Source organism: Pyrus communis, chromosome 5 (genome assembly GCF_963583255.1).
Source record: "Pyrus communis chromosome 5, drPyrComm1.1, whole genome shotgun sequence".
NCBI lineage: Eukaryota > Viridiplantae > Streptophyta > Magnoliopsida > Rosales > Rosaceae > Pyrus > Pyrus communis.
The window spans coordinates 21,636,507-21,707,248 of NC_084807.1; the positions used below are offsets into that span (position 1 = coordinate 21,636,507).

Consider the following 70,742-nt stretch of genomic DNA (forward strand, 5'->3'; position numbering starts at 1 on the left):
TGGGGAGTGGTGGAAATAGAAGGATGGTGTTTGGATTGTAAGGGAGAGCACGGCACAAGGGAGTTTTATGGTCTACATTTCTGCAATGGATGAGTGTTTATGAATGGAATGGATGGACTTGTGAAGGGCACGGCCCCAAGGGACCAATTTCTGTTGTGAAATGAATTGTGTATGTATGAGTGTGAATGAATGAGTATTTATAGGTGAAATGGGGGGAACATGACAGCTAGGTTGCATGTGCACATGTTGGTTGAATGATTATGAGTGCATGTGGCTGAAATAGCATGTGGAATGGCTGGAAATGCAAGGAGAAGGCATGTGCACGGTTTTGGGAGAGAATGAGAGTGCAAGTGGCTGAAATGTTAGAGGAACAAGTGCATGTGGCTGCATTGTGGTGCAATGATGGAGGAACAATCTGAAAATGCAAGGTATGGCTGGAATGATTGTGTTTGTTTGAATGTGCATGTGATTAAATTAAAGGATGCAAAGTAAATAAATAATGAATGCATGTGTTGAATTATGAAGATGCATGTGCAATGAAGTGGAATGACAATCTGAAATGGGATAGGTACCCACGGCAATGATGATTTCTGGTGGTGTTTTGGGTGCATGTGGAATGAATGATTTCTTGGTGAGTGGATGCATGTGTTGATTAAAGGGGGAATGCAAAGGAAAAGCTAGAAATGCATGTGGAGTGGCTGCAAGGTGAATGAATAATGAAATGGGAAAGCATGTGCAAGGTTTTGGTGTGAATGATTGAATGTGCATGTGGCTGCAATGGAGGAGGAATCCTTCAATTTCGTCCATCCTCTTGGCTCCAAGCATATGATATCCATTCCAATCTCTAATTTGCTCCAAAAGGCTCCAAAAGGCATCATTTTGCATACTTTGCCCTTAGAACCTGAAAACACACAAAAGAAGCATAAAGGACTAAAATAACTAAAGAAACATAACGTAAATGCACGAGAACAAGCCATTTAAGTCGCATGAATATGCTCCTATCAAATACCCCCACACTTATCTTTTGCTAGTCCTCGAGCAAAACAAAACAACAAAAGAACACGAAACTAGACAAAACAAACAAAACACAACCTACACCTTCCAACAATCGTCTCACGGATTTCCAATGCACATGATAAGTTAAAAATCATTAGTCCCATAGATTTTTGTCATCTTCACACTTAAGTACATTCTTACTCATAGTCACCACATATTATTTCACAATTAAGCATTTAAAACTATGTTTTGAATGTAGTAACATGCCTTAGAGAATTTGCTCAAATCCTTACAAGATATGCACTCGTTTTTCACACAGATTTTCTGACTACACACCCTACACTAGGTATATGTGAGAAGATTGATGTAAACATGTAGACGAACACTCACATATGTTATAACAAGGAAAGCATTTTCTGGAATTATTAACATGTATATATATGATCTCATGAATGGAATGCTACTACTTAGAACGAGAACCAGTGATTCCATAAGCTCATATCAATTCCAAACTCCACATTATTGAACACATAACGATCAAGATAGAAGCATAAGGGTTGAAACGGGGCTAAAGGTGTTTGGCTAACAAAGAAAGGATAGGGAAAACAAATGTTCTTTAAGCAATAGTGAGCAAAGTATTGAATTAGGCACTTAGAATTCCCTTTAGAACGCAGAAGTCAACTTTGAACACCCAAGGGGAAGTCACACAAAACTTAGGGCCATATTCAAACTTTTTGTCCCCTTTCTTCAACAATCACACTTGTGAGTCCATTCTCACTTATTTTCACTCTTTTTCTTTCTTTTCTTCTTCTTTTTCTCACATTTTTTGTTTCTTTTTCCCGTGCCTCCTTTAAGACTTAGGCACATACATACACACAAAAATCCCTTCCCCCACACTTATTTTCTGCAACATATTAATCAAAAGGAATTCATTTAAGTCATGCTCACTATACTTCAAGAACAAGGGTATAGGAAAGTCCTACTCTAGGCTAGGTAAGGGGTGATGTGGTTAGCAAAGAAAATAGGCTAAACGATGCTCAACGAGGTTAAAACTAATATATACGAAATATGGAAAGTAAGGCTATTTGGCTATGGTGGCAACTACACAACTTCATCTTGATATATGTTATGCAACTCAATGTCATGCTTTGAATGAAACGGATATAAGTTCTAGCATTTAATTCTATCATGATACAATTGCATTCTAAGTAGCAACCAAGCAAGAAATAATGAGATCATGCAACAACTTTAGAAAACAAAGAATCACAGAAAATAACTCTCCAAAGAAAGTAATGGCTCGAGTCTCACAGGGATGTAGCGTTTGTTTGAGTTCCTTCCTTCAAGCATGTTACAAAAACGAATTTTTCTTTTATGATTGCATGTGAAGTCATACATTATAACCATATCCAAGCATATACCAAGAGTAAATCAAACTTTTCTCTATGTTTATAACTCTTTTTAACCGTCATGCAATTACAAACCAAATCCTTATCATTGTGTTGGAAGGTACCCTAAGACACAAACACACAAAAACGACTCAAAACACTCTTTTTAGGCTTTTTAAAACATGTTTTTCAAATTTTTATGTGATTTTCGGAGTTATAAAAACAAAACATACTAAAACACTCTAAAACAACTTAAAAACACCTTAAAACAGCAAGGAACAACATTTGAAGTTATGGGTGATAAAATCCCACGAATTTGCATTAAATATACTTAGTTACCCCCCCACACTTAAATCAAACATTGTCCTCAATGTTTTAAGCATAAGTAAACCCACAAAAAGCAATTTAAACATACTAAACATGGCAGAATGTAATTAACAAAGAGAAGAGTTTAGGGACGCAAATCTGGTTATGGAGTGTAAATTCCCTCTTCTCCTTGGTAATTGCATTGAGGCTTTGATCATAGTGACTCCACAGGCTTACTCTTGAACTGGTTTCCGCCCATTATTGATTTTCCTTTGTGCTACTGTTGAACTGGGCAGCATGATTCTTTTGGTCTTCCCCGAAGGTCTGAGCTTACCCCTTTGGTCTGTTTCTTTGTTCAATCTTTCCAATTCGTATTGAAAAGGGTTGGAGGATAACTCAGCCTATGTTTGTCTCCACATGCTTCAATGTATCATTTTCACTTGCCTTACTCGCTCCCCTTTGCAGAAGTGGTCCCTTCTCCGGAAGTGTATCAACCGTTGAAGATGACTACTCGAGAGCAACGCTAGGTAAGCAATCAGGAATAGATTCCAGGCAGTTGGCTCCAGATCGGAAGATTGACTCCAAGTGCCGGCTGATTGCTTCTTTTACTTTGCCATGCGAGTAAGAACAAGGACAAAGAAAAAGACAGGGAAAGAGCATGATATGAGATACTTTTGCTTTTGACCTTTATGATATGAGATACCTTTGCTTTTGAAGAAGCGGTGAATGAATCAGCACGTGTATTTGTTGTGCTGTTTCCTCCTGGGTCATATGTACTCCAGGCATCTGGTATCATCTTTGGGGAAGAAGAAAGAATTGAGTCTTTCGAAAGGCTTTGCTGGGAGTGCGCCCTCAGAGGTGAGGGAGAGTTGGGCATTTTTCTTCAGGTTTGCCTTGCCATAAAAGACGAAGGTCGACATATATAGAGATAATATCAAGTGGTGGTATTGTTCTTTTACCCTTGTCGACAAACGTTTTGATCCCGCAAATCCGGCTTTTTGAAATAGTGGCGCCTCTTCGATTTCTGAATGACGCCTCTTCGATTTCTGAGCAGGCGCCCCTTTGCTTTCTGAACGACACGTAGTAGTGCGGATGCGGCTCCTTTTGACAAAGCTGCACGCGTTTTCTGAAAAGCAGCGAAAGTGTCGCCGAACTTTGCGCTTGTCGGCTAAAGATGTGTAGTTGCGGTGATGGCCTCCACGTGTTGTCTGAAAAGAAGAAATCTTTTGACAAAGTTGAACGCGTCTTCTGAAAAGCCGAGAAAGCGTTGCCTAAATTACGCCGGAAATTCCGGCTTTTTGAATCGGTGGACGCGTCGCTTTGGCTTTTTTATTGAGCTATCGATCACCACAACAAACACACTCTGAAGATTTCCCATTCTTGAAAATCGACTCCGGCCCTTTGAAATTTAACTCCATCCCTTCTCTTTGAACACTTTTGAAAAATGGCAAACTCATCGAACCTTAGCTTGGAATTGAGCCTTAGCAGTGATACGGGCGCGCCGCGTCAAGGTAACGTATGGCGCCCTTCTTTTTTATCTTCTAACGGTCTTCTTACAGGTGAAGACTCCGTGATGCAGGACGCCACAACAGCTACAATAGTAGCTAAGAACCTCCTCACTCCAAAAGATAGTAGGCTGCTGTCAGGACGGTCCGATGAGTTGGCCGTTCAAGAGTCCCTCGCACTTAGTGTTCAGTGTGCGAGTTCTGTGTCCAACATGGGCCAACGCCTGCTTGCTCGGTCCCGTCAGGTGGAATCATTGATGGCAGAGGTGGAAAGACTTAAGCAAGAGATCCAGCAGCTTAAGTACGAGAATAGAAGTTTGCATGTGCTTGCAAATAACTATTCGTCGGGGATGAAGAGGAAGCTTGATGAGCTGCACGAATCTGAGGGTCGAATCCAAAGTGACCGTCAAAGGCTTGCGGCTTATCTCCAGAGGTACCTTTTTCCTGGGTCATCCAGCGCTTGGCCAAGTATTGAGGCCTGGAATGCTCTAGCTCCGATGCCTCCCGCTCCGATGGCTTCCGCTCCGATGCCTCCCGCTTCTATGCCTTCTGCTTCTATGCCTTCCGCTTCTGCGCCTCGTAATGGGGCTTCACGTAAACAACCTTTGTGAAGCTCCACCTTTCTCCATGTTTAGTATCTTTTTTTTTTTTTTTTTTTATGAACATGCTTTGTTTTATTCAGTGCATTGGGTTGCCTCCCAAGTAGCGCTTTCTTTTACGTCTTGCAGCCAGACGAAGAACCCAATCACTCCAGGATATGTTCACGAATCGGATGAGAACTCCGAGTCATGAACTAGTACCTAAAACAAGAAACAAAACAAGATTAAGAATCTGGAATAAAAACAAACAAAAATAAAACAATCCAAGGGATTAGCAAATTTTCTAATCCCCGGCAACGGCGCCAAAATTTGATGCGAGAATTATACGCACACAAATTAAACCCTCTTTTCGTCAAATTGTAGTATATGTATAAGTAGGGATCGTTCTGGACCGGGGATTATGAGGGATTGTTAACCACTTGGATTTGACTCAAAAACGTAAAATAACAATATGAAACACTATACTAGACTCAAAGAATTCAAAACTAAACTTTAAAACACTAAGACAAACCAAAAGACTCAAAACAACACAAACACACTCAAATCTGCCTAAAAACCACTTTCTGGGCAGATTTGAGCACAAACACAAATTTGGACGAAATTAAGTAATAACTTGACTCAAGAACGTAAAAACACAATATAAAACACTAAACTAACTCAAAGAATGTAAAACTAATCACTTAAAACATTAAAACAAACCAAAAGACTCAAACATCACCCAAAACACTCAAAACTGCCTTAAAATCACTTTCTGGGCAGTTTTGAGCACTTTGGTGAATTTGGACGAAATTGGGAAATAAAATGAATCAAAACACTCATAAACACAAACTAAAACACTTTCTAACTAAATTGGACATTAAAGTAAAGGGGGATTTAGATTTATACGAAAATTAACTAAAATGCACAGATTCAAATTAAAGCAAAATGTAAATGTGAATGTGTGATAGAATTTGAATGGAATGAAGGCTAGCTAAGGGGTTCATCTCCATACATGTTATACTTGCATAATAAAATGATTTCCAATTGCATTTCAATAAACCATGAAACTCAACACCCCGGGTTAACCGTGATGCACTAATTAACCTTCAAATATTCCTAACGTTATTGAATTGGATGGGTTAGCGCATACAACAATTCAAAACATTCCCCACAAGTCCCCTACATGATTGCATAATAGAGATACAAGCAAGAATCATTACGCTCTATGAAAATTATAAGTGTTGACGAGGCATTCGTTACTATGGATTGCATGAAACTTATGCCAAGAATTCATTTAACGCGATTGTTTATAAGCAACCTCCACTACTTGTGAATATAAGTTCATCACTATTAGGTGAAACTCACTTATATTCTAGCGTCATATTCATGCATGAAAATTAAGCGTGCACTCTCAATAAACATACATAAATAAGTTATCAATCAAACGGTTAAACAAATTGAATCCACAACTTATAAAACGCAATTAGAAGTATTCAAATCAAAATGCAAGCATAAACATATATTCGAATCACCCCCTAACCAAGGGGGGTTTAGTTCCTCATGGTACAAAACAAAGAAAATCAAAGAAACACCTAAACATTCCAACAACTCAAACTTGAATTGTATGAACGTTTAGGCACTCTTCTCTTCCATTCCTCATTCGTACAAAACAAAGAGTATTGAATTTAAACATTGAAATCAAAGAAACACCTAAACATTCCAACAACTCAAACTTGAATTGTATGAACGTTTAGGCACTCTTCTCTTCCTCTTCGTTGTAGCACAAGGTCTAGGGATAGTTTGATGGTGTGAATGGTTTGGGGAGTGGTGGAAATAGAAGGATGGTGTTTGGATTGTAAGGGAGAGCACGGCACAAGGGAGTTTTATGGTCTACATTTCTGCAATGGATGAGTGTTTATGAATGGAATGGATGGACTTGTGAAGGGCACGGCCCCAAGGGACCAATTTCTGTTGTGAAATGAATTGTGTATGTATGAGTGTGAATGAATGAGTATTTATAGGTGAAATGGGGGGAACATGACAGCTAGGTTGCATGTGCACATGTTGGTTGAATGATTATGAGTGCATGTGGCTGAAATAGCATGTGGAATGGCTGGAAATGCAAGGAGAAGGCATGTGCACGGTTTTGGGAGAGAATGGGAGTGCAAGTGGCTGAAATGTTAGAGGAACAAGTGCATGTGGCTGCATTGTGGTGCAATGATGGAGGAACAATCTGAAAATGCAAGGTATGGCTGGAATGATTGTGTTTGTTTGAATGTGCATGTGATTAAATTAAAGGATGCAAAGTAAATAAATAATGAATGCATGTGTTGAATTATGAAGATGCATGTGCAATGAAGTGGAATGACAATCTGAAATGGGATAGGTACCCACGGCAATGATGATTTCTGGTGGTGTTTTGGGTGCATGTGGAATGAATGATTTCTTGGTGAGTGGATGCATGTGTTGATTAAAGGGGGAATGCAAAGGAAAAGCTAGAAATGCATGTGGAGTGGCTGCAAGGTGAATGAATAATGAAATGGGAAAGCATGTGCAAGGTTTTGGTGTGAATGATTGAATGTGCATGTGGCTGCAATGGAGGAGGAATCCTTCAATTTCGTCCATCCTCTTGGCTCCAAGCATATGATATCCATTCCAATCTCTAATTTGCTCCAAAAGGCTCCAAAAGGCATCCTTTTGCATACTTTGCCCTTAAAACCTGAAAACACACAAAAGAAGCATAAAGGACTAAAATAACTAAAGAAACATAACGTAAATGCACGAGAACAAGCCATTTAAGTCGCATGAATATGCTCCTATCAAATACCCCCACACTTATCTTTTGCTAGTCCTCGAGCAAAACAAAACAACAAAAGAACACGAAACTAGACAAAACAAACAAAACACAACCTACACCTTCCAACAATCGTCTCACGGATTTCCAATGCACATGATAAGTTAAAAATCATTAGTCCCATAGATTTTTGTCATCTTCACACTTAAGTACATTCTTACTCATAGTCACCACATATTATTTCACAATTAAGCATTTAAAACTATGTTTTGAATGTAGTAACATGCCTTAGAGAATTTGCTCAAATCCTTACAAGATATGCACTCGTTTTTCACACAGATTTTCTGACTACACACCCTACACTAGGTATATGTGAGAAGATTGATGTAAACATGTAGACGAACACTCACATATGTTATAACAAGGAAAGCATTTTCTGGAATTATTAACATGTATATATATGATCTCATGAATGGAATGCTACTACTTAGAACGAGAACCAGTGATTCCATAACCTCATATCAATTCCAAACTCCACATTATTGAACACATAACGATCAAGATAGAAGCATAAGGGTTGAAACGGGGCTAAAGGTGTTTGGCTAACAAAGAAAGGATAGGGAAAACAAATGTTCTTTAAGCAATAGTGAGCAAAGTATTGAATTAGGCACTTAGAATTCCCTTTAGAACGCAGAAGTCAACTTTGAACACCCAAGGGGAAGTCACACAAAACTTAGGGCCATATTCAAACTTTTTGTCCCCTTTCTTCAACAATCACACTTGTGAGTCCATTCTCACTTATTTTCACTCTTTTTCTTTCTTTTCTTCTTCTTTTTCTCACATTTTTTGTTTCTTTTTCCCGTGCCTCCTTTAAGACTTAGGCACATACATACACACAAAAATCCCTTCCCCACACTTATTTTCTGCAACATATTAATCAAAAGGAATTCATTTAAGTCATGCTCACTATACTTCAAGAACAAGGGTATAGGAAAGTCCTACTCTAGGCTAGGTAAGGGGTGATGTGGTTAGCAAAGAAAATAGGCTAAACGATGCTCAACGAGGTTAAAACTAATATATACGAAATATGGAAAGTAAGGCTATTTGGCTATGGTGGCAACTACACAACTTCATCTTGATATATGTTATGCAACTCAATGTCATGCTTTGAATGAAACGGATATAAGTTCTAGCATTTAATTCTATCATGATACAATTGCATTCTAAGTAGCAACCAAGCAAGAAATAATGAGATCATGCAACAACTTTAGAAAACAAAGAATCACAGAAAATAACTCTCCAAAGAAAGTAATGGCTCGAGTCTCACAGGGATGTAGCGTTTGTTTGAGTTCCTTCCTTCAAGCATGTTACAAAAACGAATTTTTCTTTTATGATTGCATGTGAAGTCATACATTATAACCATATCCAAGCATATACCAAGAGTAAATCAAACTTTTCTCTATGTTTATAACTCTTTTTAACCGTCATGCAATTACAAACCAAATCCTTATCATTGTGTTGGAAGGTACCCTAAGACACAAACACACAAAAACGACTCAAAACACTCTTTTTAGGCTTTTTAAAACATGTTTTTCAAATTTTTATGTGATTTTCGGAGTTATAAAAACAAAACATACTAAAACACTCTAAAACAACTTAAAAACACCTTAAAACAGCAAGGAACAACATTTGAAGTTATGGGTGATAAAATCCCACGAATTTGCATTAAATATACTTAGTTACCCCCCCACACTTAAATCAAACATTGTCCTCAATGTTTTAAGCATAAGTAAACCCACAAAAAGCAATTTAAACATACTAAACATGGCAGAATGTAATTAACAAAGAGAAGAGTTTAGGGACGCAAATCTGGTTATGGAGTGTAAATTCCCTCTTCTCCTTGGTAATTGCATTGAGGCTTTGATCATAGTGACTCCACAGGCTTACTCTTGAACTGGTTTCCGCCCATCATTGATTTTCCTTTGTGCTACTGTTGAACTGGGCAGCATGATTCTTTTGGTCTTCCCCGAAGGTCTGAGCTTACCCCTTTGGTCTGTTTCTTTGTTCAATCTTTCCAATTCGTATTGAAAAGGGTTGGAGGATAACTCAGCCTATGTTTGTCTCCACATGCTTCAATGTATCATTTTCACTTGCCTTACTCGCTCCCCTTTGCAGAAGTGGTCCCTTCTCCGGAAGTGTATCAACCGTTGAAGATGACTACTCGAGAGCAACGCTAGGTAAGCAATCAGGAATAGATTCCAGGCAGTTGGCTCCAGATCGGAAGATTGACTCCAAGTGCCGGCTGATTGCTTCTTTTACTTTGCCATGCGAGTAAGAACAAGGACAAAGAAAAAGACAGGGAAAGAGCATGATATGAGATACTTTTGCTTTTGACCTTTATGATATGAGATACCTTTGCTTTTGAAGAAGCGGTGAATGAATCAGCACGTGTATTTGTTGTGCTGTTTCCTCCTGGGTCATATGTACTCCAGGCATCTGGTATCATCTTTGGGGAAGAAGAAAGAATTGAGTCTTTCGAAAGGCTTTGCTGGGAGTGCGCCCTCAGAGGTGAGGGAGAGTTGGGCATTTTTCTTCAGGTTTGCCTTGCCATAAAAGACGAAGGTCGACATATATAGAGATAATATCAAGTGGTGGTATTGTTCTTTTACCCTTGTCGACAAACGTTTTGATCCCGCAAATCCGGCTTTTTGAAATAGTGGCGCCTCTTCGATTTCTGAATGACGCCTCTTCGATTTCTGAGCAGGCGCCCCTTTGCTTTCTGAACGACACGTAGTAGTGCGGATGCGGCTCCTTTTGACAAAGCTGCACGCGTTTTCTGAAAAGCAGCGAAAGTGTCGCCGAACTTTGCGCTTGTCGGCTAAAGATGTGTAGTTGCGGTGATGGCCTCCACGTGTTGTCTGAAAAGAAGAAATCTTTTGACAAAGTTGAATGCGTCTTCTGAAAAGCCGAGAAAGCGTTGCCTAAATTACGCCGGAAATTCCGGCTTTTTGAATCGGTGGACGCGTCGCTTTGGCTTTTTTATTGAGCTATCGATCACCACAACAAACACACTCTGAAGATTTCCCATTCTTGAAAATCGACTCCGGCCCTTTGAAATTTAACTCCATCCCTTCTCTTTGAACACTTTTGAAAAATGGCAAACTCATCGAACCTTAGCTTGGAATTGAGCCTTAGCAGTGATACGGGCGCGCCGCGTCAAGGTAACGTATGGCGCCCTTCTTTTTTATCTTCTAACGGTCTTCTTACAGGTGAAGACTCCGTGATGCAGGACGCCACAACAGCTACAATAGTAGCTAAGAACCTCCTCACTCCAAAAGATAGTAGGCTGCTGTCAGGACGGTCCGATGAGTTGGCCGTTCAAGAGTCCCTCGCACTTAGTGTTCAGTGTGCGAGTTCTGTGTCCAACATGGGCCAACGCCTGCTTGCTCGGTCCCGTCAGGTGGAATCATTGATGGCAGAGGTGGAAAGACTTAAGCAAGAGATCCAGCAGCTTAAGTACGAGAATAGAAGTTTGCATGTGCTTGCAAATAACTATTCGTCGGGGATGAAGAGGAAGCTTGATGAGCTGCACGAATCTGAGGGTCGAATCCAAAGTGACCGTCAAAGGCTTGCGGCTTATCTCCAGAGGTACCTTTTTCCTGGGTCATCCAGCGCTTGGCCAAGTATTGAGGCCTGGAATGCTCTAGCTCCGATGCCTCCCGCTCCGATGGCTTCCGCTCCGATGCCTCCCGCTTCTATGCCTTCTGCTTCTATGCCTTCCGCTTCTGCGCCTCGTAATGGGGCTTCACGTAAACAACCTTTGTGAAGCTCCACCTTTCTCCATGTTTAGTATCTTTTTTTTTTTTTTTTTTTATGAACATGCTTTGTTTTATTCAGTGCATTGGGTTGCCTCCCAAGTAGCGCTTTCTTTTACGTCTTGCAGCCAGACGAAGAACCCAATCACTCCAGGATATGTTCACGAATCGGATGAGAACTCCGAGTCATGAACTAGTACCTAAAACAAGAAACAAAACAAGATTAAGAATCTGGAATAAAAACAAACAAAAATAAAACAATCCAAGGGATTAGCAAATTTTCTAATCCCCGGCAACGGCGCCAAAATTTGATGCGAGAATTATACGCACACAAATTAAACCCTCTTTTCGTCAAATTGTAGTATATGTATAAGTAGGGATCGTTCTGGACCGGGGATTAGGAGGGATTGTTAACCACTTGGATTTGACTCAAAAACGTAAAATAACAATATGAAACACTATACTAGACTCAAAGAATTCAAAACTAAACTTTAAAACACTAAGACAAACCAAAAGACTCAAAACAACACAAACACACTCAAATCTGCCTAAAAACCACTTTCTGGGCAGATTTGAGCACAAACACAAATTTGGACGAAATTAAGTAATAACTTGACTCAAGAACGTAAAAACACAATATAAAACACTAAACTAACTCAAAGAATGTAAAACTAATCACTTAAAACATTAAAACAAACCAAAAGACTCAAACATCACCCAAAACACTCAAAACTGCCTTAAAATCACTTTCTGGGCAGTTTTGAGCACTTTGGTGAATTTGGACGAAATTGGGAAATAAAATGAATCAAAACACTCATAAACACAAACTAAAACACTTTCTAACTAAATTGGACATTAAAGTAAAGGGGGATTTAGATTTATACGAAAATTAACTAAAATGCACAGATTCAAATTAAAGCAAAATGTAAATGTGAATGTGTGATAGAATTTGAATGGAATGAAGGCTAGCTAAGGGGTTCATCTCCATACATGTTATACTTGCATAATAAAATGATTTCCAATTGCATTTCAATAAACCATGAAACTCAACACCCCGGGTTAACCGTGATGCACTAATTAACCTTCAAATATTCCTAACGTTATTGAATTGGATGGGTTAGCGCATACAACAATTCAAAACATTCCCCACAAGTCCCCTACATGATTGCATAATAGAGATACAAGCAAGAATCATTACGCTCTATGAAAATTATAAGTGTTGACGAGGCATTCGTTACTATGGATTGCATGAAACTTATGCCAAGAATTCATTTAACGCGATTGTTTATAAGCAACCTCCACTACTTGTGAATATAAGTTCATAACTATTAGGTGAAACTCACTTATATTCTAGCGTCATATTCATGCATGAAAATTAAGCGTGCACTCTCAATAAACATACATAAATAAGTTATCAATCAAACGGTTAAACAAATTGAATCCACAACTTATAAAACGCAATTAGAAGTATTCAAATCAAAATGCAAGCATAAACATATATTCGAATCACCCCCTAACCAAGGGGGGTTTAGTTCCTCATGGTACAAAACAAAGAAAATCAAAGAAACACCTAAACATTCCAACAACTCAAACTTGAATTGTATGAACGTTTAGGCACTCTTCTCTTCCATTCCTCATTCGTACAAAACAAAGAGTATTGAATTTAAACATTGAAATCAAAGAAACACCTAAACATTCCAACAACTCAAACTTGAATTGTATGAACGTTTAGGCACTCTTCTCTTCCTCTTCGTTGTAGCACAAGGTCTAGGGATAGTTTGATGGTGTGAATGGTTTGGGGAGTGGTGGAAATAGAAGGATGGTGTTTGGATTGTAAGGGAGAGCACGGCACAAGGGAGTTTTATGGTCTACATTTCTGCAATGGATGAGTGTTTATGAATGGAATGGATGGACTTGTGAAGGGCACGGCCCCAAGGGACCAATTTCTGTTGTGAAATGAATTGTGTATGTATGAGTGTGAATGAATGAGTATTTATAGGTGAAATGGGGGGAACATGACAGCTAGGTTGCATGTGCACATGTTGGTTGAATGATTATGAGTGCATGTGGCTGAAATAGCATGTGGAATGGCTGGAAATGCAAGGAGAAGGCATGTGCACGGTTTTGGGAGAGAATGGGAGTGCAAGTGGCTGAAATGTTAGAGGAACAAGTGCATGTGGCTGCATTGTGGTGCAATGATGGAGGAACAATCTGAAAATGCAAGGTATGGCTGGAATGATTGTGTTTGTTTGAATGTGCATGTGATTAAATTAAAGGATGCAAAGTAAATAAATAATGAATGCATGTGTTGAATTATGAAGATGCATGTGCAATGAAGTGGAATGACAATCTGAAATGGGATAGGTACCCACGGCAATGATGATTTCTGGTGGTGTTTTGGGTGCATGTGGAATGAATGATTTCTTGGTGAGTGGATGCATGTGTTGATTAAAGGGGGAATGCAAAGGAAAAGCTAGAAATGCATGTGGAGTGGCTGCAAGGTGAATGAATAATGAAATGGGAAAGCATGTGCAAGGTTTTGGTGTGAATGATTGAATGTGCATGTGGCTGCAATGGAGGAGGAATCCTTCAATTTCGTCCATCCTCTTGGCTCCAAGCATATGATATCCATTCCAATCTCTAATTTGCTCCAAAAGGCTCCAAAAGGCATCCTTTTGCATACTTTGCCCTTAGAACCTGAAAACACACAAAAGAAGCATAAAGGACTAAAATAACTAAAGAAACATAACGTAAATGCACGAGAACAAGCCATTTAAGTCGCATGAATATGCTCCTATCAAATACCCCCACACTTATCTTTTGCTAGTCCTCGAGCAAAACAAAACAACAAAAGAACACGAAACTAGACAAAACAAACAAAACACAACCTACACCTTCCAACAATCGTCTCACGGATTTCCAATGCACATGATAAGTTAAAAATCATTAGTCCCATAGATTTTTGTCATCTTCACACTTAAGTACATTCTTACTCATAGTCACCACATATTATTTCACAATTAAGCATTTAAAACTATGTTTTGAATGTAGTAACATGCCTTAGAGAATTTGCTCAAATCCTTACAAGATATGCACTCGTTTTTCACACAGATTTTCTGACTACACACCCTACACTAGGTATATGTGAGAAGATTGATGTAAACATGTAGACGAACACTCACATATGTTATAACAAGGAAAGCATTTTCTGGAATTATTAACATGTATATATATGATCTCATGAATGGAATGCTACTACTTAGAACGAGAACCAGTGATTCCATAAACTCATATCAATTCCAAACTCCACATTATTGAACACATAACGATCAAGATAGAAGCATAAGGGTTGAAACGGGGCTAAAGGTGTTTGGCTAACAAAGAAAGGATAGGGAAAACAAATGTTCTTTAAGCAATAGTGAGCAAAGGATAGGGAAAACAAATGGGGCTAAAGGTGTTTGGCCCATGTTGGACACAGAACTCGCACACTGAACACTAAGTGCGAGGGACTCTTGAACGGCCAACTCATCGGACCGTCCTGACAGCAGCCTACTATCTTTTGGAGTGAGGAGGTTCCTAGCTACTATTGTAGCTGTTGTGGCGTCCTGCATCACGGAGTCTTCACCTGTGAGAGGACCGTTAGAAGAAAAGAAAGAAGGGCGCCATACGTTACCTTGACGCGGCGCGCCCGTATCACTGCTAAGGCTCAATTCCAAGCTAAGGTTCGATGAGTTTGCCATTTTTCAAAAGTGTTCAAAGAGAAGGGATGGAGTTAAATTTCAAAGGGCCGGAGTCGATTTTCAAGAATGGGAAATCTTCAGAGTGTGTTTGTTGTGGTGATCGATAGCTCAATAAAAAAGCCAAGGCGACGCGTCCACCAATTCAAAAAGCCGGAATTTCCGGCGTAATTTAGGCGACGCTTTCTCGGCTTTTCAGAAGGCGCGTTCAACTTTGTCAAAAGATTTCTTCTTTTCAGACAACACGTGGAGGCCATCATCACAACTACACATCTTTAGCCGACAAGCGCAAAGTTCGGCGACGCTTTCTCTGCTTTTCTGAAGACGCGTGCAGCTTTGTCAAAAGGAGCCGCATCTGCACTACCACGTGTCGCTCAGAAATCGAAGGGGCACCTGCTCAGAAATCGAAGAGGCGTATTGAAAAATCGAAGAGGCGCCACTATTTCAAAAAAGCCGGAGTTGCGGGATCAAAACGTTTGTCGACAAAGGTAAAAAGTACCACCACTTGCTATTATCTCTATATATGTCGACCTTCGTCTTTTATGGCAGGGCAAACCTGAAGAAAACGCCCAACTCTCCCTCACCTCTGAGGGTGCACTCCCAGCAAAGCCTTTCGAAATACTAAATTCTTTCTTCTTCCCCAAAGATGATACCAGATGTCTGGAGTACAGATGACCCAGGAGGAAACAGCACAACAAATACATGTGCTGATTCATTCACCGCTTCTTCAAAAGCAAAGGTATCTCATATCATCAAGGTCAAAAGCAAAAGTATCTCATATCATGCTCTTTCCCTGTCTTTTTCTTTGTCCTTGTTCTTACTCGCATGGCAAAGTAAAAGAAGCAATCAGCCGGCACTTGGAGTCAGTCTTCCGTTCTGGAGCCAACTGCCTGGAATCTATTCCTGATTGCTTACCTAGCGTTGCTCTCGAGTAGTCATCTTCAACGGTTGATACACTTCCGGAGAATGGACCACTTCTGCAAAGGGGAGCGAATAAGGCAAGTGAAAATGATACATTGAAGCATGTGGAGACAAACATAGGCTGAGTTATCCTCCAACCCTTTTCATTACGAATTGGAAAGATTGAACAAAGAAACAGACCAAAGGGGTAAGCTCAGACCTTCGGGGAAGACCAAAAGAATCATCCAGCCCAGTAGCACAAAGGAAAATCAATGATGGGCGGAAACCAGTTCGAGAGTAAGCCTGTGGAATCATCAAGATCAAGCCTCAATGCAATCAACAAAGAGAAGAGGGAATTTACACTCCATAACCAGATTTGCGTCCCTAAACTCTTCTCTTTGTTAATTACATTCTGCCATGTTTAGTATGTTTAGTTGTTGTTTGTGTGTTTACTTATGTTTTGTGTGAATCTATGCTTAAAACATTGAGGACAATGTTTGATTTAAGTGTGGGGGGGTAACTAAGTATATTTAATGCAAATTCGTGGGATTTTATCACCCACATAACTTCAAATGTTGTTCCTTGCTATTTTAAGGTGTTTTTAAATTGTTTTAGAGTGTTTTAGAGTGTTTTGTTTTATAACTCCGAAAATCACATAAAAATTTGAAAAAAAAAAAAAAAAAAAGTTATAACTTAGGGTACCTTCCAACACAATGATAAGGATTTGGTTTGTAATTGCATGACGGTTAAAAAGAGTTATAAACATAGAAAAAAGTTTGATTTACTCTTGGTATATGCTTGGTTATGGTTATAATGTATGACTTCACATGCAATCATAAAAGAAAAATTCGTTTTTGTAACATGCTTGAAGGAAAGAATCAAACAAACGCTACATCCCTGTGAGATTCGAGCCATTACTTTCTTTGGAGAGTTATTTTCTGTGATTCTTTGTTTTCTAAAGTTGTTGCATGATCTCATTATTCCTTGCTTGGTTACTACTTAGAATGCAATTGTATCATGATAGAACTAAATGCTAGAACTTATATCCGTTTCATTCAAAGCATGACATTGAATTGCATAACATATATCAAGATGAAGTTGTGTAGTTGCCACCATAGCCAAATAGCCTTACTTCTCATATTTCGTATATATTAGTTTTAACCCCGTTGAGCCTCGTTTATCCTATTTTCTTTGCTAACCACATCAACCCTTACCTAGCCTAGAGTAGGACTTTCCTATACCCTTGTTCTTAAAGTATAGTAAGCATGACTTAAATGAATTCCTTTTGAGTTACATTATGCAAGAAAATGAGTGTGGGGGAGTAAAAGTTTGTTCTTACGTTTATATGTATGTTCCGAGATTGAAAAAAAAAAAAAAAAAAAAAAAGAGTGAAAATAAGTAAGAATGAACTCACGAGCGTTGATGGTTGAAGAAAGGGTCCAAAAAGTTGAATATGGCCCTAAGTTTTGTGTGACTTTCCCTTGGGTGTTCAAAGTTGATTTTTGCGTTCTAAAGGGAATTCTAAGTGCCTAATTCAAATACTTTGCTCACTATTGCTTTAAGAATGTTTGTTTATCCTTCACCTTTCATTGTTAGCCAATACCCTAGCCCCGTTACACCCCTTTGACTTCTATCTTGATCGTTATGTGTTCAATAATGTGGAGTTTGGAATTGATATGAGCATATGGTGTCACTGGTTCTTGCATCTAAGTAGTAGCATTCCATTCATGAGATCATACCTAAACATGCTTATTAACTCCAGAAATTGCTTCCTTTGAAATACATATATGTGAGTGTTCATTTTTATGTTTACATCAATCTTCTCACATATACCTAGTGTAGGGTGTGTAGTCAGAAAATCTGTGTGAAAAACGAGAGTATATCTTGTAAGAATTTGAGCAAATTCTCTAAGGCATGTTACTACATTCGAAATGTGTTTTAAATGCTTAATTGTGAACTAGTATGTGGTGACTATGATTAAAAATGTACTTAAGTGTAGAGATGGCTAAAATCTGTGGGAATAATGATTTTTAACTTGTTATGTGCATTGGAAATCTGTGAGACGATTGTTGGAAGGTGTAGGTGGTGTTTTGTTCGTTTTGTCTAGTTTCGTGTTCTTTTGTTGTTTTGTTTTGCTCGAGGACTAGCAAAAGATAAGTGTGGGGGTATTTGATAGGAGCATATTTAGGCGACTTACTTTGCTTGTTCTCGTGCATTTACGTTGTGTTTCTTTAGTTATTTTAGTCCTTTATGCGTCTTTTGTGTGTTTTCAGGATAATAAGACGTGTTTGACGAAAGGATGCATTGTGGAGCGTTTTGGAGCACTATTGGGCTAAGGATGGATAGCTTATACTTGGAGCCCAAGTGTTGGATGAAATTGAAGGCCTTGTATGCACTTGAAGACACAAAACAATGGCCCTAACCCAATCACATAACACCTTGCCATGGGCTTAACACAAACACCATTCCTTGCCATGCAAGGAGGAGCAATTTGGGTCCATTTCATGTACTTAAACTCTAGCCCAATCCACAATCACTTCAAAGCCATGCAAAACCTTTCAACACCCTTTAATCATCCCCCTTTAAGTTATGATTTTATTTCCTAACCCTACATGCATTATTTATTAGCATCTTCACATGCATTCACACACACTTTACACATTCAAACACTAGCCAAAACCGTGAGCTCCCATTCCCTTATGCCATTTTCAGATTTCCACCCACTAACCTAGTCATCTTCACATGCATTCACTTCATCATTACACCACCACTCATTCTTTAATCCACATGCACATTCAATCATTCACTCAAGCACCCTTGTGCCATGTTTCCCCCTTTGTTCCCACCCATCACATGCATCATCATCAAACAAACAAGTCTATGCCGTGACCTTCCTAGCCATTTCCAGCTTTTCCCTTTACATTTCACATGCATTCCATACTTCTCCTAGCTGTTTTCCATCATTATTTCAGCCACCATTCACTCTTAATCCACATGCATTCACACACACTTCACACAAACAACATTCACATGCAAACACAAGTTTTAACCAACAAACAAAACAGCAAACACATGCACCAAAACACTTTGCCGTGGGCACCATTCCACATTCCAGTTTTCCCTTTCATTTCCAGCTCTAACTCTTCATCATTGCAGCCACAAACACCTTAAACAAACAGCCATATACATCTCCACTCCTCCTATAAATACCCTTGCATTCCCATCACCTAGGGACATCTCATCTCATTCACAACACAACACACCACACAAATACACATCCATTGCCGTGCATATCCTTCCAATCTGTGCAGTTTTTATCCTCCATTTCAGCCACTATCCAACCACTTCCCATCCCTCCAAAACACTTCACATAATCCCCAAAGCTCACCTTAGACCTTGTGCCACAACAACGAGGAAGAGAAGAGTGCCTAAACGTTCATACAATTCAAGTTTGAGTTGTTGGAATGTTTAGGTGTTTCTTTAATTTCAATGTTTGAATTCAATTTTCTTTGTTTTGTAATGGAAGAGAAGAGTGCCTAAACGTTCATACAATTCAAGTTTGAGTTGTTGGAATGTTTAGTTGTTTCTTTGATTTCAAGGTTATGAGGAACTAAACCCCCTTTAGCTAGGGGGTGATTCGAAACTATGTTTATATTTGCAATATGAATTGATTACTTTTGGTTGGAATTTCATAAGTTGTGGATTCAATTCGTTTAACTGTTTGATTGATAACTTATTTATGTATGTTCATTGAGATTGCAAGCTTAATTTTCATGCATGAATATGACGCTAGAATATAAGTGAGTTTCACCTAATCGTTATGAACTTATATTCACAAGTAGTGGAGGTTGCTTATAAACAATCGCGTTAAACGAATTCTTGGCATAAGTTTCATGCGTATTCCATAGTAACGAATGCCTCGTCAACACTTATAATTTTCATTGAACTTAATGATCTTTGTTGAATGTCTCTATCATGCGTATTCCATAGTTAGGGACTTTGATTAAGAATAATTTGGTTGTAATGCGTATTCCATTCAATCCAATGAATTTAGGGAAATCTGAAAGTTAATTTAAGCGGACCTAATTAACTTGGAGCATTGAGTTTCACAACTTATCGAAAGACCAACTGAGAATCAATATTGTATGCAAGTGTAACATGTGTGGAGAAGAACCCCTTGGCTATTCCATCATCCATATTTTCATCACATTCATATTTACATTTTGCCTTTAATTATATTCTGTCCATTTAATTTAATATCGTCCAAACACATTTCCCCCATATTTCGTTGAGTCTTAATCATTCGTATTTGTTTTATTTTTGTATCTTTAAGCTTTTGGAGTCATAAACAGTTTCAAATTCGTCTAAATCAAGTTCTAGTTTCTATTTGAGTCAGTTTGATTGTTTTAGGCAGTTTGAGTTTTTCAAAGCCATTCTGAGTCATAGTAGTCTTGTTAAGAGTATTTACATTTAGTTTTTGTGTTTTAAAGTCAATTCAAATTAGATTAGCACCCCTAGTTAATCCCCGGTTAGAACGATCCCTACTTACATTATTACTACAATTGTCACAAATAGGGTTTAATTTGTGTGCGTATAAATTTACGTATCACTTCCAGCAGACCACCCGCTGTTCGGAGAATTGATCATGAAAGAAGATCTAACTCTAGTAGACTCTTTCTCTCTAGCAGAGAAGCATGCACTTTGGGAAGAGATTCACCGATGCACATTCAAGGCAAATATAAGCGATCTTAAATATGAAGTCCCCTACTACCGAGCCTTCACGCCTAGCCTAGGCAACGTAACAGAGCGACACCTACTTCGTCTAATGAAGACTTCTGGCATTTGCATGTTGACGAATCATCCAACTACAAAGGTTCAGGAGCATACATGGTCTTTGTCACCCTAAATGGTTCAATGCCCGAGCAGGCGATCACTCTAAGTTTCAAAACATCCAACAACGAAGCATAATACGAGGCCTTACTAGCAGGCCTTCGAATGGCAAAAGACTTGGCAGTGAAAAATCTCACAATTCATTCTGATTCCCAGCTAATCACTAGCTAGACTACTTAAGGTGTTTCAAACTTACACCCTCACTCAAGTTCTGCAGGTAGACAACATTCATGCGAACGTACTAGCCAGCCTAGGTTCCACCCTCAACCACCAACTCAAACGTTCTATTCTAATGGAGTATCTAGACAAGCTAAGCATAGAGACGGAGCCAATAACCGAGGTGTCACAGGTTAGTGCAACTCCAAACTGTCAAGATTCCATTATAAACTACATGGTCAATGGCACACTCCCTATGGAAAGATTGGAGTCTAGAAAGCTCCAAATACAGGCAGCACGCTACTACATGTGGAACAACATTCTCGTTCAAAAATCCTACGTTGGACCACATCTTCGCTACCTAGCGTCTCCCGACGACCTAAAGGTTCCAAGCTTAATCCACGAAGACATTAGTGGAAATTACTCCGGAGGCCGATCCTTAACACATAAGGCTCTAAACGCAGGCTGCTACTGGCCTACCATGCACCAAGACGCTAAGGAGTTACTACAAAAATGTGACCACTACCAACATTACAAGCCGATACCAACACTACTTGCCTGCGAACTATACCCACAGACGAGTCCTTGGCCGCTCATGCAGTAGGCAATCGACTTGAGCCAATATCGCCTGCTACTAGGGGTAGAGGCATGATGATCGTGGCAACTGATTACTTCACCAAATGTGTAGAAGCAAAGCCCATGACAACCATGACTTAGACGGACATAAAGCACTTCATATGGAGGAACATAATTTGCTGATTTAGCATCCTTCAATCCATCGTCACCGACAATAGCTCACAGTTCTTGGGCAAAAATCTGGCGAAATTCTTCCAAAAGTATGGCATCAAGCAACACATGTCCACGTCGAGATATCCTCAAGGCAATAGGCAAGCCAAAACATCTAACAAGACGATTCTCGATTTCTTTAAGAAATCCCTATCCAACAAGGAAGGAAAGTGGCCAGATGAACTCCCCGAATGTCTATGGGTATATCGCATGACCAAATGATGAGCCACCGGTGAGACTCATTTCTCTTTGGCATTTAATTCAAAGGCAATCATTCATCCTGATATCATCATGCCAAGTATTAGCACTTTACTGCTAAGCATTCAGCAGAACAGTAAGGAGATGGCCACAAGTATAGATCTGGTAGAGGAAACGCGTGAGCATACCATCACCCGCATCGTAACTTACCAGCAGCAGCTTCTTTCCAAATACAATAAAAAGGGCAAGATTCGGTAGTTCCAACCCAGATATCTAGTCCTAAGAAAAGCCTTCATCACTGCATGCAAAGAAGGCTCTAAAAACAAGCCGATGACTATCCAGTTGTTATGCAGTTCCTACCTTACAGCTAAGTTCTTATTCGTTTCACTCGTTTTGCAATGAGGAATTCAGAAGTAATCTATAACTTGGCTCGGCTGCATGCTTACAACAATTGATCTTTCCTGCATTTCAAAAGAAGACCGCGCCCTTCTTAGAGACTCATCGTAGGAATTGCGCCCCCCGATAGACTAACCATGCTCTTCAGTGCTAAAAGGTAAACCAATTCCCCGACACCCATTTGGGTTTGCTCTCCAATGCGAGAGGATAAACTAATTATTCTCCAGTGCGAGAGGGTTAACCAATTCCCCGACATCCACATGGGTCTGTTCTCTAAGGTGGAAGGATAAACTTACACTCCGAATATCCAGATGTGGATGAGTCGGGCTACCCTGGTATAACTAGGTGCACGATGGCTTGCGCCGGGATACCTAGAAGTAGCCACAATGGTATTTTTCAAGGCTTGGCTAACTGAATGATTTTGAGCCTCTTAGCCTAATCCACGAGGAATCGGCCTCAAAGATGTAAAAGGCACATTATGCAGTACGCCCCATGGACGGCTGCCCTAAAACCCTAAAATTGCTATTGAGTGCACTAAGGTAACATACGATTTCCAGAAGACTGCTTATGGCTTGCCCTTCGAGCAGTAAGTCGCATTAAACTTATACAATTACACGTTTCTGTGAAAAGTTAAACAAGTTGGCGCGCATATATGAAACTTCGTCCACTGTCGACATGCCACCCAGTCGATGGGCTTCATTTCTGCCAAAGCGTGGAACGACCTGCACCAAGTCCTAAAGTGTTGTATACTTGCTATATAACCTACGAAGTTGGAGAAAGCCAAAGTTAATAACCTAGTGGTTATGCGGATTTGTCTGCTTCTGTAAGTAAGGCGTCTGGTTGCCAACCCTATGACTAACAACTTTGCAAAGTTCTACACCAATAGCTACGACTGCATAGGCTACACAGGCCTGTCTGCTTATAGAAAAGAAGCACGCCTGCCACTGGTCTACAAAGTCTAAGGTTAAAGCATGAACTAAAGAAGCGAAGATGGAGAAATCGAATGAAACAAGTTTATTAAATTTTCTAGCAAAATTGATAAACGATTAGCACATGCCAAATGAGTTTAAGCAAAACAAAAGCAACAAGGAAAACAAAGAAAATCCTGAAGGCTACTTAGAAGACTATCGTTCAGCAGCTTGGACATCCCACGACTACTCAGCCACCACACTTTCAGCAGCCACAACACTTCCAGCAACAACATCATCCGGCGCTTTACCCCCAGCTGCTTTAGCTTAGGCATCAACCTCTCCAGCTACTTCACCATTGGAGGCCTCAAAAGTAAAGGCAAGCAACCATTCTGGAGAAATTGAGAAGGTTTCAAAGACTTCCCAGCAAACTTGAAGTCAGACGGCCTACCAAATAGATGATCTACATAATTCATCTTGTAGAAATCGGCCTAACTCTGAACAAGCGAAGCCTCGAGTCCAACATTTTCACATTTCAATTGCTCGTTTTCCTCGAGCAGACCAACACGGACGCACTACAGCTCATCCATTTATTTCTTCAAACTTTCGTTGACATTCAGCGTACCTTGGAGTTCCAACACTTGAGGTTCAAGCCTATCAACGACCTTCTTAAAGTGGATTACTTGGTTATAAGCAGCAATTAACTCTTCATCATTTGCATAAGCAGCGAAACGAAGGTCAGAAACGGCACGTTCTAGATCTTGAATCTGAGGTATGTAACATCCGATCTCATTCTCTACACTTTCATACTTAACTTGGATTGCGTCAAGCCTAGTCTTCAAGTCAACGATCTCTTGGCGAGCGGTCTCAAGCTGCAGAGAAATGGGGGCAAAGATATTAGACCCTTTCAAAGCGACGAGCTCAGATTCCAACCTCTTGATATTCTTAGCAGAAGAATAAGCTTCGACAGCCATAACATTTGCCACCTTATTGGCAACTTTGGTATCATTTTGGTCAAGGAGCATAGACTCGGCTGCCAGAATAGCCGTCTTCTGCATCATGGCAAGTAGGGCAGTCTTCCTATACTCGGTCGTATGCTTTGTAAAAGAACTTGGGCAAACAACACCTCTAACGCCATCGGCAAACTTGGCACAAACGTCCATGTCTTCAAGTAGATTTGGTTTCAAAAGTGCACAGATCTTAGCAGCCTCCCCAGAAGCAGGCTTAATGGATTTCTCACAGCTGCCCACACAAGCAATCTCCTCTTTCCCAGCAGGCGAATCAGTCTCAGCAGCAGGGGGAATAGGCATTGGCGCCACTTTAGCAGTAAAGTCCACCTTATTACTCTTCATAATAGCAAGTCTCTCCAAAAGTGAACCAGACTTAGCTCCCAACGGACGTCTTGGTACAGACTTTGGCACTAGGGACATGACTGGACTTCTACGCTGAGCAATCCTATCAGCAATCATACTAGCCATTCTTGACATAACAAGTGCCACAAGCTCAGATCTAGCAGCCTCATTTTTCTTCCCATTGGAAGAAGTCATGTCAATCACAGGCCCTTCGACAGCAGGCGAACCCTCACAAGCAGCAGAGGAAGTCTTCAGTTTTTTCTCAACCAACATTTCTTGAGCGGGTGAGGAAGATTTATTCTTTCCACCTTCATTCATAATAGGTTCCACAACAGTGATCAGATAAGCCAATGCATTCGCCTTGATCATTTTTACCTTATTTCTGGGGAGCAGCCCATATTTTTCCCGGCGAAGAGGACTAATTAGCCAACGCCATTCACGGTACTTAGCAGGGGAGCTCAACCCATACTGGTTTTTCCCTAATTTTTTTTTTCTCTCGGACCAGCAGGCAGAAAGCTTGCATGCCTAGCATTCCAACAGCCCATGAAGCCCACGACATCTTCATTTCTCTTAATCGCCAACCTGGCCCGCGTCAGGTCCAAGAGCCCAAAGGATATGAGCCATGCGACTCGCTTATCACTGCGCCCCAGCGCCTCAATCCGTAGCCCCAACTACACAAGCCGAGCAGCCCAAGCAGTGGTCCCTGCCATAATACCTCATCAGCCCATACCAAGCCGACTCCTGGCCCTTGCTAGCCGATGTGCCGCACCACCCTGACAGCTGCCCCGTGACAGCATTATCCAAGCAAAAGACAAGGATAATTAAATTTTTCTTACCTCGGTGCGGCGCAAAGAAGACGAAGAAAGCAACGAATGACGGTCCTTTGCACGAGCAATTGTAGAAGATTGCTAGGGGAGGGGTAACAAATATCCTCTAGATTTCTCTCTCTTGTAGGGTAGAATAAATTGCTCTCTAAAGTTGATTTAATCATCTACTTAAGGTAGACTTAAATAGACTTTAGAAGTGATTTATTTCCCTTTCCTAGAAGGATCGAATTTCCAATTAAAAAGGGAATCTACATCAAAATAGGAAACAAACCTATGTTTCCCAAAGTAAGAAGATCTCTATATCTGCTGCCCTTTCCTGCCAGCAGCCCAACAGGTGTGGGGGTATTTGTGGAGCCAAAAATAATCAAGAAAAATATGGAGGCAACATGTGGATTTTTGGGATAAAAAGATAAGATTACCCTCAAGACACACTAGGATTCCTACGCAATCAAGTCAAAAGTACCCAAAATAGGTATTTATTCAAAACATATTTCATTCATCCTCATCAAATCTTCTTCACAAGGTAGCCCCTAAATCATTCATTTCTAATTATATAATTAGCTAATTAATTAATTTATTACTCTATTAATTTATTAATTAGCTAACAAATCATGAATCTCACCCAAAAAACCATCCAAGTGGCCGGTCCCCATCCTCCCAAAGGGGCTGGTCGCATCCCTATAAATACCATCTCATTTTCTCCAAAACTCAATTCCAACTCTCTTGCAAAATTCTCTAAATTCTCCAAACATTTTTCCCTCAAAATTCTAACTTTGGCATCAGAGGTTCTTCGGCCAAACCCTCCCATTCATCATGGGTATGTGAGGTTCTTGGCCTTGACCTAAAGTGTTATTTGTTTTGTATGTGCAATTTTGTCCAAGAAGAAGAAGACGGAAATTTGCATCCACACCACCTATTAAACAAGTGGTCAGATTTTTACTTAAAAGTCAAATTTTCAAGTTTACAACCAACTCAACTCAATAATTTTCGGTTGCGTTAATCGGTAAACACACTAAAGTGCCCACCCCTAATTTTTGGGGAGGGAGGGTCGGAGAGAGAGAAAAGGGTTGGATAGAGAAAAAGGGACCAAGGTGCCTATGTTTTGAAAACATCAAAACCTTCACCACATGGAAGAAAAGAAAAAGAAGTAAAACTTATATCATTATGTGATACAACACGAATGAATTACAAGGAGTGTGACTCGGACTTGAGTGCATGAGACATGAACAAATTCACCCTATTCTTTGACGTGTGATTCAGATTTGAGTGCCTGGAACACGAACAAATTCACTTTGTTCTCTGATGAACGTGACCACACTCACGCTTACAACTTGTTTTTGAGCTCCAGTTCCGAATTCTTTTTCCCGGTAGAAATCCACTCTTACCAAATTAACCGATGAGAAGTGTATGTCAGTCAAACATCATGGGTTTGGTCATATGCTCCAACGAGCATTTGCCAAACACGATATTTATATTGTGGGTTCGCATTGCACGTCCTGCTTGACGTCTGCATTCCGTAGTTTACTGCTTTGACTCTGTATCCACTCTCCGTGCAAACAGCTTGAACTCAACTCAGAAATTGCTTTGCTAGGAGACAGAGCTGGGGTTTTCATTTTATATTTATATACGTCCTCGTAGTTATATGTATTTACGTCGAGGTCCTTAACAAGTTAATTTCATTACAATTTGATCTGCATCTTAATTGCTTTAAACGGCCTTGATTCCTTCAAGAAATCAAACAAAAATAGCCATCATTATGACAACTTTAGTGTTGGGGATTAATTTGTTCGGCCACCAAATTAACATAATCATATGCAATGAGATAATTTGTTTGTTTAATTCTGAATAAGCTGAGATTATGCATTTTTTATGTGGGATTATTTTAGATCATTTAAAATGAGGGCCTAAATCCAACCCAAGCAAAACTAATCTAAGTCGAATCAATCTTATGAGTGTGCCTTTATAGTATGATATATAGTAAGGTCACATTGGGAATGTATAATATCGGTTATATCCAGTTGTTAACTAATCTCATGTTTGGTCTAATCTGGGAGCATGATTCATAGTGAGATTTCAATTCTTCGATGTCAAAGTCGACGCACGATTTTGCTTTTTATGTTATGTCTAAATATATAACATTTAAGTAAAACTAGTTAATAATTTTTCGACGTGAGAATTATAAAATTTTAATTAATATGAATTCTAGATGTTAGTGCCAAATTGATTGTTTGGGAAATTGAAAATATGGACCCAATGCATTAAGATCAAGTGGAATTTCAGGTCAATTTATGAACAATGAAAGTTGGTGAGCTAACTAGCCTAACTTGCGGACTTTTTTATATTACAGAACAATGTAGTAGACAAGTACCCTATATAAACTATATACATATTCTATATTGTTATTTTCTTGCTATATGTTTTCATTACTTTGCCAAGAATGTTGCTATATATTACGATGCCATTAGCATAAATTTTTTTTTTTTTTGATAAAATTAGCATAAATTATGATGTTTCTAACTTGAGAAACGTTAATGAGACTCTTTTAAAGTGAAACTCTCTATGAACTTTCTACCACTCATAGTTTAACGTTATTTCTTATGTTAATATTATAAAATATTATGCTAAAAATATTAAGCATCAGAAAGTCCATGGAAAAACTTAAATTTTCAAAAAGTCTAATTTCTCTTCTAACTTTAGTTTTCAACAATAAAAGTTTATAATTATTTTTCTTAAAGATGTGACAGATATATATATAGGAAATTTTCATTGTGAGGTGCATGATTTTGGACATGTCGAGAAGGGGAAATGGCTTTAGTGACAAATGTGTACAGATACAAATTAATGCAAAATTCTTTTTTTTTTTTTCTTTTGAGAATTTGAAAAAGATATATTTTTGAGGTGTTAGATAATTATTTTGTTTTTAGTTTTTACTGAAAGTTGAACGGCTCCGATCATAAAATTTTATTTCATGAAGATATGTTATTCACAAAGGGATGAAATCTGTGCATTTCCATCGAAAAATGCAAATATTATCATTTTCTTTACCCTAAGGACGTATAGTCAAAATAGAATTTAGAAGAATTTTAAAAGAATAAAATCCTACTGTTGTCGATTAGAATTTTATAAGACATTTTAAGAGCCCAAATCCACATGTAGTCAATATGATTTTAATGGACATTAAACAAGTGCATACATATCTAGGTGTATTAAAAATGTTGTGTAGATTTTGTGGAATTTCATTAAGTTGTGGATTCTATCTTTAATTTCTAGTCAAAAGCATTAAATACTTTGGTCCTTGTTTAGAAAAAACAACACAACACTTTTTAAAATGAAAAAAACTCAAATATAAAGATTAGTACAAAGGTTGCTAGCATCTCTATACTTGAATTAGCATTCCATTAATTTCAATCTTGGGTTATGTCATGTTCATTTGTATTGATTACTAAACATGTTATAATGATTACATTCATATTCATCATTGGTCTAGTAATACTACGTTATGCATGAATGTTAAAAGCTATCTCAAGTTGAGAAGTCTCAGGAAATTCTCTCAAAAATGGAACTCTTCATTGACTCTACGCCATCTAGCAGTTTAACGTTAATTTATATATTAATATTATAAAATATTGTGTCAATATGAAGGTTGCAGAAAGTTCATAGAGAGTTCTACTTTTGAAAGAGTCTTCTTAGGTTCGAATTAAATTAGGTTGCTTATTATGTAGTTTTGCCAAATTCCCTCTCCCTTTAATGTAAATACATCGATGTACTACAAAAAAAAAAACGGTTCTCCAAAATAGAAAAATGAAAAAACACTCTCTCTACATGGACCCAATTCCCAAAAGTGAAAATTGCAAATATCCCATATGATTAGGTTGTGTTTTTGTGTCCCTGTGTGTAGGAAAGGTCGAGATCTACCTCCTTGTGTCGGCAAGGCTATAAATGATGTTTTGTCAAAATTTTAGTTGGAAAGGAGACCATTTGGTAGGTCACTTTCCAAAAGGCTCCCATGACTTCTCCATCTCCAGAACAAACCAACCCCCAATTTCTCAACCCCAAAACAACCAGCACCATGATCAAACAACCCGATCAAGCAAAGACAACGAACAAGGCCTAAAACTGGTCTTGACTCACCCTTTTTGTTCTTTGAGAGTTTGCGGTTTTAGTTGCGTAGATAGAGCTCAGGGATAATCAGTCTCGAACTGATGACTTCCACGCATCAAGGTGACACTCTACTGCTGAGTTATATCCTTTCTCTTGCCTTACCTTGCCTTGGCCCCCATCAAGAAATAGAACTGATTAATCCTAAGATTAATTTGAACAAAGAAGCAGATGAAGAAAGTGAGAGGCTTTGAAATTGCAGGGTGGAGCTTCCAAATGCCTTATTCAGTTGTTTGTCAAGTTCTCAGCAGTTTGTTTGTTACATATATTAAACAGATTGTATATAATTCTTCTATTTATTTGATTCTTATTCCTAGAGGTTTTGATAAGTTATCCCTTGCCCATTTCATTGAGCTTAGTGTTCTACTTTAAGAATAATAAACTTTTTGAGGCTTGATATTATGCTTAATCAGATGGATATGGTGGATGGTGATTCTTCTTTTTATTTTATTTTCATCCGATTCGATTATTGTGACTAACTTGGCAATTTTTCATATCTCATCCATATATGACATCAAAATATTTGCTGTGTAAGGATTAATCTTGTAAGGATGTTGTAACGCGAAGTTTATATCTCATCCATATATGACATCAAAATATTTGCTTTGTAAAGATTAATCTTGTAAGGATGCTGTAATGCGGAGTTCTGATGAAAAAAATGAATGAGTTATTTGCTTTTTGGTGGTCGATTCAAGTGAATTCTTTTTTCAGAAAATTTATTCATGCATTGTTACGTGAAGTTCTGAATAAGCAAAAATTATGAGTTTTTTGTATTCAGGTGGATCAATTCAAGCGAATTTGTTTGAAAAAATTATTCACTCATCGATAATTTTTATGGTATTTTCCTCCTATTCAAGATGACGATTTTAGGGTTTAACGGTTGAATTTAAGATGTACTATTTGGATTATCAATGTAATCAGCAGAAGCATAAAACAATGAAGTTCTTTTTTCGCTTACCTAAAAAAAAAAACCTATTTTAATTCGTAATTATAAGACCAATAACAATGTAATAATATAATATCGAACTTAACCTATTTCATATGACAGTGTGGTGGTTAGAGAGAGACTGAAATATCTCAGTGAGTTTCTGTGGGACCTCGAAAAGATGGATTGTCATGAAGCCACTAGCTGATCAATTTTTTTTTTTTAAAAGAAACAATATTGACCTATTTAAATTTGTAATTCTGATATAAATAATAATGTAATACAACAGTATTGAACACAACAATAAATGCCAAAACTTTTTTATTACACTATAGATATGAGTTCTCTTATATTTGGATAATGATAGAGTGCACACTACCTCATTAAATCTCTTCTTATCACCAACATATAATTTGCATGTGCACACCACCTTATTCAAATTTAAATCTCTTTTTATCACCAACATATAAATAAATAAAGATCATACCGATTCAATTTTCGCTAAGATAGCAAAGTCAACGAAATACTCAACATTTAAACGCCAACGTCATCGGACTCAAAACGTGACACGACAGCGCCGGTATTTGAAATTTTCATAAGGGTAAATCCGTCATTTTACTCTAGAAAAATACAGCGGGCAACCACCACCTTTTTTCTTCCGTAAATAAGGCTCCGAAACCAGGGGCGTTTTCGGCAAGACGCTGAAAACACAGGCGGGGGCCAAAGTGAAAAAGAAAAGTTTGATTGATGAAATAAAAATAATAAAAAGATTTCCTAATTTAAAAAAAAATTAAATACCCCGGACGCGAAAGGAGATTGAAATCGAGTTTAATAGGGATTTTGAGATCCGGATGCCAGTCTCTCTCTCTCTCAAGGCTCGCTTTGTCCCTTATCGGCTGCTCACGGTTCTCACTTTCTCGCTCCACAGGCAGATTTTCTCTAAGCAGCAACACAGAAGAAAGAAAGTGGAAGAAGGGCAGCCAAAACGACGACGGATAAGGTAGCAGCAGCAAACCCTAGCAGCGCTCTCGTCTTCCGTGGCTCAGTAAACTCCCCCCCCCCCCCGCGCTTTGTCCCCTTCTCGATCTGGCTTCGAAACTCTAGGGCGGCACTCAACGGCGGAGGCTCGTGTGGGTGTTTTGTGCGGAAAGCCCTAGATTCAGTGCGGTAGGGAGGGATTAGGGAGGTGTGCGGTGTGGTGTTTTTTTGAGGGCAGCGAAAGGCGGAGACTTTGGCGGGCGGGCGTGCGGCCGAGGGAGATCTTGGTGGTGGTGTTTGGGGTTTAGAAATTAGGGTTGGAAGGTGTGTCTGCCCATGCGATTGGGTTGTTTTTGATGCCGCCAGAACCATTGCCTTGGGATCGGAAAGACTTCTTCAAGGAGAGGAAGCACGAGAGGTCGGAGTCCCTTGGCTCTGCGGCACGATGGAGGGACTCGCCCCATCATGCACCTCGCGACTTCAATCGTTGGGCTTCCAGCGATTTTCGCAGACCGCCAGGTATTTGTGTGTTCTTTGTATTCAATAATCTCCCTTTTTGCCTTTGTTTCTCTTCTGTATATCTAGGATTAAAATTATTGGCACCAGATATATGCACACACAAATTGCATTAATTTGATGTTCTAGGATTGTAGAATCGCTTTCTTGAGGGGGTGGGTTTGTTAGAACAAAAACAATGATATGGGGATGGGGTTGCAAATTACTTAATCTTTAGCAGCATGTTCTTTCCATCAGTAAGCGGTTTCGGGTGTTTTTCTTATGTTACAACTCGGTTAATTTCGTAGTTCTTTTTACAAGTATTGTTTAGATCTGCGAAACTTGGAGATCTGCCAATGGCAATATGTATTTTTTCTTTGATTTTTTTGAAATATGGTTATTGCTTTTTTTTTGGTACTGTTTGAAGATATACTTTGCTTGAGTGAATTATTTATCTTTGCCTTTCCGTTTAAATATTTTCTGAAGGTCATGGTAAGCAGGGTGGTTGGCACGTGTTCTCCGATGATTCTGGTCATGGGTATGGATCGTCTCGGTCAGGCGATAAGATGGTGGAGGATGAGAGCTTCCAGTCATCATTTTCACGCGGAGATGGAAGGTATGGTAGGAACAATAGGGATAATAGAGGGCCACCTTATAGCCAGAGGGAAAGTAAAGGCTATTCTTGGGAAACCAGAAGTGGGTCTCCAAACATGCCTGGGAGGCCAAGTCGTGTGAATAATGAACAGAGGTCGCAGGATGATATGCTGACATACTCATCTCATCAACAGACTGACTTTGGAAGCGCATGGGATCAGATTCAATTGAAAGACCAGCTTGATAAAATGGGTGGTTCCACTGGTTTAGGCGCTGGCCAGAAATGTGAGAGAGAGAACTCATTGGTCTCAATTGATTGGAAGCCTCTCAAATGGACGCGCTCTGGAAGCATGTCTTCTCGGGGTTCGGGTTTCAGCCATTCAAGTAGCTCAAAGAGCATGGGGCCCATTGATTCCAATGAAGCAAAGGTTGAGTCACAGCCGAAAACAGCCACTCCAGTGCAGTCTCCTTCGGGAGAAGCTACTAATTGTGTAACATCTGCTGCACCTTTAGAGGAAACAACTTCTAGGAAGAAGCCGCGCCTTGGATGGGGCGAGGGTTTGGCAAAGTATGAGAAAAAGAAAGTCGACGTCCCTGATGGTACCATGAACAAAGATGCGGCTGTCTGTTCTGTTGGCAACACTGAACAAGCCCATTCTCTGAGTTCAAGCTTGCCTGATAAAAGCCCCCGAGTTACAGCTTTCTCAGATTGTGCATCTCCTGCAACTCCATCCTCTGTTGCTTGCAGTTCTTCTCCAGGTCTGTTGTTGCATCGTTACATTCTCATTACGTGTTAACCCTATTTAAGTTTGTGACCTTACTTGGAAGTGGATTTTGACAAGATTTGTGTTTTTAAATATGTAGTGTCATGTTGACATTATTGTTTATTTCTGAATGCAAGTCTAGTACCATTTAGTATGAGATTTAGATGATTTAGCTAGAAAGTTGGGCGGTGAATCCTCACATATGAACATAGTAGATGAAGCTTATCATTATAAACCTTTTCATTAACGGAATTGGTAGGGCTTGGGGTAGAAAATTGGAAAGTGTAGATTTAAATACTTTGGAAATTTTATAGATTTAAATACTTTTACTCACTAAATAGTTATACTAAATATTTTGAACTCGTAGTTTTTCAGAGAATTACATTACGTATTTTTCTGTTGAAAAGTTATGTGCTGGCTTGCCATGTTTATTTGTTCCGTACTGTTATATTTCTCTCTACCTTAATCACATGTTCTATGCACAGAATTTTTTGTGATTATAGTTACCCATGTTGTTACAGGTGTGGAGGAGAAATCATTTTGCAAGGCAGTTAATGTTGAGAACGATACTAGAAACTCTTGTGGTTCCCCAGGTCCTATGTATCAGAGTCATCACGAGGGATTCTCATTCCAATTGGAAAAGTTGGATGGTAATTCTATAGTTAACTTGGACTCATCAATACTTGAATTGCTTCAGTCTGATGATCCAAGTTCAGTGGATTCTAGTATCCCGAGGCCGACTGCACTGAACAAGTTGCTTATATGGAAAGGTGAAATTTCAAAGGTATTGGAGGTAACTGAGTCAGAAATTGATTCACTCGAAAACGAACTTAAGGCACTGAAATCTGATTCTGGGGGCAGCTGCCCCCGTCCAGCAACTTCTAGTTCTTTGCCTGTGGAGGAGAAGGATAAATCTTGCAAAGAACAGGTCACAAATTTGACCACTCGCCTTTCTCCATTGCAAATTCATTCTTCTGGGGACACTGATTTGCAGATGTGTGTTGATAATGGTGACCAGGTAGAATTTTGCGGTATTGTTAAGGATGAGGATATCGATAGTCCTGGAACAGCGACATCGAAATTTGTTGAATCATTACCTTTGGTTTCATCTGATATGACGAATAAAACTGGTGGTTCTGAGGATCGGGATCCAATCCAGACAACCAAAGGAGAAGAGACGTGCTTAGTGCCCAGCAGATATGCAGAAAAGACTGACCCATCTACTTGTGGTAATAGTAGCATGCTTTTGGATAGTGAGGTTGTTGCACTGGACTCTGGTGTAGTAGATAAGTTATGTGATTCTATATTTTCTGCCAATAAAATATTTGCAAGTAGAGCATCTGACATATTTAGTAAGCTGTTACCAAAAGAGCATATTTCTGGAGTTAGTGTTTCCTCATCCTGGAAGAATGATTCATTGATCAAAGAGAAGTTTGCCAAAAGGAAGCGACGTTTAAGGTTTATGGAGAGAGTTATAACCTTAAAATTTAAAGCCTTTCAACACCTGTGGAAGGAAGACATGAGTGTGCTTTCCATGCGAAAATATCGTCCAAAATCTCACAAAAAATTTGAGTTAAGCTTGCGAGCGACTAATAATGGACATCAGAAGCATCGCTCTTCAATTCGATCGCGATTTTCTACACCTGGTAAGAAATTCTATCTGCTTTTTCTGTTTGTCTTTCATGAGATTGGAAGAAAGTGATTGGTTTTATAAGCATGCTGATATTCTCATATCTAAATAAGAAAAACTAAGTAAAACAGTTTTCATGATGGATAAGGTTGTGACGTGGCTCGACTTTTTTTTTACAGACTTATTTCTTGTTTTATGTTTTCTGGTGCTTCTTGTGGCATTTGATTGTTTGAACATGGTTATAAATTTTTTCTTATGCATGAGGAACTTTTTGTACACAGTTTCTAGTGAAAATAAGGAAGGAGGGCAGGATGTCTCTTTTAGTATCTTGGAGTGCGAATAAGTTAATATCAATTGCCCTTGAATCTAAACTGTTTTTTGTGATTTTTTTTGCCTTTTCTAATGGTAATCAATATTTGTCTTTTCAGTAAGTTAGCAATTAACTTGTTCTGATTGATGCACCATGCTTGCCTATGAGGCGCTCATGCTGACTCTGGTGCTACGGCTTTCATTATCTTTCCCTGTGTATTAGTAGTGACTACATGGATGTGTTAGCGGTAGTGGTCACTTGTAGTTGTTTCGTTGCATGCTTTAGATAACTACTCTCATTGATTATTTTATATTTGATCAACTATAGAAGTCTTATGTGTAAATCTTTGAAAACAAATACATCTACTTTTGTGTTTTGGTGAATCATGTTTTAATCACAAGTTTTTAATGATTTTTTTTCAGCAGGAAGTCTGAGCGTGGTTCCTACTACAGAGATTATTAATTTCACTAACAAGTTGCTGTCAGATTCCCAAGTAAAGCCATACAGGAACTCATTGAAGATGCCAGCCTTAATCTTGGACAAGGAGGAGAAGTTGGCGACAAGATTTGTTTCTAGTAATGGTTTAGTTGAAGATCCCTGTGCTGTTGAGAAGGAAAGGGCTTTGATGAACCCATGGACGCCAGAAGAGAAAGAGCTTTTCATCCAAAAGCTAACCACCTACGGGAAGGATTTCAGAAAAATTGCTTCCTTTCTTGATCACAAGACGACTGCTGACTGTGTCGAGTTTTACTACAAACACCACAAGTCTGATTGCTTTGTGAAAACAAAGAAGAAGCCTGATATGGCTAAGCAAGGAAAGTCTTCGGCTAATACCTACTTAATTTCAGATGGGAAAAAATGGAATCGTGAGATGGATGCTGCTTCCCTTGATATTTTGGGTGCTGCATCAGCAATTGCAGCTCATGCTGATGGTGATACAAGAAATCGACAAACGTATTCGAGGAGGTTAATTTTGGAAGGGTACAGGAATACTAATACGTCTCGTGGTGAGGATACCACTGTTGAAAGGTCTTGCAGTCTTGATACTATTGGCAATGAAAGAGAAACAGCTGCTGCTGACGTTTTAGCAGGTATATGTGGCTCAATGTCATCTGAGGCGGTGAGTTCTTGCATCACTAGTTCCATTGATCCTGGTGAGTCTTATCTGGAATGGAAGTGCCAGAAAGGGGATTCGGTAGTAAGGCGACCTTTGACACCTGATGTTATGCAGAATGTGGATGATGAGACTTGCTCAGATGAAAGTTGTGGAGAAATGGATCCTTCTGACTGGACAGACGAGGAGAAGTCTAGATTTATTCAGGCAGTGTCTTCCTATGGAAAGGATTTTGATATGATCTCACGGTGCATTAGATCGAGGTCTCAGCAGCAATGCAAGGTTTTCTTTAGCAAGGCTCGGAAGTGCCTTGGGCTTGATTTGGTACATCCTGGGCCCGGAAATGGAACATCTGTTGGTGATGATGCTAATGGAGGTGGGAGTGACGCTGAAGATGCCTGTGTTCTGGAAACTGGTTCAGGTATTTCCAGTGACAAGTCGGGATGTAACATGAACGAGGATGTGCCGCTGTCTGTCACAAACATGAATGACGATGAAGCTGATCCTGCGGAGACCATGAAATTGCAAACAAGCCCACCCAGACCGGAGGAAAACAATGTGATGGGAGAAGTAGATCATGGAGATGGTAAGCCTCTCAAATCTCTGGCTTCTGATGCATTCCAGGCGGTGGATAAGCCTAAGCTAGTTTTTGACGGCGACACTGATATCATGGAATCCAATGCTATGGGAGTTAATGCAACTGAAGACAAAATATTGGTTGCAGAATCACGACCTGTTGGTGAGGGAATCAACTCTGACCCACCTAATCCTGAATGTATGGTTGGGGAAAAATTGGTCGGTCAAATTTCTTCTGATCGATTTGGAAAGAAACTGGAGGGGGGAGATGAAAGAAGCAATAGAGATCCAAGTGGATGCTGCTTACCAGCCTCAGCACACAATTCATGTGGCAATACTTCTGATGTGGCCGCTGATGGTTCTTGTTCAGCTCCCGGCCTTAACCCTGAGTGCCCACATCAAGTTTCTGTTGAGCTGAATTCTGTGCAAAAGCCTTCTGTCATCTCGTTGCCACATGAGAATGCTCCTGCTACTGCAGTTTCTGTGCCACAAGATTCTGCTGTCATTGAATGCGAGAAATCCCTTAGCCAAGATAGGATGTCATCAACCCTGGATCTGCGGGAGGGATCTGTTGGTAGAGATGAGAGTCGCAAGCACTTGTCAGGTCTTCCAGTACATGCAAACGTCGAAGCTTTGCAAGTTCTCAGAGGCTATCCATTGCAAATGGTACCCAAGAAAGAGACGAATGGGGATGTAAGTTGTGGTAATTTATCTGAAGTTAAGCCAGACAGAAATATCAATGGGCATTATATGACACAAGATGGCTTCCTTCACTTTGGGAATTCCAAGCCCCAATGTTCTCAGGTTGATTGTCCTCCTGTGCCCCTAAAGGTAGAACAACCCGGTGACGCACGAAAAGCCCATTCATGGAGTTCTTCAGATTCGGATAAACCAAGCAGGAATGGTGATGTGAAACTTTTTGGTAAGATACTCAGCAACCCGTCATCTTCGTCCAAGCCAAATGGCAGCATCCATGAGAATGAAGAAGAGGGAGCTCATAACCAAAAGTTCAGCAACAAGTCGTCTAACTTAAATCTCACAGGGCATCACAGTGCTGACGGGAGTTCTCCCCTCCTGAAGTTTGATTGTAGTAGTTATCTGGGCCTTGAGAATGTTCCCAGTAGGAGTTACGGCGGGTTTTGGGAAGGGAATAAAGTGCAAGCCGGTTATTCATCGTTTTCTGACTCAGCTATCTTGCTGGCCAAGTACCCTGCAGCGTTTAGCAATTTTCCTACTTCCTCTTCCCAAATGGAACAGCAACCACTGCAGGCAGTTGTGAAGACCAGCGATCGGAGTATGAATGGCATATCAGTTTTTCGTGGCGAGGAGATCAATGGTAGCAATGGAGTTGCTGATTATCCTGTGTTTAGTAGAGGCCAGGACGGTGGTAACAAAGTTCAGCCATTTACAGTAGATGTGAAGCAGCAGCGGCAAGACGTGTTTGACATTCCAAAACGAAATGGGTTTGATGCAATTTCGAGCATACAGCAGCAAGGAAGGGGGAGTGTTGGGATGAATGTAGTAGGGAGGGGAGGGATCCTCGTAGGGGGTCCGTGTACGGTATCAGATCCCGTGGCTGCCATTAGAATGCACTACGCAAAAACCGAACAGTACGGGGGGCAGGCCGGGAGCATATTCCGGAAGGAAGAGTCGTGGAGAGGAGGGAAGGGGGATATAGGCAGGTAGTAGATGGTTGCAGAGGGGGCCTGGCCGGCGGCGCTCCCTCAGCGGCAAATTGTTTATTTGCTGCGCCCTGTATAATAGTTTTTGGTTGGTGTTGGTCTAGTGCAGTCAGTGACGTGATAGGGCAAAAATGGACTCTTCAAAAGTCCCCGTCGTTTTTTTTGGTTGGGTAAAATGCTTTTGTTATTTAAATTTGTTAGGTGCTTGTAATATTGCAGGAGCAGCTTTGTATTTTGTTGTATTTTAATTTTTATGGGAAAATACAAAAATAAACTGCAAAATTTGGGAAGCTCTGGATCCCTGATCTGTTCTGACGTCGTTTTGTCTCGTGGTAACTTCTAGTTCTGGTAAAACTCTTGTTTGCTTTGGCATTGATCAAGGTAAAAGTAAAACTCTAAGGAAATACATTTGGAATTGGAAGTAACTTCTTAGTTCTTAGTCCCTTGATCGACCGATATTAGTAGTGCAAATGAGTAAGTTGTTCGGGGTTACCGCGAGAGAGTTGTTCGGTTTCTTGTTGCTCGGGTTTACCTGGAGTGAGTTGTTCGGTTTCTTGTTGCTTCCGAAGAATAGGTGGAAGTGGTGCTATAACTTTGATTACCTGCCAAAAACCATGACAACCCCATTGATTTGAGACGGAATAGCCGAATAGGTCATCTAATATAGCAATTACAGCAACATTATACCTCATTGGATGCGGGGTGAGAGAGAGTGACTTGATGAGCATGCAAGTTGTAGCCACAATCACCAGGAACAGGATTTGTAGGCCTCCGAAACCCTCTGCACACACAAATGTGATTTCATTATCCTAAATGCGATTACATCTCATGGACGACGGAATTACATTTGAATGCTTTTGGATTTATATTACACTGACTGCATACCCATCATCGGCAAAACTTTCATCGACCAAGTCGAAATCTGAGCACTTTGGTTGTCCACCAGGTACATAGAGAGGATCTCCTGTATAGAAAGGCAAAATGTGACATCCAAATTAACGGCTCCTTATTGCCTAAAAATAATTTCACAAATATTTTGTTCAGCATTCAACTAGTCCAAGCAAATGGGGATTTGAGGTTTCTCAAGCCCATGCCCTCCAACAACCAGATTCTCATAACATGTTGGACACAGCCTAATCCCAAACTTAAGGTCCAATTGCGATCAAGCCAATAGCTCCCGTAGACTGGGAGTGCCACATGGACTATGATTAGGTTCGATAAAAGACTTACCTAACAATGGATGTCCTATGTAGGAAAGATGGATGCGAATTTGGTGCGGCCTTCCTGACTGAATCTCAACCTGTTAAAGTATCAGTGTGCTATTGTAAGTTGCTTTCAATTCCAAAAACAACAAACACAACCTGATTTTCTTGTCCACTGTCAATGTCCTATGTCTTATCATTGTCATCATAGTTATATACCGGCTTTTGAAAAGCATTATGCTAAAATGGCGGAGTGAAGCCAGAATATCATCCATGGAAGTAAAATAGATAGATACTACAAAAGGCTATATATTATTTCTGAAGGTTGAAGTGGTAAAATCAGGGGTACCTGGACTAGCGTTTGGTTTTTATGAATCTCTCTCTCAAGAACTTCAACTTTACTCAGAGCTGGTTTTCCTGGTTAAGATAAAATAAAATAACAAAGAGATAAGCATGGTGGGTTAGAATAAGATTGTTTTATGAATCTAACACACTGCATCCTGAGATGAGGTGATTAAGCACTCGGAGAAATGGTGAATGGTGCAAGTTAACACACACGACTTAAAGATTGCAATCATCTTTCCAAATCATGGTGTATTGGAGGGAGCTTACAGGAAACACAAAATTATTCAACACATTAGTTAATGCAAATAAACCTGTAGGAGAAGCAACATACAGCCCTTTAGCCACACCAGGATATCGCACCATTCCAATTGGCTGCTTTACAATCACCTATAAAATTTTCACATCTATCATACACTCTATTTGCATGAATAGTAGCAATATATAAAGTTGAAAAGACGGCATCAAGAAAAATTAGAAAGGAAGGCTTGCTAGACTCAAGAAATCATCAGTTTGAGTTGAGATAAGGTATGGAAACAGTGGATGTTGATGTTTTGTTTGAGATATTAAACCTTATTCATGCACAAACAGACAGTAGTCAGAGTTGCACACACTTCAGTAGTACTTCAAACGGATGTTACCTTATCCTCACAAACTATCCCAGTCACTAGTGCCCGGTAAATCTTTGATATTTTCCTCTCTGTACAAGGCTCCACGTCAGCATTACTGCGGATACTGTCAATCACATTGCCAAATTGATAAAGATTATAACCAAACTGTAGGAATCTTAAGTTTTTTCATTCAAAAATGAGAAGCCAAAATAAGATGTGAGCAAGATGGAATAGGCCATTTCTCTAACCTGCCATCTCCAATATTAGATGTCCCGTCAGCGAAGTATGCTGCAAGCTGAGTTTTGGCATGCTTTGTCTTTGCACAGAGTAATATTCCTAGAACCATATGAGACCAGTCAACCAGAAGAATATTAAGAAGTATAACCATTCTTGTGGTAACTGTGACAATGAACAGATTTGTGAGAATAACATGTAGAACTGGAAAGGAGCAATAAATTGAGGAAAAAGGTTTTCGTTAAGCGTAGATGTTATCTAGTGAGAAACATAGTAAGCAGCATTAAGTTATCCATCTTTACAACTAGGTTCTGAAATTTGACAATCTTTCTGCAATAAGTAAATCCAACTGACATACCATGTGTATTAACAACATACAGGATGCTTCTTGAGACAAAGTGATATATAAAACCATGTTTTTCAATTCTATGTTTTACTACACATTAATGGTTAATAATGAAAATTCCAAGGCCATAATGAGCATGGGTTAACTCAAGTAATTAGATAGAACATGCATTCAAATCATCTCATGTCCACAGTCATGTATAAGAAAACTTAGCCACTTTGATTGAAAAGAAATACAAGGGACTTCATCAATTATTTCAGCATTGGACTTCATGGGATACCTGAAGTTCCTCTTCCTAAGCGATGGACAGGAACAGGATGTGGTTGTTGGCACGATAAGTGAGAAATCTTCTGTGTTGCCCGCCATAGGAGCTGTGTGAGAACTGTTCGTTGCTGGAAAAGACCTTGAGGTAAAACTTGCAGCCCAGAAGGCTTATTTAGAGCAATCTGAATTCAAAATTAAAACTTCACATCAAGAAGAGTCACCACCAAAATGGAGAAAACAAACAACTGTTAACAGATTCTTCGCAGAGAAACCATAGATAATTTCCAAGGCATCATTTGGTTGCTATTTGATAACAAAATTTCTCATGAAAAAACCTCTAACTTGTTTTCAAAGAATCAAGGGAAAAAAGAACCCTATGCTCATTTAGCTCTTAAGGGAGGGTAGGGCAACGGATCCTCATTTAAGGTGACCAACACTCAACTTTTACAAACCAAACTGACTTCGAATATTATTCTTGGACAAAACTGAACCGAAGACCAACTTCACCCCAATTCTTAGGTGGGAAGTATCTCGTAATATTGTACTTATGTTTCTCATAAAATCTCTAAAATCAACTATAATTACATTTCGAACAAACAAAAGACCATTTGATGTCAGCATTTGGTATAATGGTTTTATATTTTCCACGAGTTTAAGTAGATAATAATACCAGTAAGAAAAACAACATGCACATAAGTATTACAACATGAGTTAATCAACACAGTATTAGAAACCTTAAATGTACATAAGTTCAAGTGTTTAACATCACTAATCTTGATGGGAATGAAGCAACAACGCAACGAAGATAGAAGATAGGACATGAGACATACAAATCGATGAGTAACCACTTTGAGAAATTTACCATATCATCATCCTCATACAGAACCTCGAGCAAGTATGGTGCATCGGGCTCTCTCCATGGAAGTCTATGATATGCCAGTTTCGAACCAACCCTAAACAAATTGATCATGTTATAGAAACAAAACATAAAAATCTTCTATATATATGAGAGCAAACATATCATAAAAGCGAAAAATCACATCCACGAAACAAAGAACCACCTGAGGATCGTATCAGGATCTCTAACAACTTCTCTATCAACTGTTATCTGCAGACAACATCAACAAGCAATGCTGAGAATTTAACAGGCATATTTTCACATTTTCCATAACAAACCTTCCATGATTTTCGATGTTCGAACCTGTCCGCTCCGAATTCTCTGCAACCAACTGCTCAATTATCAGTACAAAGTTTTCATCTGTTCTTCAAATTAAACACATTTTTTATTACTTAAAATGCAAAAATAAATCAGTAAATAAATCAAATTAATTTAAATTGGTGGAATGCAATTTGGTATAAGCTGACTACCCTTGCAATGGAGCTGAATTCTTGTACTTGCTAGAGTAGACCTCGATCAGAGTCAGTTCTGTAGTGCACACCAACAATCGGAGTCAAATTCGGACAAGTTAAAATCGAAGAAAGCATCGACAATCCAGTTCTAGGCTTGGAGGCTGTTTGGCTGCCGAGAAAATGCAGGAAAGAAACAGAAAAAGTAGGAAAAAAACAGTATCTTCCTAGGGAGATTTTAAGGAGAGTACCGGAATCGGAGGCTCGAACGACGTCGTTGTAGAACAATCCGTCGTTGAGATCGGGCCACGGCAATCCAAACGTCTGAGGCTGACATACTCGCGAGGAGCTAGACATTTGTATGTGTCCTTCCAATTTTCAACCGAGAAAGAAAGCGACTTTCAGTGAAGAAAGGCGGCTGCTGCCTTTATCCGGCGTCGTTTAAGGACCGGTGACCGATTCCCAAATAATTGAGTGTGAAACATAAAAATAAAGAAAACTAATGAAAATGTTTGAAAAGATAAAGAGAAAATAAAGGGTAAATTGAATAATATATGATTGATTTTTTAGTGTAAAAATATGATTTTTAGTTAAAGTAAAAATTACCTTGAGATTTTCGTTAAAACTCTCTAAAAATAAGTGTGAATAGCATCACCATTTTTTAATTGAAAATTTCAATGATTTTTAGGGATTATTATAAGTTTTTGGATTTTGAGATTTACATATGTTGGGCAAACTAGCCAAGGTACGAGCCCTCATATAAAATTGGGACACTACAATGTCAGGATCTTAAATTAAATCACGTAATGCTAAGTTATAACTCGTGGTAATGCATGGTAGGTACATGGTGTACATAACTAACTCCTCTAGTAAGTTACCAAAACTCCTAAGGATGTAGCAAGCAACAATGCTTAAGATATGTATCTAATAAAATTTGAGATATGCTCAAGCCGTTAATTTAAATTTTGTTAAAAACGCTACAAATCACAGTCTGTAACACGTACTTAAAACAACTAAAACACAACGCAAAATGAAAATTTTCTAGGCACGTCTCGAAAAGATTATATTTAAATCAAAGAAGCAAAGTACTTTATTTTCTGAACACCTTGTACAACTAATACACCTCTGGATACAGGTCATAGTCAAATACATAAAACTTGAAGGAGGGGAAACAACTCGAAAAAATCGTCATTCGAATTATACATTTATTCTTCTCTCAGGTCTTCAGAGAACTTGGACAGTGTTTGGAGTCACAAACCAAACAGAGAATTATACTCCGTTAAATACATAGAAACGATGGAAAGGATCGATCAGCGCCCATCGAAATACAAACAAATCATTAGAACACATCTGTGGATGACGAAGGACGCGCCACCTGAAGAGAAACTGAATTCCACTCCTCAATCGCATTGCAGTGGCCGGTTTTCGCTTGGAGCACCTGGAGTTCGCTTGTCTGCGTTGTGGCACCACCAGCAGAGGTTTCAGTTTTCGCTTGGAGCACCTGTAGCTCGCTTGTCTGCGCTTTCACAACACCAGCGGAGGTTTCAGTCAGAGGTGAACTTTTAGAAGCCACAGCCTTCAGACGGTACCGTTCTGCTCTGGAGCCAATGACCTGTCCAAGTACTGATGCGGCAATGGTGAACGCCATGGCTGATTTAGGCATCAGCACAGACTTCCGAAGCAAGGCTATGAATGGGACAGCTGCATGCACAGCGGCGAACCAAGATAGTGAGAATTTCTTGGTGTGCTCTCTCCATATCCCTAAAGGAACATTGGCTGCCATGCCCATCGCTCCAATCACAAGTACTTTTGCAGGAAGGGGTTGCGGGCGGAGGTTCTTTGCAAATGCAGTTCGCGACAGGGCTGCTCGGGCTGCAACTATTGCTGGCGGGCACTTGATTTTCATGCCTGGAGGGGGCTGAAAAGCCTTTGCGACTTTTGCGACTAGTGGAATGACACCACTAACAGCACGGTATGACTTTGCGATCGGACAGTTTCCAGATTGCAGCCACTCATTGCTCACTGCCTCGTGATTAGAATTTCCTCCCTGAAACATCAAATTCCACACAAAATTAGAAACTTGTTCAATGATACGAAGTACAAAAAATCAACAAAACCACAAGCAGTTTCAATTACTTAAGACGCTGGGAAATTAGTAGTCCGAAGCAACAATCAATTTACCTTTGAAGTAGAATCTTTTTTCGAGGAATTAGATTTCTTTTGCTGGTTCTTCCATTTCTTATGGAATGCATCGAAACTGAATGGCCCTCCAGCACCAAAGGATGAGAGACTGATCGTAGCTGCCTTTGCAGCTAATGGATTGAACATGGGTGGGGCTGGTCGAGGCTCAACTATGTCAGAATGCACATATGATTTTCCAGAAAGCGGGACAACTCCGTCACTCCCATGGAAAAGCCGAAATGCCATGTCAAAATTGGGACCATCTTCAAAAATTGGACCTTTGGCTCCACGTCCCTGAACATGAAAAGAAGCAAGTAGTGTCAGAAAAATGCCGCAATTTCAATCAAGTGTAGTACAAGGCAACAATAGTAGATTCAAAGCACAAAAGGATAACTTACAGGCACTGGGAACGCCAAGGATGAGGCGAAGGAAAAGTTGGTGGGCTCATTGATGTTTCTCAAAAATGGGCATTTGAGAATGTCTAGCTCAGACGGCACACAATCGTCACTTGGAGCTTTGAAATTGAAAAAGGAATCCATCTCCAACGCCGAGAAAATTAACCTGCGCACGGAGGAACAACGCATATCAGTAACTCAGCCATAAACCATGAGCAAGAAAACACATACACCAAAAATATCGACATGTCTGAAATCAGATCGATGCTCTCTCTTGCAAAAAAAGAAAATCATCGAAAGCATCAGTTGTTGCAAAGTAACCCATTCTCAAATTAAAGATTTCTTAAAATTCTAGACCAACCTACAGCCAAAACAAATAGATTCACACCAACAAATTCAAGAAACTTGTCATCAAAATTACTATCTTGATTAAATCCCAAAACCATTAATATAATTAATAAATTTAATCAGCTATTAAACCACTTAAAAAACCCATTAATCTAGATCGTTCAACAACTCAACAAACTCGAAATTCCCAAGATTCAATCTTTCCCCCCCCCCCCCCAACAGAAAAAAAAAGACCCAGAAATCGAGCATCGACATAATCGACTCATTACCCAACTCATTCCAAAACCCAGAATTCCAAGAATCCACCAAAAGACGTCAATTCTAGCACAAATTCATGCAAGATTACGAACCCAACATACATTAAAACAAAGAAATGCAGAAACTTGAGAGAATTACAATCAGGATTCGCAACGGCGGAAATTAGAAGCCAGAAGATTACGCAGAATTACAAGAAGCCAAAAGAGAAAAGAGAGAAATGGTACCTTGAGAGAGGTTTTGCGAAGGGGCAAAAATTCAATGACAGCGAGAAAGCTGGAGAGAGAGAGGATGGCGAAGAAGACGATGAGGAAAGGTATCGCTATGTTAGGTGGAACCGAATTATTGACCTTCGTTTTGGGCTGTAGAGAGAGAAAGTTCTAGAGAGAGAGAGAGGGCTTGGAGAGGGGGTGGGGCGAGATTAAGAAGACGACGTCGTGGTGACCACACGCTTTTTACTTCGAGTCTTTGGGAGCCATCGAAATTAAAATCTAATTAGGTTTAGGAATGCGATTAGGGAAGGGATTTTGGAACGGAGTGGGCCTTGCCGTCCAAGATCTGGCGTGTTGAGTTGCTGAACGTTTCCAATGCGGGGGCCCACCGGGTTCCAAGTCGCTCTTGGTGTGTGCACCACGTGCTTTTTCTATGTGTATTTTTCTTTTGTTTTTTTGTGTGGTGGGTTTTATTTATTATTTTTTGTCGTCGAAATTATTTTGGTGGGTTTAGCAATTACTAGAGATATTTATTTCTCACATTTCTTTTGGCTAGTTGTGTTTCCACTACTCTTTTTTTTGGAGATTAATTATTATCTACCACTTAGTAGTTGATTTGGTGGTTTTGCTTTTTTAATTTCACATGAAGGACAAATATTATTAAAAGTAAATTAGTGGTCCTCCTTTGTTGATTATTTTTTGTGAGAAATAATTTAAATTCAAACAATATAAATTATTTCGCTTACAACTGTTAATGTTATGTGAAATATGAATTAACGACGTTTACAATATAAGTAAGTTGATAATAAATTTAGTCTCACGGTTAGAAAATTTATAATATAAACTACATATTAATAGAATCATGTTTGTTCACAAAAAAAAAAAAAAAAAAAAAAACTAATAAAATTATTATTATACTCTTTTACACATAACTCAAGAAAATATTAAAAATAAATAATAATTAAATATTATAATAATTTTGCACAAATAAAATTTTGATTTTTTATTCTAAACCTCCATCTATCAATGCCTAAACTCTCTCCCTCTCTCTCTCTCTCTCTCCCTCACACACACATTTGCACCCACGTCTAATTTTTCCCACTTATAAATTTAATTCGTTTTAAAAATTTAAATCACACACATAGTGCCTGTATTTATAACTCCACGTCACGGCTGACATAAGATTTGATAAAATAAAAGAGATTTTGTCATACATTTGTATTATTTGGGCAGTTAGGCTTTAGGCCAAGGACCAAAATAAGAGAATATTCCAAAGACAAATAAAATAAAATAATTATTTCTTATTTTGAAAGTTCAAATACAATCCCCAAATATATTAACCATTTTATGCTGAATTTTAGTCAGTCTCATACAAAAGCCATGTGAGACTGAGAACGCCAGTGCATTTTCAATACTTAAAAAAAGGAGTACTCCGTATATGTAGAATGACGGGTATACTGTCATTATGGTGTTCTGTATCGATAAAATAAAGATTTGTGTAAATTTTTTATTCACATGTCCTTGTTTCATCGGGACAGAACATCATGTGGCGATGTACCCATGACAAAGATATGGATGTCAACAATTTCGAATGATGATTTGAGTTCTTGAAGCCTTCCAACATATTGGCATAATATGCAGATTGGTTCTCCACAAAATGCTGCAAAATCTGCTGCCATGAAATCCTAAACCAACAAACTGTGCAAACGAAACTGGTGAAGCCAGTAGCATTAGTTTTCGTCTTGCTCATACCGAAGATTGAAGAACACATTCGGGTTCTGCTAAAAAGGAAGAGTTAGGTCAGTAGTTTATGAACAAATAAAACTAGTAATGATCAGTTAAGAGAGGTATCTGCCCGGAAAAGGTGCGTGTTAGCGAAAGTAAATCAATATCATACAACCTAATCCGGAGTTGGCTCCTCGACTGATTTCCTGTATTCCGGTTTCAGCTCATACGTCCCTTGATTAGCTCCCTTGTTGTTGTAGATACAAAGATCCTTGAGTATGTCCTTCAAAAATTGCTGCAGAATGGACAAGTTATTAGTCAAATCATCGATTCACAAGAACGGTTGATTTTCCTAAAGCGCGAAGAGAATGATGATAAAACAAGAGGCTCACAGGTAATCAAGACCAACACCTCATTGGCCTCACAAGTTGAAACCCTCATTGGCATCACAAGTTGAAAAGAATGGAGCTGTGGTTTGGTTTGTTTTACCTTTCAGCATTTAAGCCACTCCAGTATATTTCCGGCGATATAAATACTCTAGATCTCCTGGTATAAGATATCTAACCGAGAGGTAGGGTTTATAAGAAATAATCTACGTCACAGTTTCTTATCTAGCTGCCTTTAAATTACGCTTTCTGCATCGAAACGCATTGAAGATTTAGCTTCACGTTTACGCTCATCTTCTTGTTTTAACCTTGGAACACATTTACCTCAAGAACTTTCGTACTCCATGGTAAAAACTATAAAAGTAGCATTCAGATTGCCTACATTTTGTGCTACTTAGCAGAGCAGATGTCTTCAAATTCATCTGTTATGGAAAGTTTTCAGAAAACTTTCCTTAGCAATGCCATGGATGTGTGTATACAGTATATGCAGGTGACGAAAAGATCTTACATAAATTTGGAAACGGTAAGATTTTGACGGTAAATCAGATATTATAAATCAACCAGAAAGAAAATAAGCAGAAAACATAACATACTTCTGGTTGGTTAGTCTCTTGGATCAGTTGCCTTAACGTCCGATTTGGTTTCTGTTCAAAGAGATTAAACATGATATCTTCCATTTCTCCGCGGTCCTTCCTTGTTCTTTTCACGTCTGACCCCTTTGTTGGCATTTTCTTTTTCTCCTACATGAAAGATAGGTTCTACTTATGCTGAACATAATGATGGACAATCGACAGTGAACTTATATTTTGGCATACAAATGCGGAGCGGAAGAATATGAGTGCCCTAAGGGAAGCAAGGAATAATTTTACTCAAGAAAATAGTGCACCAAACGAGGGTAGCTATACGCACGCTGGGTCCAGGAGACACGAAACCAATCATCATCCCTGGCCTGGGCCTCATATGAGCCCCATTGTCGTTGTTCATCACCTGAAATTTGAAAAACGGACAAATTAGTGATTACATTACTGGCATAGACTATTAGATTACCCAAATAGAGTATGAGAACGGGGTACCTGAATCTTTCTACTCTTCATATATTTTTTGGTCCTTTCGCGGCAAAGTTTCCCATAGTTCTCAAGGTTCTCACTATGGGGCTTCATATCAAATTTCTGCAATATCTTCCCCTCCACGGATAACGTCCCTATGATGATAAAGAATTTCAACATTCAGTTAAGATCGCCAAACTGATAGCTACGGTTAACAAGTGCTCGTGGCTGTGGTGAAGTAAACATAAATCTCCAATTGTTTTTAACACATTGTTTCTGATTTTGAGTACTAATCCCTCAAAGCCAGGCAAGCAACACATTTCTTCCTTTATTTACGTTGCAACAACCATTTACCAAGCGGAAAACTTTAGCAATGGATATCTCAGAAGAACAATGTCAAAGCAAAGTGAGTATCCAACTAGAACGGAAGCATCATAACATCAAGCCGATTGCAGTTCAGTATCGAAAAATCCAGGGCGGAAAGAGAGAATGCTTACCTTGCGATGACTCAGAAAACACGGACATTGGAAGGGCGTCTTCAAACATATCCAAAGCGTAACACTTGGGTATATTTTCAGATTTCGTGGCCGCCAGTTCCATGGTGAACTGAGTGTCATTTAAATAACTTGTGTAAACAAGGAAGGGCAACAAAACAAGGATGCCTATGCATCGACGAGTGACATTATAAACATGAAGACATTAACCCAAAGCTTTGCAAAATTAAGCTGAAATGCTTTTTATGTTCTAGTTTAAATAATCTAAATTGCAGGGAGGGGATTCGAAATAGATGAGTGACATTGTCAAACTAAAACCCAAAACTAAGCAAAAATTAAGCGGAACAATTTTCGATATTCTACTTTAAAATAATCTAAATTATGAGAAGGGAATTCAAATTGGCGTGCATAGGGGAGAATATCTGCTCTAGCCAACGCGCGTCAAGAAAAATCTGAAAAACCCTGAAAAGGAGGGAAACTAGAAAGCGACAATCAAAAACAGAGAAATCAGGATCAAAGGCAAAAGCAAAAGATTAAGAAACAAACAAAGATCACGGCCCGAAACGACAATGCATGGAAGAACATAAAAACCCAAAACGCAAAAACGATGACAATTCAATGTGAGTGAATGAAGAACATCTGCGTGTGTCTATATATATATATATATATATATATATATATATATGTATGTATGTATGTATGTATGTATGTATGTATAAAGAAGAAGAAGAAAAAAGAAACGTACCTCGCTGACGTCGGCGATAGGGTCAAAAGAGAGAACCAACTTGGCAACAGCGGGAGAAGACTGCTGTTGATCAAAAGCGGAGGCGGAGGAGACATCAGGTTTCAGACAGCGAGAGACGAGCGGGGGAGATTTCATGAGGAACACCGGAATATTTTCTCTGTTGGTCTCCAAATAACGCCGATTCACGACATTGTTATTGCCTTGTTGCCGCTTTTGCTCCTCCATCTTTTGGCACTTGGTTGGCGCCACGGCCATACGGTTTGTTCATTGTTTATTTGCTCAAACAGTTTCACCAACGGTTTTTCCTGATCTTTCTGCGACAAACACGCAATGGACTATGATTATATTTGTATACAAAGATTTTGTGTTGAGTGTTAGGGCAATGTCAAACAACCGCCAACAATAATACTGTATTGTCGGGCTAAACCACATAATGAATCAATGTTAATTTGCCGTCAATTTAAAACCACTTATAATTAAGAAGAAAAAAAAAAGCTATTAGACCATACCATTAACACTAGTGGCTAAACGGCAAAAGTTACAAACATCGTACAGTCTTACTGTTTCACTCACATTATATTACGTGTATTTATTCTCTATTAATAAGCAGGAATGTGAACCAGGCCGTACACCTATATTACAACACGTAGAATAATAACACTATACGATTGTGTTCTCGGTTCAACCATACTAGCGGAAAGAGTTGCAACTGGAAAGTATAAATACGAAAACAACGGAAAAGCACGAATCTTCTAAAATAAACGGGGGAGTGAAGGAACAAAAACAACTCCCGATTTCGCTTTTGCTAAAACAAGAGTACGAATTACACTCATCGCAATATCACACGTCTTTTTCCCGTTTCTTGGAAAACAAACATTTGTAACGGTGGTCATCAAAATCAGTTTTAGGTTGCACAGCTGAGTAGAGCAGTGTTCAAGATGGAACCGAATCGGAGTTGTTGCTCCCAGTGGAGTTCTGTTTCCTTTCTGCTTGAAGTGACCGGCACAGCGATTCAAGCTTTTCTTTCTGGTTCTTTGTTTCCTCCAACTGTTTCTTCAACCGTTCACGCTGCTCAGACCAACAGAAAATCAGTGTTATACCTCATCTGCACTGTTTCTTAATATGGCATCAGAAAGGTTTAATCCTTACTGTTGATTGATGACTAATGCAAAAGAAAGTAAAACAAGGTGCAAGCAAACTATACCTCGTCTACGAGTTCTATAAGAGTGACATCTGTTTTCTCACATTTGCTCTTCAAGAATAAGTTTTCCTTCTTGAGTTCCTTGATGGACTTTGCCATCTATGGTTTTGTACATGTAACAAACAGAAAGGTAGCTTAGTTTAAGGCGAAAATATAAAGCGAGTTACGCTGCACTGGAGAAAGCAGTGAAAGTGTGTCTAAATGAAATGTAATTTGAAGGAATATGTCACCTTTTCAATCTCCTGTTTAAATGTCTCGAAAACTTCATTGCTTTTCAACAATGCGTCCTGCACGATAAATCTAGATCAAATAAGACCAGGTAGATTTGTATGCTGATAACACAATCATTCAGCATGAAGCACTCGTAAGATCTAATTTGAGCACACAAGAGCGGGTTGCCTTTCTTGAAAAGTGTCTAATGAACACATATATTGGAAGGAAAACCCGAAGTCAAGGCACATTTAATGATGTAAACAGAGCAAGGAGATGGGTGGTGAGATCAATTCTGACAAGCAACTTGAACGTTGCCACGTTATTTGCCTAAATCTCACCTGTTAACAACTAGGACTTATAATTCCAAGTAACTTAAAGATACTAGGAGGAGTTAGGTTTCAGTCCCTAGCCACCAAAGTTCATTGATTCAAACCTTAATGATTTTGCATAACATAGAAAGTGTGCAACAACCATACGTCTAAAGTGTATACATGTGAGACTCAACCTACTAGCATGCCCCGTAACTGACACCATACAGCCTAGAACCTACAGGGCAAATGAACCAACATAGTTTTGAACTGTGAAAATTCTGCAGAGAAATTTTGACAGCCTATAGGCTCTAGCTGAGCAATTACTCATCCAGTTGTGGTGACGAAGTTCCAAATAATGGTTAAAACACCGCATAACGCAGAAGAATGCTGACCTGAAATTGTTGGAACTTCTCTCCATCAGCTGTCAACTGTAAGCGCAAATTCTTTTCAGTTGCTAGTAACTGTGACACCTGTTCTGCATATAATTTCATCTGGGACTGTTCCTGGAGTGATTTCTCTTCATGCTGCTTAGTCTTCAAATCAGCAATTTGAAGCTCCAGCGATTTCTGCTTTAACTGTTCATCCAAAACAAAACCACTACAGAAAAGTTAAGTCCCTACCTAACAAATTAAACAACCATTATAAGTAAACTAACGTCATTTGTACAAGTTACAGCTAAATTTTACCTTCTGTTCATATTGCTGTTCAGAAAGAGCGTGCTGATAGTTGAGCTGCTGTAGCTTAGTTCTTAACCTGAAAATGAATGAATGTTAACTAATTTTAACACAACAAAGATAAATTATAGAGCCCTATATGATTAGCGCAAGCACAAGGACAGCCAAAAAGGAAATAAAACTATGGTATGAATCAACCAAGTGAACAAAAAGAGAGATACCAAGCCGTCAAACTTTTGTAATGAATAATACATGACATTACCCTATATCAGGAAAAGTTTTAAATTTTAATATATGACACTTAGGATGACATCAATCAAGTTTGGTCTCATTGAGACACATGCACAGGATCTCCAAGGTAAGTAAATCATAATGCTTCGATATTTTCTGCAAGATATAGCTAGCTTATTTTTTACAACATCAGGGTCTTACATTTCATTCTCCTTTAGCTGAGAGATACATTCTTCCTTTTGCTCATCCAGTTTATTGCTCACATCCTATAACCATAAGAATCTAATGTCAGAAAACACGCATTAAAGAAAACAAATAATGAACTGAACCAATATTTTTTCTTTTAAAATAGAAAGGAACTAGTTCTGAATTCTGATATTCGGGACAAATACAAAAGCTTGTTACTTAACTGAACCCTTATTGCTTACATGTTCTCTCTTGGGCCTCTACTAGATAATCATGATACAACAAAGTACTAAAACAAGAAATATTGTCTGGTTTTACTTTTCAACACACTCAGAATGGTAAGTTGCTTAATATATGAATTTTGAGGGTTTGTACCCTTAAAAGATTTCATGGTTTGTAGTGTATAGAACTGTCAGTACATGAAATGTTTTGTAGTGCATAATACAGGAAATGTTTGGATTAATAAGTCGACGGTAATAACAATTCAATTCCCTAAAGAAAAGGTAGCCTATAGAAGATAAGAAGATGGAATCAAACCTTTATTGCATCTTGGAACTTGACTGATAAATCTAATCTCAAGTTCTGCCCCTCTGTTGACACCCGTTTGCACTCATCCTGTTAAAATTATGAGGAAACCATCAGTGTTTCTAGGTCGGTGACGACATATTGATCAACTTCACAACTTACCATAACAAATTGTAAGATGTAGTCAATAAAATTAAAATGGTATTGACACAAATTAATGTCAAGAGTAATAGATCACAAGCCAGTAGTCTGAACTTGACATTTCAAAATGTTGAAACGATGTGGTAGACAGCAAAGGTGACGATAATAGGGGATCTAAATCCGATGGACTGAAAAATTACACTTAACTCCACAAAAGTTTAGCCTTCTTTTCTACACCAGATACTTTTCAGTCACTAACAATACGCAAGAGTGCAGAGTCATCCAGTGCACCCTTCCCATAATAAACTATAACTCAACCTCAAAGCAATGGGACAACAAAGGAAAAAAAAAAAGGATAAACTTTAAGCTGCCTCTTTGCACATTTGCCTAATTTACTAAAAATAAAAAATCAACGAGAAAAGAAGTCATCGCGGGAAACTTGTCAGGCCTACAATGTAGTTAAGTGGGCTTAGTCATGGTATGAATAACTGGGTACTGTATGGGAGCTATACCTCTACTTTGATTCATCCTATGGCTTATAATAGAAAGTAGGAATTAAGTTTTCATGGTCAATCAGAACCTTTACAAATTAAACTTTAAAAGAATTTATGATACGCAACATCTCAGACAAATATGAAGTTTGCAAAACAAGCATTTGAAGGATATTGCAGTCAGTCAAGGGGTAGCATACCATTAGTACTTTGTTCTGGCGTTGCAACTCCCTGCACAAGGACTCAAGCTTATCTCGAACAGAAATGGCTAGAAAGAAAAGGAGGACGCAAAAAATTAGATATTAAGATTCTCTACGATGTAGCTCATAATATGATTGATATTATAAATATGTCACTCCACTAAGACTTCACGAAAGCTGTCTTTCCATCCGAAAAATACTGTTAAATTTGTTTTGGTAAGGTTATCAACATAATAAATAACTTTTACTATCTACCTACTGATAATTGGGAATTTTGATTCATATCATTCTTCTATTTCATGAAAATCTGTGACTCGAGATCATACATAATGTGTAAGAAATCCATTTCTAGTCAACTATTACACGACCACATAAAAGCATTATACTTAAACCCCTACAAAACTCACTGTTACTAGAAACAAAGATATGATTCCTTCTGCAATAACCCCATATTGTACACACTACACATCAGTATATGTTCAAAAGTTCAGTCGTAAACATTAGCACAGCTATCTCAACATACCCGAATCTCTTTCAGCAAGAGCTTGTTGATACTTCAAAGTGAACTCTATGAACTCCTTTTCTGATTTAAAGGTACGCTTTACACTCTTACGTTTGGTTTCAGTGGATTCCTGAGGAAAAATTAGTCCAAGTTAGTAACTGTATAGATGATTCACATATATAACATTTTGAATGAAGATGGCATCATAAACATCTGTCTCAGGCAAGAAAATGACACACATGATTTTTGGCATAGGTCAAGAACACAAATTGATACAGTCTAAAAAGAGATCTAGTGATATGTAATACTTACTGTTTTTCTGTTTTTCAAAGTTTCAACACTCTCCAATGAAGACGTTTCCTTCAAATTGGTCGCTGGCGCATCTGAGCCCCCTTCAGCTGCTGAAAGGCAATAACAGATGAAGGTGGCAAACAAACTCAAACAAAAAGGACCGCATATAAATATAGTACACATATTCTGAATTAATTGCTTTATCAGATAATCACAAGTTCAAAATACTTACGTCTCTCTGAACTTTGACATCTCGTTTCAACTTGTTTCTTTACCTCACCGCCTTCGGATACCCCACCCAAAGCCTCAGAAACAGAAACAGCTGAATCGGGCATGACTAATGAACCTTCTTCTCTCTGCTCCGTAGAGGCATTTTTGGGAACTTGAACTGAATCTACTGAAACATCAGAACTATCTGTTTCAGACAACGGAACAGGAAATGTTCTCAGTTTCTGAGTCTTCTCTGCCCTACCCTGGCTTGCTTGAAACTCATCTGCAGCCAATTCACCTACAGGTTCCTTTGAACTATCCCTTTCTGTGGAATTATCACTCTCGTTGTTACCCAACGGCTTCTCTTGCTCGAAGGTTGGAGTTGCAGGAGCCAGTGGCTCTGGAGAGCTCTCAACAAACCCATCAGGCAATGAATCAACTTCAGGAAGCTGGTTTGCTTCTGGGTTCTCCATTCTCACCTACAATGCTCATCATGTATTAACTCTTAGAACCTCCAAAATCTATACCGCCCCGACTACAAATTGCGACAATAAAAACCCATATTTCCATTTGCAGCTAGAGCTAGGTTTACTGATGTATTAGCTTAGCCACGGCTACATGTAAAACTTAGCGCAGCCAGAAAAACAGCAACACTAGAATCCATCGCCATTGGGTTGCTAAGAAAATTTCAAGAGAACCCAAATAAAACTAAAAGCTTCAATCTTTAAGGTGCTGAAGATATCCTAAGATGAAATTGAACAAGTAGCTAAGTACAAACACACCTAGATTATGACTAAATCTTAACATTGGGTTAAATTTCCGAACTTTTATTATCTGCGAAACCACCAACACAGAAGCAAATTCATTCTTATACTTTTTATCAAGAGAACAAAAAGAATACGAAAATTCCAAACACCCTGGTACCCATCAATCAGCACCATTGAGAAATCTGAACCATCACAAACGAGATTTTAGAGAGAGAAGAAATGAAACAATGAGAAGGAAGGAGAAATTACCTTACCTGGTAGATTATGTGGGGGAGAGAGAGAGAGAGAGAGAGAGAGAGAGAGAGGGCAGAGGGAGAGAGAGAGAGAGGAAGTGATCGAACTGCGTTGTGTTCCGCCAAACGGATTGTTTGTGGTGTTGTCACTCCCCTTCACTTCACTTTTCGACAGGGTGGGCATGGTTTGGTCTGGGTAATTCTGAGTGATATTTATCTCACTTCTGGAAGTTTTTCAGTTTGATTCTCGTAAAAGGTGAATTTGAACCATATTATTACTAGTCTACCGTGAGACTAAGCCTACTTTTTCTGCTTAGTGTAGATAATATCGATGTTAAAAATAAAAAATTGAAAATGACTTTTTTACAATGTGGTTTTAAAGCTTTAATCGAAATGAAATCAATATGTTCGGTTGCAGTTTGGTTCGATTTCAGTCGGTTTACAAACTAAATGTTTTATACTATTAATACAACTCAATTAATAAAAAATAATGATTACCACACTAAAATCACCTTAAAATAAACTTCAACATCAAAATGCCTGATGGCATTACTTTTGTACAATCCAACAGAAAAAGTTAAGTTTACCATACTAAAACTAAAGTTTAAACAAAATCGTTGTGACATTAGTAGTACAAAAATATTTGTTCATGTAGTTCAACAAAAAAGGTTGGTGCTTCATGTGACAACCCGTTCCAAATTTTACGTTTTTATTTTATTTTAAAAGCGTGAATTTACTAAATTGCCCTAGAGGCAAGGACTTTGACTTCCGTTGACCATCGACTTGAGAGATGTGGGACTTATTCTTTAAGCATATCCTCGTAGTACTCTTTGGTACGAACGTATAGGCGAAAGCCGTTTGCGCGTCCGGATTATAACGGTATAGTTACGAACGTTCGAAATTGGTTATTCAAGGTTTAGTGTGTATTTAAATTAAACCCCCACTTAGTGGGGGAAGCCCAAAATCAGAAACGGAGGGAGGAAAGAAAAGAAAAAAAAAAAACAGGGAAGAGAGCTTCCCTTGCACCCATACCCGTGCCACCACGAGACCACCTTCCAAGGCCGATTCCGGCCAGCTCCGGTGGAGTTTTTCGATGCCACCACCACCATCTTGAAGCTCTCATTCCCCTCTACAAAACCCACCCAAGAACCACCTTGATTGACCATGGTATGAGACGGTTTGAGGCCACGAAAGTTGACGAAAATCAATGGTGCTCCGGCCACCCTTTTCGATTTTCCGGCCAATCGGCAAAGCAATGGCCGATGCCACCACTTGGGCTTTGTAGCCCACAATCCCAGGAGCAAAACCCAACCAACCTTGACCCCGTTGGACCACCGTAGACGACGAATCGACGTCGGGAAGTTTTAGGCATCCGCCGGCTTCGTGGGCAAAATTGACCATCTTCCGTCCACTTTTGGACTTCGTGGCAGGGACCAATCATTCAGGACGCCTCGATGTGTGCGCTAGAGAATCATAGCGTGGACTCCAAGTAAGTGGATCTTTTCCTTTTTATCGTACATATTATTGAGAGTTCTATCGACACTTTTAAATTGATTAGGTATATTACTTTCATATATAATTATTGTGAATGCTTGAAGTACGATATGAACTACGAATGGCTTGATCCCTATTTAGGGTACGTAGGCAGTCTAACAAAACGTTAGATGCAGCCATAAAATATTCGAGACCAAAGCCTTGCTTGGGAAATTGAGTAAGGCGAAGGAAATTGGTAAAGGCAAGTTTTAGTTTTATGAATTAGTTAGCTAAATTAGTGTTAATTGGGACGTCATGGATAATTATCCCTGAAAATAAATAGTTTGGGAGTAATGCGTTATTGATTGTACACTTCTCACTGTATTGTTTATAATTGAACATGCTACGACATGTTTGAGTATTAGATTGCATCATAGTATATCAATATGTATATTACTTGCATATAATTATTGGGAATGCTTTCAAGTGCAAAGGTGAACTCAGGACACCCAGGTAAGTTCAGGTGAGTTTATGGTACTAGTTGAATCGATTTCGTTATAGCATGACTACAGTTATGTGTTAGGCAACTTCGATACTGTCGTACTGGTTGCTATGAGTTGCACATGTTATATTGAGATGCATTGAGAGCTCATAAACCTGCACCCCGGTGTTAGTGCTCCCGCCCGTGGCCAGGGCACAGTCCTTCACGTGATGTTCACCTCCCGCACCTTATGCTCACCTTGGATTCAAGGTAGGTGCACAGTCCTGTCGTACAGACCACTTTAGGTGGTTCCGACTCGTAGGTGACCCGCGATTATTCGCCCAGTCTTCACGTGATCGTAGCACTTGAGCTTATTTATTTACACCCAGTCCTGTCGTACAGACCACTTTAGGTGGTTCCGACTCGTGTGCAGGTATACTTATTGAGCTATATGCTAGCCAGGATTGATGAGATATGGATAAGTCGTACAGGTCACTAGAGGTGACTCCGACTTATATGCTAGCCAGGATTGATGAGATAGAGATAAGTCGTACAGGTCACTATAGGTGACTCCGACTTATATGCTAGCCAGGATTGATGAGATATGGATAAGTCGTACAGGTCACTATAGGTGACTCTGACTTATATGCTAGCCAGGATTGATGAGATATGGATAAGTCGTACAGGTCACTAGAGGTGACTCCGACTTATATGCTAGCCAGGATTGATGAGATAGGGATAAGTCGTACAGGTCACTATAGGTGACTCCGACTTATATGCTAGCCAGGATTGATGAGATATGGATAAGTCGTACAGGTCACTAGAGGTGACTCCGACTTATATGCTAGCCATGATTGATGAGATACGAATAAGTTGTACACGTCATTTTAGATGACTCTGACTGATATATCACTTTGTATTGATTTAGTTCATTTGGCCTACTTATTAATGTATGGTGGAGTTAATGGCAAACCGTGGTTTTGGTCATTTCTGAGTATGGTTTGGATATATGTATATATGTTGTACTGTCTTATGGAAAACGATACGGGTTTTACATTAGGGCATTACTTTTAGAGAGGTAATAACCTTGGGAAGCTTGGTTTTATTGCTTACTCACACCTTCTGTTTGGTGCCCTCCAGGTTTTAGCTGCTGAGTTTGTATCGACAACAATCTGTGGTGAATCTTAGTATTAATGGATATTTTTGAGGGTATGATTCTTACCCATACTACTGTACCTTACTTATGTTCTGACATCGCGTGTGAAATGGGTTCGCTCCCACTCGTAGCGCACTCTGGTACTTAGACACTTTTAGATTCAAATTTATTCACTTTTTGTACACTATCACATTTTATGGCTTCGTCACCTTTCAGGTGTCGGCCAGCACAGTTCGATTCAAGGTCCAAGTGGACTTTCTGGGTCGGGGTGTGTCAGTTTGGTATCAGAGCATATGTTGGGCAGTATTGTGTTCATCACACGCGTGATGTGAGCACTCTTAGTTTTTGTGTTTGACGCTCGAATGATGCCACCTCGTCGAATAGGGAAAGATATGCTAACTTTTCTTAAGTTTTGGACAATTATGTTGTCTTCACGACATTTTAGATGATCATTTTGGCCATGTCCATAGAACTAAAACGAAGATTTTTCTTGTGAAGGAAAGGTATAAAAGTGAGGCAAGTTGATGGCCTAAGTAAATGTTTTGATAATCATGTATTGCCAGAGATATTACCAAATAATTCTATCATTGTCCTACCGCCATTAGTATTGATTCTTTAAAGATTGGAAATCTTAGTTAATCTTGATTTCTTAGTAACATTCCGCGGAAGATCATCGGAGGGATAATTATTGTTCGGTCCCTATTAGCACTAATATCTTCAAGCGTACTTGTGTTCATGTTGGATCTTTAGGAGGAAGATCGACTGTCGATGAAGTCTTTTTGAAAGTAGATATTAAGCAAGGTCTTTTTCTAGCATTGAGATTTTTCAATCAACGCTATTCCAGATTTTTGCTTTCGTAGTTGTACTTATTAAATGTGTGAGAATAGGCTTGCGAATGTAAGTTGTCATATCCTGGGAGTTGTAGAAATCCGAAAAGCAATCATCAAATCCTCCTAGGATCAATGAACTACTTCGCTTGAGCCGAATAAATTAGGATCGTGGAAGCTTAGGAATAAGCTTTGCAATAGGACGTTAAACTCATGATTGTTGTTTTACCTTATCACTTATTTAGGTAAACGAAAACCCTTTGACTAACCACCTCTCGATCACTTCCATAGACATTAGAATCGAAATGCGGGATGATATCTCACTGTTAGATTGTTATAAGTGTCGAGGAAACTGTGAAGACCTTTTAGTTCGTGTCGTAGAGTTGGTTAGTAGTACTGTAAATTTCGAGGACGTATACTTTTGGCGTCATATCCCAAAAATCCTACCGCGGATACCACCACATTGTTAAGTTGGTATGGCAACATGACGGAGTATTACTTTTACTTTTCACGATTAGAATCGTTTGAAACAAATCATCTTATTCATTGACCTAAAGTCAACAGTCATCACCTTATTTCGAAGGCTAAATGACACTTCTCGGTGGAGATTTTGATGATGCATGATGATTGTCGATTGATGTGATAAGTCAATTCGGATTCAGACTTTCTTAGTATGTTAACGCTTACGTTTCTCGATGGTAGAACCGCTAAAGATGAACTATCATACTTCTGACCTAGAATTAACAATTTCTAATTTCATTGGAATATTGATTGGGACTCTTATGTAGAAAAGTGTGTCCAAATCTTCATTGATCTTAGAACTTTTTATTACATTTACTTTTTGGAACAAGCTAAGTTCTGTCAGAGGCAATAGTAGAATTAAATTAGCATCTATGAGTGCATTATCGCGTATCTACTCTCGCACATTTCCAGCTTGTCCTTTTCTATTTAATTGGGAAGTATCTTTTTATATGCGCAGTTCGAGATATGTGGTATATGTAAAGAATGTGAAATTCATTAATCGTGATGCTAAACCGATGATACGCTTATATGATGTTCCAATTGGTGGTTGTTTACTTAAGTAGAAAACAATATTCTTCTTGCTCAAAAAATTGAAGTATTGGCAATAGTTATTTCCTGAAAATGGGTGTTGAAATTTCAACAATAAGACACTTGTGAAGACCACTAAGATAGAAGTGGGATGTAGTCAACCTCTTCGGGTGATGTGATCTAGAAGTTCTCTTTGTGACGTGACCAAATGTGGAAGTAGGGAAGAGATAAAATCGAGGCTTCCTTTGATGTGTTTTAAATGAATCCTCACTCTAGATGGACCTTGCCTTTGATTAATGTTGTGAGGATATTGAGGTTATAGAGTTCAAAATTTTCTGGACAACTACAATTTTCTAAGTGCGTCCAGAGGACGATGACTTTTTGAGAAAACTACTCCTAGACTTTTATACCAATTTCAGCAAACAGAAACCTGACAAGATTATCATCTTGGTGTATTTATATTTCATCGTGTTACATGTTTCACTTCCAAGCCTTTGGAAGTCGTTATGAAGGTTTTGAGTATTAGAAGTTGTTCCTTATTGCATTTCTATCCCTAGATTAACGATTAGTTTGAAATGAGTTACTCAGACCTTTGTGGACGAGTTGCATCTTGTTTGTCCCACCAGTAGCATGGTTGCAGTATATCCTTATCTCCATTTTAGTCACTTGTAACCACGGTTACAATTTCGGGTTAACTATGGTATCATTGGAGTTGATGTATGGAGATTTTACGCACAACGCATATTTAATGAACGCATACTTTTGTTAGAATTATGGGTAACTACGGTTACATTCCTGTTTAGGAGTATGGTATCCTTCGAAATATAATACAAATATTGTATGTGCAGTTTGTGATTTACAGCAGATTATTGCGAACAAATATTTGATTGAGATTGTGATGTAGAAAATTTATGTTATTGACGATGTTGCCTCAGAAGGTAGCGAATGAGTACGATCGAGGCTGGCATGTGTATTTCCCATTGAAGGGCAAGATGGTAATATTGCACCCTCGGGAATTGTTACTTGCTTATTAAGACAACAGTGAATTGTCGGTTTTGCGGGGTGCAGACCGTAATATTAATAACTTATTCGTTGGGTTGTTAAGCAAGTAAACAAGTAGATTATTCTACGTTAATATTTGTATTTACTTATTTAATTCGTTAATGGTTGTTTGGGCTTGACCCAAAAAATATTACATGCTTAATTTCGAAGTGCGTTACGCTTTGAACACGTTTATGAGAGGATAGTAGGAATTTGGAGGCATGAAAGAAGAGTCACTACGCTCCGATCATGACGGAATGTCATCCTCTTTTATGTAGTCGCCATCACTTTGTATCTTCCTCGTGTATGTATTTACATACATATATCTCTTTAATTTTGAGTATTCTACTTTGGACTGATGATTTTAAATTTCGAGGACGAAATTTTCTTAAGGTGGGTAGATTGTGACAACCCGTTCCAAATTTTACGTTTTTATTTTATTTTAAAAGCGTGAATTTACTAAATTGCCCTAGAGGCAAGGACTTTGACTTCCGTTGACCATCGACTTGAGAGATGTGGGACTTATTCTTTAAGCATATCCTCGTAGTACTCTTTGGTACGAACGTATAGGCGAAAGCCGTTTGCGCGTCCGGATTATAACGGTATAGTTACGAACGTTCGAAATTGGTTATTCAAGGTTTAGTGTGTATTTAAATTAAACCCCCACTTAGTGGGGGAAGCCCAAAATCAGAAACGGAGGGAGGAAAGAAAAGAAAAAAAAAAAAAAAAAAAAAAAAAAAACAGGGAAGAGAGCTTCCCTTGCACCCATACCCGCGCCACCACGAGACCACCTTCCAAGGCCGATTCCGGCCAGCTCCGGTGGAGTTTTTCGATGCCACCACCACCATCTTGAAGCTCTCATTCCCCTCTACAAAACCCACCCAAGAACCACCTTGATTGACCATGGTATGAGACGGTTTGAGGCCACGAAAGTTGACGAAAATCAATGGTGCTCCGGCCACCCTTTTCGATTTTCCGGCCAATCGGCAAAGCAATGGCCGATGCCACCACTTGGGCTTTGTAGCCCACAATCCCAGGAGCAAAACCCAACCAACCTTGACCCCGTTGGACCACCGTAGACGACGAATCGACGTCGGGAAGTTTTAGGCATCCGCCGGCTTCGTGGGCAAAATTGACCATCTTCCGTCCACTTTTGGACTTCGTGGCAGGGACCAATCATTCAGGACGCCTCGATGTGTGCGCTAGAGAATCATAGCGTGGACTCCAAGTAAGTGGATTTTTTCCTTTTTATCGTACATATTATTGAGAGTTCTATCGACACTTTTAAATTGATTAGGTATATTACTTTCATATATAATTATTGTGAATGCTTGAAGTACGATATGAACTACGAATGGCTTGATCCCTATTTAGGGTACGTAGGCAGTCTAACAAGACGTTAGATGCAGCCATAAAATATTCGAGACCAAAGCCTTGCTTGGGAAATTGAGTAAGGCGAAGGAAATTGGTAAAGGCAAGTTTTAGTTTTATGAATTAGTTAGCTAAATTAGTGTTAATTGGGACGTCATGGATAATTATCCCTGAAAATAAATAGTTTGGGAGTAATGCGTTATTGATTGTACACTTCTCACTGTATTGTTTATAATTGAACATGCTACGACATGTTTGAGTATTAGATTGCATCATAGTATATCAATATGTATATTACTTGCATATAATTATTGGGAATGCTTTCAAGTGCAAAGGTGAACTCAGGACACCCAGGTAAGTTCAGGTGAGTTTATGGTACTAGTTGAATCGATTTCGTTATAGCATGACTACAGTTATGTGTTAGGCAACTTCGATACTGTCGTACTGGTTGCTATGAGTTGCACATGTTATATTGAGATGCATTGAGAGCTCATAAACCTGCACCCCGGTGTTAGTGCTCCCGCCCGTGGCCAGGGCACAGTCCTTCACGTGATGTTCACCTCCCGCACCTTATGCTCACCTTGGATTCAAGGTAGGTGCACAGTCCTGTCGTACAGACCACTTTAGGTGGTTCCGACTCGTAGGTGACCCGCGATTATTCGCCCAGTCTTCACGTGATCGTAGCACTTGAGCTTATTTATTTACACCCAGTCCTGTCGTACAGACCACTTTAGGTGGTTCCGACTCGTGTGCAGGTATACTTATTGAGCTATATGCTAGCCAGGATTGATGAGATATGGATAAGTCGTACAGGTCACTAGAGGTGACTCCGACTTATATGCTAGCCAGGATTGATGAGATAGAGATAAGTCGTACAGGTCACTATAGGTGACTCCGACTTATATGCTAGCCAGGATTGATGAGATATGGATAAGTCGTACAGGTCACTATAGGTGACTCTGACTTATATGCTAGCCAGGATTGATGAGATATGGATAAGTCGTACAGGTCACTAGAGGTGACTCCGACTTATATGCTAGCCAGGATTGATGAGATAGGGATAAGTCGTACAGGTCACTATAGGTGACTCCGACTTATATGCTAGCCAGGATTGATGAGATATGGATAAGTCGTACAGGTCACTAGAGGTGACTCCGACTTATATGCTAGCCAGGATTGATAAGATATGGATAAGTCGTACAGGTCACTAGAGGTGACTCCGACTTATATGCTAGCCATGATTGATGAGATACGAATAAGTTGTACACGTCATTTTAGATGACTCTGACTGATATATCACTTTGTATTGATTTAGTTCATTTGGCCTACTTATTAATGTATGGTGGAGTTAATGGCAAACCGTGGTTTTGGTCATTTCTGAGTATGGTTTGGATATATGTATATATGTTGTACTGTCTTATGGAAAACGATACGGGTTTTACATTAGGGCATTACTTTTAGAGAGGTAATAACCTTGGGAAGCTTGGTTTTATTGCTTACTCACACCTTCTGTTTGGTGCCCTCCAGGTTTTAGCTGCTGAGTTTGTATCGACAACAATCTGTGGTGAATCTTAGTATTAATGGATATTTTTGAGGGTATGATTCTTACCCATACTACTGTACCTTACTTATGTTCTGACATCGCGTGTGAAATGGGTTCGCTCCCACTCGTAGCGCACTCTGGTACTTAGACACTTTTAGATTCAAATTTATTCACTTTTTGTACACTATCACATTTTATGGCTTCGTCACCTTTCAGGTGTCGGCCAGCACAGTTCGATTCAAGGTCCAAGTGGACTTTCTGGGTCGGGGTGTGTCACTTCAACTTTCTGGTCACTACTTTGCATCACTTAACTCTTCCTTTTTCCGTTCATTTTGGACACCTACTCTTCGAAGGTTGAGGAGGGCTTTGAGCTTGTGAATGGTTTGAGAAGGCGATACTTGGGAATTCCTTGGACCTTGTGAAAGTGAAACAAATGAATGAGAAACCATTGAACCTTGTGAACTAGAAGTTTGAAATTGCTTTAAAGCTTCTTGTTTTGATTGTGGATTAAGAGTACGAGATGTGATAGTTGAATTCAAATTGGACGATTCTACACAATACAAATCCATAACAATATGTATTAGATTAACTGTTATAAACTTTAAAAAGACTACAAAAGTAACAAAACAAATTGAAAAAATAAATCGAAAAAAGCCTAAAATATAATTTACTTAATATTGGTATCAAATTAAATATTTGTTTAATTTTACGTTGCGGTTCGGTTTCAATGCGGTTTTAGATGTTAAAAATCAAAACCAAACCATTTTTCCATATTGTGGGTCGGTTTCAAACGGAAACCGTTTCAAAACCGCAAAAACCAAACAACATCTTTGGTCCGTATTTCGGTTTCAATTTTTGTTTCCAAGTGCCCACCCTTACTTTTCGGCACCTATTTTCTTTTTATTCTTTTAGTTTTTATGAAAACATTTTTTCTTTGTGATCAAATTAATTTTTTTAGCCAATTTTTGATAAATTATTATTATATTATTATTATTAAGGAGAGGGGAAGGGTTTGAAATTGTTACAATAATTAAGGAAAATGGAAAGTTTCAAACTTGAGACGCATAAGTGGAAGCTCAATACCCTAACGTCTTAGTATTGCTTTTTCTTTTTTCCAATAACCTCTTAGTATTATGGGTTAGTGGTGTTTTTCTTCATTTGTAAATGAGAGGTTATAGTTTATTTCCTATCTTAGTGTAAATATGTCATTTTATAAAAAATTAAAAAATGATTAAACTTATTTACTTATCAAAATATTTATTTTGGTTCATTGCCCTTATTACAAATCTACTCTTAAAATTAATTTTATTTGGTTAACAAGATAAATAAATATTTATTTATTGGGTCCATCCCCTTTTTCATTTGTTTAATTTCAGCAATTAAACCTCCAACTAAAATCGGATAACCTCTAATTAATTCATAAAATTTTACTTAAAAATACAAAGATAAAGGGATCTTGTATTTTAAATATCAGTTCTAAGAAAATTTGTAGCTAAAATACCATATTTTTTCTTTAGATACTAATAAACCAATTTTTTTTTTTGGTAAATACTACTATAATTCAAAACAATCACATGATTATTAACACGTTTTCGACCACCCAACTTTTTTAGGTGACTAGACGATTAAATTTTTCGTTGACTGTCCGACCAAATTTTCTGATTTTAAGGTCATTGTCCAAAAATAATTTTTTTAAATGTTAAATAATGAATTTTCCCGTAAGTTCTCTAATTTAATTGTGATACCTCACACAACAAACATATTTAAAGATGCACCTATTTCTATTTTTTACTATCACTGTTGAATAATGACTTGAAACTTTTCGGGATCCCAAAAAATGGTATCAATGATGAGGACCGACGATAATTTCTGGCATTGGGCGCGAGTGGCCTATGTGTCATGTACAGTGGAGGCAAAAATGTAAATAGCCATATGCTTGTAAACGTCTTGGGCCACAAATTGTGACTTAATTGGTATTTAATCTAAATTGTCTCAAAGATAAATGTACTGAAACTAAAACTAGAAAGTTTCTCAATTCCATTTATGCGAACTGTATACAACTTTGAGGTTGGTTTCATTAGGATATACTGAAACTACAAGGTCGTCCGTTAAAAAGCACATAGGGTTGGTGGCAGCCCTCAAATCTCCCCTGCTTTCTTCTACTTTTCCTTCTGTTTTTTCCTTCCCTTTTATTTATCTATGCTTCTCTCTGAGATGTTTCTCAGCTATCTGAGCTTATGTCTAAGTTTTGTATCCTCTTTTCACCCAACACCGCTCACCGCCAACCCACCATCTCCTCCCTCCCCATCGCTCCCTTCTCTCATACCCCCCTCTTGCTACATCTTTTTCCGACCCTTAACCATGATTTAGATCTTGTAGTGTTGGGCTTTATATTGACACAAAACCCATCCCACACGACCCACTGTCGATCCGGATTGTCGGAAAAATTGGGGCGAAGTGTGGAATGATTCACGTTGGAACAAGGGTGTTTTACACACCCCCTTCGTCCTCCCCCTCCTTTTTTTACGTTTTGTGATTTTTCTTGCAGGTGTGGCTCTGAGGGCTGTGGTTATTGGTGGATTGATTCTGCACAATACTCTAAGATCAAATTTTTGGTTTGGGTGAATTTTTCAATTTCGTGTGATGTTTTCCTTCGCGGAGGTAGCGGTGGTAACGTCAGTGATGACTGATTGTTGGTTGCTGAAGATTAGGGTTTTTTCTTTTGTTGCTTACGGGCCTGAATCTGTGCGGGCCTCCCTTCATGTTTGGGGTTGTAGCTCTCCTTCTTGGGCCTGTCTTCTAGTTTATGGTTTGCTTTGTTGTGTAAAGCTTTGTGTTCTCTTTAGGTCTAGGCCTTTCCAGCACAAATTGTAGTCCTTTTTCATTAATGAAGTTTTATTCTCGACCAGAAAAAAAAAGCTCTAACCCAGTCCCAACCCCAGTTAGAGCTCATAATTTAGGGTCGACTTGGCCGGCTCAGCCCGACTTAATGATAATCTCACTAGAACGAGGCATGTGTTAAGCCCAAAATTATGAGCTGCCCAAATGATTTCATTTGTGAGCCGATATGTGGGAGGATAATTACTTGAAACTAAAACCGAAACTTGCCACCTAGTATTACGGTATAATGGTATTCCTCTTTACTTATAAGTAAGTGATATTCGGTTCATTCTCGTCAAAGACGAATTTGAGCTACATTATTGCTAATCCATTGTGAGGTTTAATCCAGTCGCCACCCCCTTAGTATAAATAATATCGTTTGTTCAAAAAAAGAAGAAAAATGAAACTCAACACCCTTAAACCTTGAAAAAAAGGGAAGGTTGTGATGAAGAATGAGGAGGAATATTAGCCATGGCTGCAAGAAAAATGCAAGTTTTTGTTGGAGGAAGGAAGATGGAAGTTCAAGAAAAAATAGATTTGCAGTACTTCGTTTAGGTTTGTATACTCGATCTATCACTTGAGATGATCTTAATTATGTCTCAAAATTCAACAATTAGGATGCGATATAGATGCCCTGCATGCATGTAATTAGAGGAAGATTTGGAAAGCATAAGGATGATATTTGGCCTCCCATTCATTGTCAATTCATTTTCGGTTAAAAGTTCACATTTTGACCTTGTATCACACAATCAATTTATCTATGTCTCAGACTCGAGGGCCACACACGTACTCTCACATCACCTAATACATAGTAGACTCGTTTTGTAACGTGGTACATATGAACAAGCACCTTCCCCCATGATGCCACATATATAACTAAATAAAAGAAAGATAATTACCCTCACGAAAACTGAACCATGGGTTCACCGTTCATGTTGGCTATAAATAAGGGTTTTGAAAGGGGAGGGCATACATGCATAAATACATACACACACACACACACACACACACACACACACACACATATATATATATGGAGGATATTAAGAAGCTTGTCATGGTAGGGATGGCTGTGGTGCAAATTGTGTCCACCTTTGCCACAAAAACTGCCTTTACCAGCACTTCTGCTGCCTCTAAATCTGCTAGTAATCATGCCAACAGCGGCGATGGTGTTACTAGAAGTAACAGTAACAACGAGAGTCCCAATCATAGCGTGACTCGATTTTCCAGTCTCAAGAGGATTAATATGGCAGCTGAAGGTGGTGGAGTTAGAAAGAGCAATGGATGTAAAGGTTCTATATGCAATGCGTGGCTGCTCCCTTGCAAGAGTGGGTGTTATTGCATTCCCATCGGAATTTTGCCTATTGGGCTGTGCGCAGGAATTTGTTGTAGCAACTAATTAAATCAAATTAATATATAATTAAATGGATAAAAGTGCATAAAAGGAAACATATTGGAGAAGAAAATTTAGTAAATAAATTTGGTGAGTACACTAATTATACCTAGCAGTATATGCATGTATTATTCTTTGTGGTTTCTTCTAGTTCCAATGATTTAACGGAATGCTAGAGTTCCATATGATCCTTGTAGCCTTCATATATTGTAAAAAGATTGTGGGTTCTTCCAAACAATGAATGCAACTTAGTAGTGTTCAACTTAGGACGACCTGACCTGGGGGCTGGAGGCACAAGCTCGAGTCTTGGACTAGTTTGAGAGTCGAGTTTGGAATTCAAGAGTATGTATTGAGTCCCAGTGGGTTCGGGTTCGAAGTTAGGGTTCAAGGTCTAATGTCGAATCCCAAGTCCGGAGTTTAAGGTGAACTATGAGATAGACAAATTGTGCCTTCAGACCCTCCC

The 70,742-nt window shown here is 39.0% G+C and overlaps 5 protein-coding genes across 12 annotated transcripts; 1 reads left to right on the forward strand and 4 right to left on the reverse strand.

Moving 5' to 3' along the window:
- Nucleotides 1–31,468: 31,468 nt before the first annotated feature.
- LOC137735121 (uncharacterized) lies at nt 31,469–39,064 on the forward strand. Of its 2 annotated transcripts, none has more exons than XM_068474498.1 (4): nt 31,469–32,109; nt 32,572–33,438; nt 33,965–35,089; nt 35,806–39,064. In XM_068474498.1, the coding sequence occupies exons 1-4, from the start codon at nt 31,947–31,949 to the stop codon at nt 38,757–38,759; spliced, it is 5,109 nt and encodes a 1,702-aa protein (XP_068330599.1). In that variant the 5' UTR covers nt 31,469–31,946; the 3' UTR covers nt 38,760–39,064. The 2 variants fall into 2 exon arrangements, with proteins under 2 accessions (XP_068330599.1, XP_068330600.1); XM_068474499.1 differs by having other exon boundaries at nt 35,809–39,064.
- On the reverse strand, nt 39,027–43,536 carry LOC137735122 (RNA pseudouridine synthase 5). 4 transcript variants are annotated; one of them, XM_068474501.1, is made up of 14 exons: nt 43,353–43,536; nt 43,123–43,180; nt 42,956–42,983; nt 42,816–42,862; nt 42,617–42,707; nt 41,771–41,936; nt 41,159–41,309; nt 40,941–41,025; nt 40,614–40,689; nt 40,307–40,374; nt 39,986–40,055; nt 39,641–39,719; nt 39,443–39,536; nt 39,027–39,357 (listed from the first exon to the last, which is right to left on the reverse strand). In XM_068474501.1, exons 1-14 carry the CDS (start codon nt 43,456–43,458, stop codon nt 39,214–39,216), a joined length of 1,263 nt encoding a protein of 420 aa, XP_068330602.1. In that variant the 5' UTR covers nt 43,459–43,536; the 3' UTR covers nt 39,027–39,213. The 4 variants fall into 4 exon arrangements, with proteins under 4 accessions (XP_068330602.1, XP_068330601.1, XP_068330604.1 ...); XM_068474500.1 differs by having other exon boundaries at nt 40,941–41,034; nt 43,353–43,534; XM_068474503.1 differs by having other exon boundaries at nt 41,159–41,246; nt 43,353–43,533.
- Nucleotides 43,537–44,153: 617 nt separating this feature from the next.
- Nucleotides 44,154–46,740, reverse strand: LOC137733944 (uncharacterized). Its single transcript, XM_068473165.1, has 4 exons — nt 46,508–46,740; nt 45,681–45,843; nt 45,283–45,576; nt 44,154–45,148 (listed from the first exon to the last, which is right to left on the reverse strand). Exons 2-4 carry the CDS (start codon nt 45,819–45,821, stop codon nt 44,441–44,443), a joined length of 1,143 nt encoding a protein of 380 aa, XP_068329266.1. The 5' UTR covers nt 45,822–45,843; nt 46,508–46,740; the 3' UTR covers nt 44,154–44,440.
- Nucleotides 46,741–47,771: 1,031 nt separating this feature from the next.
- Nucleotides 47,772–50,285, reverse strand: LOC137733164 (uncharacterized). The gene is made up of 6 exons (XM_068472324.1): nt 50,147–50,285; nt 49,677–49,804; nt 49,513–49,590; nt 49,197–49,343; nt 48,393–48,512; nt 47,772–48,270 (listed from the first exon to the last, which is right to left on the reverse strand). Exons 1-5 carry the CDS (start codon nt 50,247–50,249, stop codon nt 48,393–48,395), a joined length of 576 nt encoding a protein of 191 aa, XP_068328425.1. The 5' UTR covers nt 50,250–50,285; the 3' UTR covers nt 47,772–48,270.
- Nucleotides 50,286–51,556: 1,271 nt separating this feature from the next.
- LOC137734816 (uncharacterized) lies at nt 51,557–57,228 on the reverse strand. Of its 4 annotated transcripts, none has more exons than XM_068474104.1 (12): nt 57,086–57,228; nt 56,087–56,543; nt 55,876–55,961; nt 55,585–55,693; nt 55,062–55,129; nt 54,242–54,319; nt 53,720–53,784; nt 53,300–53,366; nt 53,006–53,188; nt 52,320–52,376; nt 52,093–52,188; nt 51,557–51,956 (listed from the first exon to the last, which is right to left on the reverse strand). In XM_068474104.1, exons 2-12 carry the CDS (start codon nt 56,535–56,537, stop codon nt 51,822–51,824), a joined length of 1,395 nt encoding a protein of 464 aa, XP_068330205.1. In that variant the 5' UTR covers nt 56,538–56,543; nt 57,086–57,228; the 3' UTR covers nt 51,557–51,821. The 4 variants fall into 4 exon arrangements, with proteins under 4 accessions (XP_068330205.1, XP_068330206.1, XP_068330203.1 ...); XM_068474105.1 differs by having other exon boundaries at nt 55,585–55,669; nt 55,876–55,964; XM_068474102.1 differs by having other exon boundaries at nt 55,876–55,964.
- Nucleotides 57,229–70,742: the final 13,514 nt, after the last annotated feature.

What these genes read in the sequence shown, in the direction of transcription:
- LOC137733164 (XM_068472324.1), bottom strand. Translation starts at nt 50,249, where the DNA reads ATGGAACTGGCGGCCACGAAATCTGAAAATATACCCAAGTGTTACGCT. An exon ending in TGAAGAGTAGAAAGATTCAG is followed by an intron (nt 49,591 to 49,676) that starts GTACCCCGTTCT and finishes TTCAAATTTCAG; the next exon opens with GTGATGAACAACGACAATGG. An exon ending in TCGTGTCTCCTGGACCCAGC is followed by an intron (nt 49,344 to 49,512) that starts GTGCGTATAGCT and finishes TCTTTCATGTAG; the next exon opens with GAGAAAAAGAAAATGCCAAC.
- LOC137734816 (XM_068474102.1), bottom strand. Translation starts at nt 56,537, where the DNA reads ATGGAGAACCCAGAAGCAAACCAGCTTCCTGAAGTTGATTCATTGCCT. An exon ending in AGTTCCAAGATGCAATAAAG is followed by an intron (nt 53,785 to 54,241) that starts GTTTGATTCCAT and finishes TTATGGTTATAG; the next exon opens with GATGTGAGCAATAAACTGGA. An exon ending in AGAAGTTCCAACAATTTCAG is followed by an intron (nt 52,377 to 53,005) that starts GTCAGCATTCTT and finishes TTTATCGTGCAG; the next exon opens with GACGCATTGTTGAAAAGCAA.
- LOC137735121 (XM_068474498.1), top strand. Translation starts at nt 31,947, where the DNA reads ATGCCGCCAGAACCATTGCCTTGGGATCGGAAAGACTTCTTCAAGGAG. An exon ending in CGATTTTCGCAGACCGCCAG is followed by an intron (nt 32,110 to 32,571) that starts GTATTTGTGTGT and finishes TATTTTCTGAAG; the next exon opens with GTCATGGTAAGCAGGGTGGT. An exon ending in TGCTTGCAGTTCTTCTCCAG is followed by an intron (nt 33,439 to 33,964) that starts GTCTGTTGTTGC and finishes ATGTTGTTACAG; the next exon opens with GTGTGGAGGAGAAATCATTT.
- LOC137735122 (XM_068474500.1), bottom strand. Translation starts at nt 43,458, where the DNA reads ATGTCTAGCTCCTCGCGAGTATGTCAGCCTCAGACGTTTGGATTGCCG. An exon ending in TCTAATATTGGAGATGGCAG is followed by an intron (nt 41,035 to 41,158) that starts GTTAGAGAAATG and finishes TGTGATTGACAG; the next exon opens with TATCCGCAGTAATGCTGACG. An exon ending in AAAACCAAACGCTAGTCCAG is followed by an intron (nt 40,056 to 40,306) that starts GTACCCCTGATT and finishes ATACTTTAACAG; the next exon opens with GTTGAGATTCAGTCAGGAAG.
- LOC137733944 (XM_068473165.1), bottom strand. Translation starts at nt 45,821, where the DNA reads ATGGATTCCTTTTTCAATTTCAAAGCTCCAAGTGACGATTGTGTGCCG. An exon ending in CCTTGGCGTTCCCAGTGCCT is followed by an intron (nt 45,577 to 45,680) that starts GTAAGTTATCCT and finishes TTTCATGTTCAG; the next exon opens with GGACGTGGAGCCAAAGGTCC. An exon ending in AAAAAGATTCTACTTCAAAG is followed by an intron (nt 45,149 to 45,282) that starts GTAAATTGATTG and finishes TTGATGTTTCAG; the next exon opens with GGAGGAAATTCTAATCACGA.